The sequence below is a fragment of the Magnolia sinica genome, chromosome 12, assembly GCF_029962835.1.
Source record: "Magnolia sinica isolate HGM2019 chromosome 12, MsV1, whole genome shotgun sequence".
NCBI lineage: Eukaryota > Viridiplantae > Streptophyta > Magnoliopsida > Magnoliales > Magnoliaceae > Magnolia > Magnolia sinica.
Genome location: NC_080584.1, coordinates 27,855,053 through 27,927,141, shown reverse-complemented (window position 1 = coordinate 27,927,141; position 72,089 = coordinate 27,855,053). Strand labels below are relative to the sequence as shown.

General features: G+C 39.0%; 1 protein-coding gene across 10 annotated transcripts; it reads right to left on the bottom strand.

The window, feature by feature from the left end:
• Nucleotides 1-19,644: 19,644 nt before the first annotated feature.
• On the bottom strand, nt 19,645-52,315 carry LOC131221158 (uncharacterized). Of its 10 annotated transcripts, XM_058216318.1 has the most exons (9): nt 51,720-52,315; nt 51,574-51,624; nt 38,471-38,523; nt 38,025-38,080; nt 35,024-35,133; nt 34,874-34,936; nt 20,624-20,701; nt 20,233-20,509; nt 19,645-20,124 (listed from the first exon to the last, which is right to left on the bottom strand). In XM_058216318.1, exons 4-9 carry the CDS (start codon nt 38,065-38,067, stop codon nt 19,883-19,885), a joined length of 813 nt encoding a protein of 270 aa, XP_058072301.1. In that variant the 5' UTR covers nt 38,068-38,080; nt 38,471-38,523; nt 51,574-51,624; nt 51,720-52,315; the 3' UTR covers nt 19,645-19,882. The 10 variants fall into 10 exon arrangements, with proteins under 10 accessions (XP_058072301.1, XP_058072294.1, XP_058072293.1 ...); XM_058216311.1 differs by having other exon boundaries at nt 19,645-20,509; nt 38,471-38,782; nt 51,720-52,309; XM_058216310.1 differs by having other exon boundaries at nt 19,645-20,509; nt 38,471-38,778; nt 51,720-52,309.
• Between the last annotated feature and the right edge of the window lie 19,774 nt (nt 52,316-72,089).

The following is a 72,089-nucleotide window of genomic DNA, read 5'->3' as shown; positions in this document are numbered from 1 at the left end:
AAGATCTACATGGTGTGAAAGGTTGAGAGCTTGGCTTGAATGTGGGTGACTATAACTTGCTGATTTCTTTTCTAATCCTTGATCCTCTTATTTCTTCATGAATGGAACATATGGGACCCACCAATCTATGGTGGGGATCTCATTTGATCCCTTGGATGTGGCCCTTGTCCATCCTACATGCATGCATAGTTTCATGATAGGGCCATAGACCCCATCATGATGCATTTTATAATCTACACCATCCCATGGTCATCTAGACCTTAACATCATGTTGCGATGACATCTTAACCATCCATTATGATTAAAGATCATGCATGTGTTAGTTTTATGTTGTAAGTGTAAATCAATGTAGATTTATAGGTGAGATTGTTCTTGGGAGGGCTCATTAGTGGCGGAGCCCCACCCCTATGATCGGATTGTGTTCCTTCTCCATCTTTTCTTTCCTTTCTTTGTAGTGGATCTGATGTATGTGTGGCCCACCTAATGTGCCATGCAACCAGGCCCCCAAGTGGTTGGAACGTCCAGGCCCAACCTTATTGCCCCATGTTGTTGGCATGTTTTGGACAAGCTTTGGGCTTGATTTTATGGTTGATCTTGGAAGGGACTTGGGTCTGAGAGTTATGTGACCCATCTAGGTGGACCCCACCTTAAGGAATCAGTGATTTATTTCCCTTTTATTTATCTTTTGGGCTGGTTTGGACAGCAACATGTTGCTGTCCATATTGCTAGAATTTTTGTTATGTTGCTGGAATGTTTGGCATGTAGGCCCTATTTGTGGAACCTTTCTCCGTGATTTCTTGGGCATTTCTTGGAGGAGTGGACCCCGCCTTAAAGTGTGATGGATCACACCTCCATCTATCTATCCAAAATACCCAAAAGGGCAGGTCCTTTGGGGGGGGGGGGGGGGGGGGTCCACCTTTCTGGACTATCTAGCCCTATAGAATGAGGGGAAAACACAAATTTTAGTTTGATTTTCTGAGGAGTGGGCCACTTTTGTAGATCCCACCTTGCTGTATTTTATGAAAAAAATATCAACCATTCATCCCTCCCCTCCCAGGCAAAGTTTGGACCCACTTTTTGGTGTATACATTGTATGGACAACAACCTTTTTGTGCAATAGATTTTTATTTTCCACCTTGTTGTCCATGGAATTCATTCATGTTTTGTTTGGGTTTGTGGCTTCCCAAATAACTCATCATGTTGGGACCCATCTTGGGAGTGTGGGCCACCACTTTCTTCTCAAAATAAAAATAAAAATAAAGTATGACTGTTGGAATGGCAGCCCATAGCTGGACGTTCCAGAAGGGCTAGCGTCCAACCATGGGCTGACTGTCCACCCTCCAAAGGCCCACAATGATGAATGTTTTATCCACGCCATCCTCTCCATTGTGAACCACATGTGTGTGGCCCATCTCCTATGTGGAATGTCCACATGTGGGACCCACTTTGATGTGTTAGGGGGGGGGGGGGGGGGGGGCCGGGCGTCCCAGCCCCTTGAACCGCCCACCATGGGACGCCCAGGCCCATTGGGCTGTTGCTGGACATCTAGTCCAACAGCTAGCCCACCTGATTTATATGTTTTATCCACTCCTTTCAGCTGGTGGGACCCTCAATGACATGTGTGAGTTAGCAGGGATCAAAGTAATTACATAAATTAATTATTATTGAATTTCCAGCAAGTCTAGATAGTGGGTGGGCTCGAATTTCAACAATAGGCCCAAAGTTGTAGGCCATAAATGCATGTTTTGGGGTAGCATGGCCCACCAGATTTGGGAATATTTTTATACATGTCTTGCCCTATTTCTAATTAGGTTTGGGCTTAATTAGTGCATATTTAAGGCCCACTTTAATTGGGTTTTTATTAGACCAATATTCATAGTTATTTATTGGGTTCCCTGGGCCCATTGTCCTGGGACTTTCTTAATAGGCCCTTGACCTTTGGGCCTATATTTAACACACTATTGTGATGGGTTTTATGGGCCAAGATACTCAAGTAGTTGCCCATTAAATTAACCCCATACTTGGGCTAAAATGTGAGGCCGAACTCACTTGTTTTAAACATAAGAATTGCCCATATAGTTGAAATAACGGGCTGTCCATTAGGCCCACCACAATGAGGGGGCTCATGATCTTTATGGTTGGGTGCAAACATTGCTTGAGGGCCCACCATGTTGCCTATGTGTTGGGCTTGGTGTATAGCCCACTAGGCCATGGATTGCTTAGGTCTTAGGCCTTACTTTATATGCGTGTAGGTAGCGGGCTACCCTTTGGGACCCAGTTGACATTGGATGTCCTCTTTGCTGGACCTAAGGTAGGCCGATAGGGCTGTTATATATGGTTGAAGGTCCACCTTGGACCCTTGTTAGGATCGCTTCTTCCTTGGCCTTGTATGACCCTCTTAGCTTGTGGGTTACCCCAAAGTATCAGGCCCCCACTAGAGGACTTCTCTTTAGAGTACATGTCTATGTATCTAGGCCTTGTCCCTCCTTGGGAAGGAGGAATATGTTCCACTTCATCATCACCGAGTAGTGCACTCACACCATTATAACCCATATACATCATCTGCGTGAATGGATTGCATTGTGTGGTCATTGGGTTGATATGATAAAGGGATGGAGTTTCTACCCTTGTGCACATCGAGTGCTTGAATTAGTGCATGACTGTATGTGTGACTCATGCATTGGCATCTCATTTCATGATAATACTGTCCATGCTTCATCAGAGCCTTGCCTTCATAGGGATATTCGTGGATGACCGCATGTGTAGACACTGAAAATGTTACTTGAGCATATTAGGTGCATAGGATGCCCATAGGTGAAAATTTCAAAACTTCCATGGTACCAAGGATCTACCCCAATGCCGTGATTGAGTGGAAAACTATGAGCGCACGAGGGCCTTATACTGTTAGGTCGTGACTCCCATTATCATGTAGTCGGTTGGGTAGGGGTGTGGCCTTACCCGCCTAGCATGAGAAGGCATTGCTAGGCTGAGTTTGACCAGCTCGTAAATGGGTCCGCTGCCATCGAGCCTTGTTAGTGATTAGCTGTTCACAGGCGGGTAGTGAGGTCTCTTACGCTCGTTTGACTGTGCTGGTCTGGAGAGCGGCAATCATCCAGTAGTGTACTTGACCTCGATGATTTTCTTATAATGGAAATGTATTTGATATATGGATTAGACATGAGGACTGGCATCACTTCGCATTGCATTCGCATCGGCTACGTAAGCCCCTTTTATGCATCGCCTTGGTATGGCGCCCAGTACTCATTGCATTGTATTCATGACAAGCCTTGGTAAGGCTAGTGATATTGTCATTGATCATGATTCACTTCCTATATCTCTTATTATTCTTTTGTGCACCATTATCACACACCTTCACCACCCTCTAAGCTTTTATAAGCTTATGCACGATTAATGCGTGTAAGAGGTCCTAGGTTAGCGTCGTAGCGGCAGAGCTTGGATTAGAGTAGAGCCGAGGACCTCAGTGTTGCAGATCTTCTTCCTTCTTCTTTTGCTATCAGATATATTTCCTTTCTGCTATGTACTTGTAAAAGTTCAAATTTATAGTGGATTTTGTAATGTGTCCCTTTGTTATTTTCGAGATTTACTTGTTGTGATCTTGGGTATGCTCGTATTGGAAATAGTTATACAGTTATGGAAATCCTCCTTGTGGGATCCCAAGATCGGAACCTGCCCAAGGAGCTGAGAATGGGGTATTACGGAGGCTGTTACTGCTAGAACCGGCTATCGAGTTCCTTGTGAGTCCGATTATCGAGTCTGGGACGTGACAGTGGCGCACCAAGGTAGTCTTTAGGACAACTTTCCATTTGTGCAAAGTGGCTTCAAGACAACTTTCCATTGCGCAAAATCGCGTAAAAGCTAGTCTTTAAGATAGATAGCCACACAAAGTGGCATGCAAAAGCTTGTCTTTAAGACAAGCTTCCACTTGGAATGGTGCAAAGGCCCTCTTTCTCTCCAACTTCAATTGCGCGGAGACGTACAAAAGCCTTCCTTAAGGATAAGAGTTCATGAGGAGTGGCGCAAGACCCTTTCTCTCCAACTTCAATTGCATGGAGATGCGTAAAAGGCTCTCTCTTGGACATGCCTCCACATAAAGTGGTACAAACCACCTTGCTTCAAGAGGTTTGCGCAGGGTCGTGCAAAGCCTCTTTCTCTCTCTTTCCATTGCGTGAGGTCGTGCAAAGCTTCTCTCTCTCTTGTCTTCATTCCTTCTTGTCCTCCTTCATTCTTGTCTTCCAACCCCTCAAATAAGGAATGGGGAGGGGTATTTATAGGCTTCCCAAACTCCTTAATCTATAAATTGTGGTGATCACCACCACTTCTGTCACGCCTCAAACTCAGAAACTGGGATCACAAAATTCCCGATCTCCGAATCCAGTGCCGACAGCCTCCGTAGTACCCCAATCTCGGCTCCCAGTGCTCATACGCCAGATTCCGATCCTGGGATCCGGCAAGGAGGATTTTCAACATGAATTTGTTTCATAAGAAGCATAACCACAAGTATACCCAAATCATAAGAAGAACATCATCACCACATATCCACTAATATAATCATTTGAGTACAATACTGAAAAGGAAATACATGCATATAATAAAATCTCCAGAAGCTCTACCGCACGCTTCTGCCCCAGCTCGACTACGTCGTATCATCACCTGCATGCATCTATTGTGCATAAGCTTATAGAAAGCTTAGAGGGTGATGTAAGTGTGTGCACAAGATAAGTGCCAAGTATACAATAAAGCCCATAAATCATACATTATCGGAATAAGTGAAAATATACTAGTAAGTCCATGAGTCATAAAAATATCATCAACCTCATCCAGGATATACGATGAAAAGATATAGCAAGTCAAAATCATATACTGAGAAAGTAATGTAAATCGGCTATGTAATGTGGAAACATAATGAACCAGATATCAGATATTGAAGATGCAATATAATATGTAATTCGAAAGAGCTACGAATACCATCAGCCTTATCTAGGTCATATAAATGCAGAACTATAGTAACCCAAAATGTCATATACCGCGGATGTAATGCAATATGCGGTGCGAATGGAATGACTATGCTGGAGGGTGGAGTCGGGATGATAGTACATAGTATCGTAGGCTATGGGGTCCATCACAAGGGACTTCTATCCAAACTAGTCCCATACCTAAATTTGGATAGTCAGACTCAAATGTGGTAAACTCCTGATCTCAGGTTAGTCACAAGCCCCAACCGAAATCCTGGCCATTGCGAATGTACAACCACATATCAATACCGTATATCTTTGGGATCATCACCAGGGTCTAGTACACTCTAAACTGGCTATCGCCCAGTGAGTGGAAAAGACCTCACTACCCGCCTGCCAGCAGTATACCAATGCCTAATCGGCTCATCGATAGCGGACCCATTTAGGAGTTGGTCAGACTCAGTCTAGCAATGCCTACTCCCTCAGGCGAGTAAGGCCACACCCCCTCCCAACCGACCACGACACAGTGAGAGACGCGGCCTCCTGGTATTCGGCACTCAGGCGCTCATGTATATCCACTCGGTTACGACGTTAGGGCATCTCCTGGACATACAAAGTGCCCAAATGCTCTAACCAAACATTTTTGGTGTCCCATCTAGCCATCCACGACATGCCTCTGAAGGTCATAGCCCTGATGTTACTAAGGCGTACAATAATCACAATCACACAATGTAAGATATATGAGTTATTAGTCTAATCATGCATTAATCCTACGCATACCGTGCGCTCATGTGGAATAACTCCACCTATCAGGGAGTCTCATAAACTATCTGTACTATGGCATATGCAAGGGTCAATCACATCTCACAATAAACATGTAGATGATGCGTATAAACATGTATCATGATGCTATGTTGTCACATATTCTTAATCGGTATTAATAACCGGCATCAACAATCGGCCTCGACAATGTGGACATTTAACCAACATTGCCCCCAAGGAATGACCCACATAGGGCCTAACATATAGTGGACCCATGGCCTCACACAAGAGCCTAATATATAACACAATGCGCCTCACTCAAGAACTTAATACAATCAAGATGGGCCTCTCATATGGGCCTAATATACATCACAATGGGCTTCATCGCCTGGCCCTCAAATGCATCACAATGGGCCTCATCACATAAACCTCATATTTATCACATTAGGCCTAAAACACGGGCTGAATACACATCCCAATGGGCCTGAAATACGAGCCACATATACATCACATTGGGCCTCAAACACGGGCCACATATACATCACATTGGGCCTCATACACGGGCCGCATATACATCACATGGGTCTCGACAATTGTCCTCAGCAATCGAAATCGGCCTCGATAATCAGAATCGACAATCGGCACCAACAATCAGCATCGATAATCAGCACCGATAATTAACATATAAATAACGCGGGATCCATAGATAAATAGCCGACCAACCATAATATAAAGATCGGCCCTCGGCCGTGGTTATATCAAATCCGATAGCGCAAAACCATCCATTTATGGCGAATGGCGTCCACTTATCTAGGTTAACTTATAAGAGAATTATGAGAATGTACCTAACAAGGTCTAAAGGAAGGTCACAATATGGACATCCAACCATCATTGCCCATCAATGTGGACATCTAACCAACATTGCTCCCAAGGAGTGGCCTACATATAAGGCCAAAATATACAATGAGTTCGTGGCCTCACATAAGGACCATATATATATCAAGTGGGCCGCATCGCATGGGCCTCGAATACATCACAATGGGCCTCGCTCATGGGCCTCGAATACATTACATTGGGCCTTACCCACGGGCCTCGAATACTTCACATTGGGCCTCATATAAATCAAATGGGCCGATCAAATGAGCTGATCAAATGGGCCGAATCAATGGGTGGATCAAATAGGCCAATTTAAATGGGCCGAATCAATGGGCGGATCAAATGGGCCAATTTAAATGGGCCGAATCAGTGGGCCAAGTTGAATAGGCCGAGTTGAATGGCCGAGTCGAATAGGCCGAGTCGAATAAGCTGAGTCGAATACACTATGCATCCATCGCTAGGGATCATTATAGTGCATAAAAATGAATCATATCCAAAGGTTCATCTGAACCATACCACAAATGACAATGATGACAATGATTTCCACCATTAAATTCCAATGGGCCCACCATGGCATTTATCTTCCATCCAGTCTGTGCATAAGGTCACAAAGATCTGGATATAGAGGAACAAATATTATATTGATTCAAAACTGTTGTGACCCAAAGGGGTTTCAATGGTGGGCGTTCATTCCACTGTTTTCTGCAGTGTGTTCCACTTGATATTAGATTTGTCTTATTTTTAGTCACAAGCCGTGAGACAAGGTCGCTCCAAATAGGTGGACGATTTGGATGGGAAAACACTCATCGGTATGGGGCCGGTGGAATGCCAGATGGATGGATGGCGTGGTAGAACAATACATCAAGGTGGGGCGCATGGGGCACGACAGACGGATGGATGGTTTGGATATAGGATGCATGTATCATAGGGGCCCTCCGTCCCATCCTACGGACGGTGTGGATAAGACCCATACATCATGTGTGGACCCCTAGTCCACGGAGACCCCTGACCATCCAGCGACGGTAGGTCCCACCAGATAGATGGATGGCGTGGGTTCAGTCCCACGTACAGCAGCCCAGCTGCTACGTCTGTGGATGGGTCCCACGTGGTACCCCACCCCTCATCACTCTCTCTCTCTCTGTATATAAATTATAAAATATAATAAGATATAATATACTATATCATAATATATATATATATATATATATATATATATATATACACACACTAATCAAAATGCCCATCCTCACCGTCCAGAGCCATCTGGACGGTACAAAATCATGATAAAGGTGTGTCCCACACTCGTGGCCCATCAAAGATTTGAATATCGCTTGATTGTAGTCTCCAGCCTGAGGACGAACTCACCAATAGAATGGATGGTTTGGATGTAACACATACATCACAGTGGCAACTCAAAGCTCCTGTTCGTCCCAGCTATAAAATGGATGGACGGCTGATATGCAACACAAGCATCAAGGTGGGACAGATGGATGGACGGCTTGATGTGCACGTACCTGGTGGGACCTACAAGCTGCAGACGTCGGCTGCAGTATACATATAATATAATATAATATACTATCACATAATATAATATAATATAATATATTATATTATAATATACTTATCATACATGAATTATTTTAAAAAAAAAAAGAAACCACCGTACAGAAGTTGCTGATCTGGTAGTTACATCAAGGTGGGCCCCACCTCCACACGTGCAACACGTGTGGAGTGGCTCCCACGTCCAAGACAGATGGACGGCTAAGGGAGCACGTACGTCTGGTGGGCCACAGGTTTTGCTGACGTCAGTCACGAGTGGGACCCACCGTCCTGAAAAAAAGTGGATGGACGGCAGGGATCAATACGCACATCTACGTGGGTCCCACGTGGCAACAGATGGACGGCTAATAAAATAAATACATCACAGTGGTCCCACATGGATTGACCACCACTTCTATATATATAATATTATATATATAACCATTATTATATTATTATTTAAAAAAATAATCCAACGTCCAGAAGGTTGGATGTCTGCACGGACTGGGGATGGAGCCCACAAATCCTGCTGACGGTCCAGCAGCTGCATGCTGCTGGACGTCCAACTGATGGATGGCCCGGATTCAATGTTCACACGAGGTGGGTCCACACATGTGGGACCCATCAGTAGCCTTAGATAAGTTGATATTTGTGTCTTCCTCCAATCTAGCCCGTCGAAATGGTGGGCCCACACAGAGGACGGCATGGATAAAATACATACATCATAGTAGGCCCACAATCGGTGTGGATCTAGTAGGCCACGCCCATCACAAGAGAGAGAGAGAGAGAGAGAGAGAGAGAGAGAGACCAGTGAGAAGGGGAGGGACCCCGCCACTATGGGCCCTTCCTATACAATGCATACATCAAGATGAGTCCCACTATATGTGGGCCCTCAAATCATCAAAATCAACAAATAAAATTACTCACCTCAAGATCTTTTCTTCCTTTTTCCGCCAATGCGATCTAGAGCTCCAAGGAAACGAGTCCAACGGTTTAGATGGACTTTAGTTGGTGGAGATAGGAGGTAGGAAGGTGGGCCACACTAGCTCTCTCATGGGAAGCTCTCATGGACATTGGGTTGCTTGCTTGTAAAATGGAGAAAAATGTGTGTGTGTGTGTGTGTGTGTGTGAGAGAGAGAGAGAGAGAGAGAGAGAGAGAGAGAGAACGGATGAGATGGATTAATAAGGTGTGGTTGTTGTAAGAAATGGGAAAGGGGAGGTATGGGTTAGTTTGAAAATGGCGTAAAAAAAGTATGGGTAGGGAGAGAGAGAGTTGACTTGTGAGGGGTGAGGTGGCATGGAGCATGGGTGGTGTACTTGACTTGTGAAATGATGGATTGATGTGATGTGTCGTAGAGATTCCCTCGGTATTTGCAACGCGCGGCGTTTTCCTTGAACTGAATGCAGGCCCACATCTCCTAGCCCAAGTATCGCCTTAGCACGTAATACGCGACGTCGGAACCACGGCGACGGCGCGGTCGCAAAGGTACAAGTCTCGGGTTGAACCAACTCTGGAATATGGGAAATGATTCAGGATCGCGCGCAAATGCTGATAATAGATCGCGGGTCGCCGGAATTCGACCGGGAGGACCGCGGAAGCCTACGAAACAGTACAGGCTAGGATACAGGTCTTACAACTTCTTTCTTCACACATCCAACCTTACTCCTTAAATTGTGGTGTGCACCAACCTCCCTCTTAAATAGTGGTGTTCAACCACTCCTTCCTTAATACAAGGCAACTTTCGTTCCTCCTTTCCTTAAGACAAAGCACAGCCGTCCTTCATACCAGGTGATGCCCATGAACTCTTCTATCCCAGACGATGCCCGTGCACTCCTCTATACCAAGTAACGTCCATCTATTCTCCTATCAAATGACACCCGCCCATTCTTCCATATCAAATGACGTCCATCCATTCTTCCATCCTAGATGACATCCGCCCATTCTTCCATCTCAGATTGTAATGCACAATGGAATTCCCATGCTAATGCAATGGGCATGTAATGAGATTTACAAAGAGAATGATGGAATATTTTTTGTGCCTCAACATACATACATATATATATATGTACACACACACACACACACACACACACACACATATGGGAAATGGTACTATGAGTTCGACCGTGATGTGGGCCTCACCGTGATATGTGTTGAACATCGACACCATGCCTCACCATGATGTGTGTTGAACATCGACATCATGCATTTAATGGTTCCCCTTTAGTTTATGGGATTTCCCAAAAATCAGCCACTCATATAGGTCTAATCTTATAAAACCATGCGAAGACATGCCTAAAACATATAAAAGAATTTGGTGGGGCCTACCTGAGTTTTTGGATGCGGCTAAAACATTCTCTAACCCCTTATCCAAGTGGGAGACACACAACGGATGGGCTGGATTTGTGAACCACGTCTCTATGGGCCCAATAAATGAGCATGAATATTTTAATGGGAGGGTACCCTGTCACGTCCCAAACTCGGAAACCGGGCTCACAAAATTTCTGATCGCCGAATCCAGCGCCGACAACCTCCGTAGTACCCCATTCTCGGCTCCCGGCATCTATACACTAGGATCTGATCCTAGGATCCTACAAGGAGGATTTCAAGCATGATTTTGATTCAGTATAAGCATAACGCACGAACAATAACCACAGGAACACCATCACAAAATCTACTGATCAAAAACTTTGAGTACAATGTGTATAAAGGAAAATACAAGATAGTGCAAATAACGGAAACTCTAAAAGTTCGACTGCACACTCCAACTGCAACAAGGCTACGGCTGTGTCCTAGCATCACCTGCACGCATCAATTGTGCATAAGCTTATAGAAAGCTTAGAGGGTGGTATAAGTGTGTACGCAATATAAGCGTGTTCAAGATGCAAGGTCAGAGTAATGTGGAATCATGGTGATGAGTACATGAATGCAATCAGACGTACCAAGGCTATACGGTGCAAGATATGAATGCTATCGGCCATAACACGGCCATGCGATGTGAGATGTAACTCAAGCATGTCAATCCTCATCGTATATCAGTACAGTTCTCTCTTTGAATAATCACCAGGGTTCAGTATACATCAAATGGCACCGCCGCTCTCCTAGCCGCACAGTCCAAGTGAGTGTAAGAAACCTCACTATCCGCCTGGCCAATAGTCTACCAATACCTATCCGACGCGTCGATAGCGGACCCATTCACGAGCTGGTCAAACTCAGCCTAGTATTGCCCCTTACTCTCAGGAGAGTAAGGCCACACCCATTTCCAACCGACCACGACACAGTGGGAGACGCAGCCTCTAGGTATTTAGCCCTCGTGCGCTCATATATCCACTCGGTCTCGACGTTGAAGTCATCATTTGGTACCATCAGGGTTATGAATTTTCACTTAGGGATATCTATGGCGCCCCGATACTAGAAATAGTATTTTCGGTATCCAATCCAACCACCCATGATGTGTCTGTGGAGGCTATGGCCCTGATGTCGATAGGACATACAATAATCACAATAACACAAATGTCAATGCATGAATCACCCTACTAGACATGCAACAATCATGCGCGTACCATGCGCTCATGTAAGGCAACTCCGCCTATCAGGGAGCCCATAAACAATCCGTACATAGGCATATGATATGATCAGTCACTCCTCATATCAGGCATACATATGATGCGTATGATCATGAATCATAGATCTATACTAAACATGTTATATGGTGATGAGCTCTATTCATAACGAAGATGGGCCTAGACAGCCTACACACTACAAGTATGGGCCTATCAATGGGCCTTAGGGAGAGCGACAATGCAGACATTTAACCAACATTATCCTTATAATGTGGACATCAAACCATCATTGCTCCCAAGGCATAGCCCGCTATAAAGGTCAACACATAAACTATGGTGGAATCACGTTATAATGGGCCTCATGTACATCCCATTGGGCCTCGACCCATGGGCCTCCATTACATCAGATGGGCCTCATGTACATGGGTCTTGTATATATTAAGATAGGCCCTAACGAATGGCCACAACTACATCAAGATAGGCCTAATCACATGGGTCTTATATTCGTCAAGTGGGTCGCACCAGTGGGCCTTGAATACGTCACAATGGACCCTCATATGGTAAGTGGGCCACATCACACGGGCCACACGTATATCAAATGGGTCACACCTAAATATAAGTGGTGATAATAATTTCCACTATTAAAATTCTCAAGGCCCGCCATAACATTTATTTCCCATCCAATCTGATCATAAGGTCTCAAAGGATGTCAATGGTAGCCATTCAATCCTCACCGCTCGGTGTGGTCCACTTGATAAATAAATCTGTCTTAATTTTGTCTCAAGCCTTGAAATTATTATTATTATTATTATTATTTATTTTCTTTTTAAATGGTTGGATGGTTTGGATGAAACTCATGCATCATGGTGGGTCCCATATGGATGGACAGCATAGGTAAAGCACATACCTCATGATGGGAGCCACACTGATGGAAGGTGTGGTACACATACATCAGTGGGTCCCACATGGGGCCCACCATAATGTTTATTTTCCACCCAATCTGTTGACAGGGTCACAAAGACATGGGGCCCACTATAATGTTTATTTGCACCCAACCAGTTGATGAGGTCACTTAGACCCTGACCCACCATAACGTTTATTTGCACTCAACCTGTTGTTAAGGTCACTCAGACCTGGGACCCACTGTAATGTTTATTTTGCAATCCAAACTGTTGATAAGGTCACGTGGACCTGAATGAATAGGAAAAATAAATTTTATATTTGATCTGAAATTACTGCAACCCAAAAAGGGTTCAATGGTAGGCGTCAATCACCTCTATTTCCTGTAATGTGGGCCACCTTAGTCCCTATAGCGGCTGATTTTTGGGAGGGGGCCACTGTTAGAAGGGACCCAACAAATGTACGGTGTTGATCGTCAACACACATCAGGGTGGGGACCATTGCAGAGGCCGTGGGTCCCTGTCAGGCCGTCCGTCCGTCAGGCACAGGTGCTGCCTGCGTGCATTCTGCAGCAACAGCATCAGCGCTGCCTTCTTTTTTTTAAAATCAGTTTTCATGTGGTTTTTTACAGGTGGGGCCCACATCAAGGAAATCTTCCTTGCCCATTGTATTCCCCTGCTCGATACCATCAAACAGGGTCCAATATCCATTATATTTGGCGAGTAAAACATCAAGGCAGGTTTTGGACGGTAATAATATTGTTTCCTAAGGTATGGCCTGCTCGAGAATCAGATTTGATTTGTACATCAAAGTGGGGCCTACATGAGTGGCCCACCCCAAGCTTAGTACACCCCAACATCAGTTCACACTTTACTGTTAGCCACACCACGCCCACGGCTGCACGTCCAGTGTCCAGAGACGCTGGACGGTGTGGAATAACACAAGTACCATGGTGGGTCCCACATGCACATGGCCCACCATGCATATACATATTAATATAATACTAATAAGGCAGCGTTGACACTGCTGCTGCAGAACACACGCAGGCAGCGCCGGTGCCTGACGGACAGACGGCCTGGCAGGGACCCACGGCCCCAGCCATGGTCCCCACCCTGATGTGTGTTGACGATCAACACCGTACATTTGTTGGGTCCCTTCTAACAGTGGCCCCCTCCCAAAAATCAGCCACTACAGGGACTGAGGTGGCCCATGTTATAGGAAATAGAGGTGATTGATGCCTACCATTGAACCCTTTTTGGGTTGCAACAGTTTCAGATCAAATATGAAATTTGTTTTTCCTATTCATTCAGGTTCACGTGACCTTATCAACAGTTTGGATGGCAAAATAAACATTACGGTGGGCCCCAAGTCTGAGTGACCTTAACAACAGGTTGGGTGCAAATAAATGTTATGGTGGGTCAGGGTCTAAGTAACCTCATCAACTGGTTGGGTGTAAATAAACATTACAGTGGACCCCATGTCTATGTGACCCTGTCAACAGAATGGGTGGAAAATAAACATTATGGTGGGCCCCACGTGGGACCCACTGATGTATGTGTACCGCACCTTCCATTAGTGTGGCCCCCATCATGAGGTTTGTGCTTTACCCATGTTGTCCATCCATATGGGACCCACCATGATGCATGAGTTTCATCCAAACCGTCCAACCATTTAAAAAGAAAATAAATAATAATAATAATAATAATAATAATAATAATAATAATAATTTTAAGGCTTGAGACAAAATTAAGACAGATTTATTTATCAAGTGGACCACACCATGCGGTGAAGATTGAACGGCTACCATTAACATCCTTTGGGACCTCATGATCAGATTGGATGGGAAATAAATGTTATGGCCAGCCTTGGGAATTTTAATTGTGGAAATTATTATCACCACTTATATTTGGGTGTGGTCCATTTGATATACGTGTGGCCCATGTGATGTGGCCCACTTACCATATGAGGGTCCATTGTGACATATTCAAGGCCCACTGGTGTGGCCCACTTGACTAATATAAGGCCCATGTGATTAGGCCCATCTTGATGTAGTTGTGGCCATTCGTTGGGGCCCATCTTAATATATACAAGACCTATGTACATGAGGCCCATCTGATGTAATGGAGGCCCATGGGTCGAGGCCCAATGGGATGTACATGAGGCCCATTATAACGTGATTCCATCATGGTTTATGTGTTGACCTTTATAGCGGGCTATGCTTTGGGAGCAATGATGGTTTGACGTCCACATTGTAAGGATAATGTTGGTTAAATGTCTGCATTGTCACTCTCCCTAAGGCCCATTGATAGGCCTATACTTGTAGTGTGTAGGCCGTCTAAGCCCATCTTCGTTATGAACAGAGCCCATCACCATATAACATATTTAATATAGATCAATGATTCATAATCATATGCATCATATGTATGCCTGATATGAGGAGTGACTAATCATAGCATATGCCTATAGGCGGATTGTTTATGGGCTCCCTGATAGGCGGAGTTGCCCTACATAAGCGCGTGGTACGTGCATGATTGTTGCATGTCTGGTAGGGTGATTCATGCACTGACATTTGTGTAATTGTTATTATTGTATGCCCTAGCGACATCAGGGCCATAGCCTCCATAGACACATTGTGGGTGGTTGGATTGGATACCGAAAATACTGTTTTTAGCATCAGGGCGCCATAGATATCCCTGGGTGAAAATTTCTAAACCCGATGGTACCAGAGGGTGACTCCAACGTCGAGACCGAGTGGATATATAAGCGCACGAGGGCCGAATACCAGGATGCCGCGTCTCCCATTGTGTCATGGTCGGTTGGAAAGGGGTGTGGCCTTACTCGCCCAAGAGTAGGGGGTAATACTAGGCTGAGTTTGACTAGCTCATGAATGGATCCGCTATCGATGTGCTGGATAGGTATTGGCAGACTATTAGCCAAGCCGATAGTGAGGTTTCTTACACTCACTTGGACTGTGCAGCTAGGAGAGCGGCAGTGCTATTTGGAGTGTACTGAACTCCGGTGATTATCCAAAATGAGAACTATATTGATATATGATGAGGATTGGCATGCTTGAGTTGCATCTCGCATCGCATAGTCGTGTTATGGCCGATAGCATTCATATCTTGTACCGCATAGCCTTGGTACGACTGATTGTATTTATGTACTCATCACCATAATTTCGCATTACTCTGACCTTGCATCCTGAGCACACTTATATTGCGCACACTCTTACACCACCCTCTAAGCTTTCTATAAGCTTATGCACGATTGATGCGTGCAGGTGACGCCAGGACGCAACCGTAGCCTTGTCGCAGTTGGAGTGTGCAGTCGAGCTTTTGAAATTTTTGTTATTTGCATTATCTTGTATTTTCCTTTATACGCATTGTACTCAAAGTTTTTTATCATTGTGGATTTTGTGATGGTGTTCTTGTGGTTATTGTTCGTGGGTAATGCTTATGGTTATGCTTATACTGAATCAAAATCATGCTTGAAATCCTTCTTCTAGGATCCCAGGATCGGAACCTGGTGTATAGATGCCGGGAGCCGAGAATGGGGTACTACGGAGGCTGTTGGCGCTAGATTCGGCGATCGAAAATTTTGTGAACCCGGTTTTCGAGTTTAGGGCATGACATAACCCCTCTCAATTCTTATATGTATTGTGGCCCACCTAAGTGATGAATTCACTTGATTTTTAAGCCCGTGGCCCAACATGGAATGGTGCATCTGACTGATGGAGTAGATGTTCTACACACATCATGCTGGGGCCCACACAGCTCGACCTCATGAAAAGTTTCAATGAGGTTGACTTCATAGTATATCAAGGACTAAGGGCCTATTTGTTAATGCATAAAATTAACACTTGACATGGAATTGTGAAAATGCTCCGTATTAACAGTTGTTTGTTAACACTAAAATTGGAAAGCGCTAACTGATTTTCCGTGATATTTCACCGAATTCTTTCGGTGATAGGAGTCTAGTTTAACGGTGAACGCTGAATTAAGCCAGTGAATGCTGAATGCACTCCATAAAATTTTCTATTAAAAGAAATTTTTGCTTCCAAAAATACCCTTACTACGGATATTTTCTCTCTTTTAAATTGTTTGCCCAATAGAAAACTAACTTTTAACATGTCAAACTTATTTATGCCCCACCATGATTTATGTGTTTGATCCACACCGTCCATCAACTATTTCAGATCATTCTTGCGTATGTGCCCAAAAACAAGGTATATGTAAAACTCAAGTGAGCCACACCATAAAAACCAATGGAAATTGAATAAAACTCAAGTCCATTAAAAACCTTTTGGTGGCCATAAAAGTTTTGGATAAAGATGATCTTTTTTTTCCCCTTCCTTCGGCCTATATGACCTAATCAAAGATTGGATGTCAAATAAACAGTACCGTGGGCTTCAGGAGAATTTTAATGGTGGATATCCAATCACCATTGTTTTCCTGTGGTGTGGTCCACCTGAGATTTATATCCCTCTCATTTTTTATTTTTTTTTTGTGAAGCCTTAAAATGATCAGTAAAAATGGATGAATGAAACTAATGAAACACATACATCATGATGATAGGGCCACATAGCACCGACCACCAGCCACGAGGTTGGTGGCAGGGTAGATACTTGTCGAGGGAAGACGAGCACCTACGCTCGTCGAGCTTCGAGTTGTGCGAACGGTTCAAAGGAGATCAAAGTTACATGGGCCCACAATGATGTATTTATTATATCCACACCGTTCATCCATTTTTTTGAGATAATTTTACAGCATTAACCAAAAAATGAATCATATCCGAAGCTCAAATGGATAGCACCAAAAATAGCAGTGGGGACAATGATTTTCACCATTTAAAATTTTATAGGGCCCACCATAATATTTATTTTCCATCCAATCTGTTCATAAGGTCACAAATACCTGGATGAAGAGGAAAACAAATTTCATATTGATCCGAAACTTCTGTGACCCCAAAAAGGATTTCAATGGTAGACGTTCAATCCCCCACTGCTTTTTGCAATGTGGTACACTTGATCTTTAGATCTGCCCTATTTTTTGTCTCAAACATTAGGACGAGCTCAAAAAATAGATGAACGGTTTGGATATAATATATACTTCATGATGTGACCCACCAAACTTGCTGACGTCAATGCATCAGCTACATAGCTGGTATGTGGTACACCAGCCAATCCGCTTCTGTCCGAGTGACGTCACCAAGTTATGTGGGACCCACCATGATGTATATGTTGTATCCACAACGTCCATCCATTTGGTGATATAAATTTAGTGTATGAAGCAAATAACGAGTTAGATTCAAAGCTCGAGTGGACCCCACAACAGAAAACAGTTGAGAGAGTGTTGTCCGCCATTAAAAATTTCTAAGGGCCACAAAAGTTTTTGATCAAGCTGAAATTTGTGTTTTACCTTCTTCCATGTCTGTCTTAACTTATGAACACATTGGATCTAAGATAAACATCATAGTAGACCTTAGGAAGGTTTCAATGGTGGGTGTCACTCTTCCCGTTGTTTTCTGTGGTGGGGTCCACTCCAAATTTTGATCTGACTCATTCTTTGTGTAGTTCCCTAAAATGATATCTCCAAATGGATGGACGGTGTGGATACAACACATACATCATGGTGGGTCCCACAGAACTTAGTAATGTCACTTCGGTAGCGAGTCTCGCTACTTGACCTATAATTATCTAATCCGCCTCGAGTCCACTCATTTCAGGACATGCGACCAAAAATAAGATGTATCCAAAACTTAAATGGGCCACACGATAGGAAATAGTGGGAATTTTTTTACTACCATTAAAACATTTATATGGCCACAAAAGTTTTGTATCGGTTTAAGTTCACGGTGTTTTCACTTCACCTCAGTCGAAATGACCCTATAAATAATTTGGATGGAATATAAACATTAAGGTGGAGTCTAGGAAGGTTTCAAGAGTGGACATTCCTTTCCCCACTATTTCATCTTGTATGGCCTACTTGAGTTTTGGTTACTCCTCATTTTTGTTGAATGTCCTAAAATCAACTCGAAAAATGGATGGACGTGTTGGATTTCTCACAAACATCACAGTGGGCCCCACCTAAAATCCTTGCGCTGGAACTTTATGCGAAAGGCTTTCATTAGGTAATCCGTGTTCGTCTATATGCCGAATTAATCGTTAAAGCCTCTTTGCAGAATTCCCTGCGCTGGAAACGTAAGTGGGCCCACCTTCAAGTTTGTGAGAAATCCATCCCGCCCATCAATTTTATGAGTTTATTTTAGGATATGGGACCAAAACTGAGGTGGATCCAATAACCAAGTGGGCCTAAAACATGAAGATTGAACATCCTGATTTGAAATATTCGTGGGGCAAATAAGGAATTTATCTATTTTTTATGAATAACGATATTTTAATTTTATTTTTTTATGAATAACAATATTTTATTTTTCTCTTAATTGCTTTAGTTTATTTGAATTAAATAGAATAATTTTATTTTCATTTAATAAAAAAATAATTTTTTTATAAGGTAAAACATTTCCAAACGTGATATAAGGGCAAATGTGTCAAATTAACGCATTTCAGACATTTCATATGTTTGTTAACAAATACGTTGTTTTAAATTGGGTACTTAATTTTCAGACTTCTGCCATAATTACCAAACAAGTTTTTTGACTTCAAATTTTAGAATCAGCCTTCAGATTTCATATTTGGGCTTCAGATTTCAGATTCAGGCTTTAGACTTCAGATTTAACAAATGGGGCCTCAGTCTCTTAGCTACTATGCCAAGCGCTATGTGTGCTTCTATTATTTTAATATTTATCTGTATCACAAGTATCTAAGATATTCATAAATATTATAAATTTATATAATATAATCATTAAATATCAAATCGATTCAAGTGGAGACTTGTCCAGGTCATCCAGTTAAATTGACCCAGTTGGAAATTGAGTCAATTCAGTTTTTTTTTGAGTTTTTGAACTATGATTAACAGTTCCCAAACAACAAAAGAAAATGCACAATATTTGCCATCGCAAAATCAGATTGAAAAAATTCAAAGAAATTGTATAAAAAATAAATAAATAAATAAATACAAAACTGTTAGTAAGCTAGGGTAAGAAATATGAATAGGAGAAGAAACTGTTTTGATAGAGGAAAAGTATCTAAAGAATCCAATGCATCTAACACAATTTAAAGTAAATAGAAAAAGGAGCAGAAACTTGTTTGACATAGGGATCAATGTATATTGAATTCAATGGTTTAAAATTCAGGTGGGTGTGGGGATCTAAGCATCAATGTTCTGTCGGATCTCTGCCATCTCAGTCTCATTGGCTGAAATACTTCCATAATTCTCATGTTGCTTGAACCAAAACGACCGTGCAGTCGTAATAATTCGATCCTTGAAATAGAAAATCGCAGCCACCAAGAACAGTGCCCCCGGAAGAATAGTAAGGATAAGCAGCCTGAATTTGCTCTTCGGAAGTAGAAGGTATATTCCAAAGCTTATAGCATAAGTTCCTGATACGACTGCAAGAGACATGAAACCGTAGGAAAAAGTACAGGGAAACTTGCAGAAGATGGAATTCATGAGCATAATTATACCCGAGAGCAATGAGGTATAAAGTAACCACATACCGGCTTCATAGAAAGCCATGTGGTTGGAAATTTGGTTATTGTTTCCAAGAAGACCCATGAAGGCAATGATCGCACCAGCAGAGAATCCAATCACAACCCAGGAAAGGCTTAATTCTGTCATATTCACATTCACATTCTCTGTTTGTGGTGAAGATGCCCTCGCTGGCGTTTCTCTTTGGGCCACATTATCTGATTGTGTTTGTCTAGTATCAATCTCTGGTAATGATTGTGGGTTGGGCCCACGCACTGGCTGTGTCCCATTTCCAGAATTAGTTCTCTGTTCATTACACAAAAAAGTAGAATTATGTTTCAGATTCTTCTACGTAAAGATGTCGAGTTAGAAATTAAGCAAACAAATATTAGATGTACTCATGTATGGTGTATCATCTACCTCTGGCGTATGATTTCCGGGGGTCCCTTCCAGACGTGTATCGTTGGAACATGCTTGAGGAAGTAGACAATCAGTTTCCTGTGTATCATTAATTTCAATTTGTTCACCAATTGTAAACATGGACTAAAAAAAGTTTTCAACACATGAGATGTCAAAATTTTAGCCTAAATTTCTACTTTCAAAGAATTATAATTGGACTTTCTTTCAATTCTGTTGAGTTTTCTTTCAAAAATAAATAAATAAATAGAACAAAAGAGGGGGGGGGGGGGGGGGGGTGGGCTTGTGGGTTTTAGTGATTGTTGGTGATCATTGGATTGTGAATCATGGTAACTATTGGTGACATCTTTCGAAGTTGAAATTATGGTGGAGAGTAGGCATTTAAATGAAAGTCACATTTTCCTTTCATGAAAGGGGCTCTAAGTATCCCTTACTGCTATACAAAAACCCATATTTAAGTTATTCCAACACATAACAACTCCAGCAATCTATTATCTTTAACTTTTTCTTTGCCAATTTGCAGAAATTTCAATGAGTTTATAAATAGAAAAGAATTTAACAATTAAACTACAAAAATAAAGAAGTCACGGATGTATATTACAAAAGTGTAAGGCCCGTATTCTAGACCGTACTATTGCTTAGACTCCCGCGATTCTCCCTGTCGAATTCCGGCACCCCGCGATCTGTAATCGGCATTTGCGTGGGACTCTGAGTCGCATCCTGTCAACCTAAGTCGATTCAACCCGAGACTTGTACCCTAGCGACCACACCATCGCCGCAGTTCCAATGCCAAGCTCTTCCTAAAGAGAGCCAAGTGTGGCCCACTCCCTACCACCCAATCTCCCACCCTAGCTATCCATACTTCATCAACCTCCATCAAAGAGAGAGCTTAAGAGCTTAGCATTCTAAGGAGCCAAGAAGGAGCAAAATCGGTTGGTGTTCATAGCTTTAAATCTTATTTTTTTTAGTTAAGGCCCATATGATTTGGGACCCATCTTGATGTATGCAATGTAGCATAGAAGGGAGCTCATAGTGGCGGAGCTCCCTCCATCACCGCTCGTCTCTCTCTCTCTCTCTCTCTCTCTCTCTCTCTCTCTCTCTCTCTCTCTTCCCTATTTTGCGGCCCACCATGATGCATGAATTTTATCTACGCCGTCCATGTGATGGGCCCACCTTACTGGACTGTCCAGTGGACGGTCTTGCTACCTATTCGTCTGGACAGGCCCAGATGAAGAGAACATATATATCAGCTTAAATCCAAAGCTGGTGGGCCCCACACGTGTGGACCCACCTTAATTTATGTGATGTATACCCACACCGTCCAGGCTTTGGATGGTGGATCCCTTCATGATGTATATGTTGTATCCACCCGTCCGTCCGTGGACCCATTTACATGGCCCACCTTATGGACAGGGACATCCAACTCGTCCAGGGCAGGACCGGCTGTGATGTAAGTGTTTAATCCATATTGTCCAGTCCTTGGGCGAGGACTGGACTCCACATCAATGTATGTATTATATCCATACTGTCCATTTTTCCTAGACGGTGGAGCCCACCAGCGTGTGAAATCCACACCGCCCAATTATCTGGGACGGTGGGACCCGCCCTACACGTATTGCACGTGTGGGGTGTAGGGCCTACCATGATGGATGTGCCTTACATCCAGGCCATCCGTCCAGCGTACCTGGATGCTGGACGCTGGAGCTTTTCAAAAAAAAATAATAAATAACTAATATAATATATATGATATTATATGATGGGCCCACGTGGGACCCACCTGCTATGGCAACAGATTAGCTGATGTATCTCACATCAGCTATATAGCTATTGTAGTGATGTCACCGAGTTCTATGGGGCCTGCCATGATTTATGTGGTAATCCACACCGTCTAGACAGATGGGATGGTGGGACCCACCTCTATGTATGTGTTCATCATACTGTCCATCTGGATGTTGGCCCCACCCACCATTTAGCTGTTGTATTAACGTCAGCATGTTCAATGTATCTGATCATGTGGTACGTGTTATATCAACACCGTGCATCCGTGGGACCCACCATGCTGTATCTGTTTCATCAACACCATCCAACAAGGACGGTGGGATCCACCGTGATGTATATATTTGTCCAGCACCGTCCACACGTGGACAGTGGGACCCACATGAGGTAAATGTTTTATCTACACCGTTCGCCTGACGGGCCCACCGTTGATGTATTTGTTTTATATCCAAACCGTCCCTTTTTAGACGTGTAGCCCATCTTGATGTATATGTTTTATCCACGCCGTCCAGTCCGCTGGATGTGCGGCTCACCTTGATATACATGTTGTACATCCATGTTGTTCATCTGGTGCGCCCATTTAGAAGGTGTAGGGCCCACCTGCTGTATATAGGGCCTACCTGTTGCATGTGAGGCCCACCAGCGGTATGTGTAGGCCACCTTGAGGCCCATGGGACATGGCCCATTGTAATGTATTTGAGGCCCAAGTATGAGGCCCATTGTGATTTATTTGAGGCCCATGAGTGAGGCCCATTATGATGTATTTGAGGCCCAAGTATGAGGCCCAATGTGATCTATATGAGGCCCATGAGTGAGGCCCAATGCGATGCATAGAAAGCCCTTGTTGAGGCCCAATGTGATGTATATGAGGCCCATTGTGATGTATGAGACCCCTTGTGTAAGGCCCATTATGACCATATTAGGCCCATTATGATTGTATGAGGCCCATTGAGATTATATGTCCCATTGTGATGGTATGAGGCCCATTGAGGTTGTATGTGGCCCATTGTGATTGTATGAGGCCCGTTGTGATTGTATGAGGCCCATTGTGATTTTATGAGGCCCTTTCCCCATTGTAAGTTAGATTCTATGGCGGGTCGTACTCTAGGTGCAATGGTGGTTAATTTTCCACATTGCAAACCTCTCTAGAGCCCATTATCAAGCCCATTTCCATCTTCTCTTATTAGGCTATCCCAAACCGTTGGGCCCACCTTGATGTTAGTGATACCAATTGGGCTACCTAAACCGTTGGGCCCCCCATTGAGATGGTGCCTTACACCATGCCTTGTAGAATTACCCACACCTTGGAGCTCACCTTGTGTATATATTGGACCCTATAGGGAAGTCTAGTTTATTATGCAATAGAGAAGGTAAGGAAGCCAACCTATTGTACTTAGACTCGGCTCTGCCCTCGGTGGGGGATATTGTGATGCTCCATCACTGTTGCACACGTGGGCAGGCACGTGTGGGCGGACACTGATGTGGGCGGGGCCTAAGGGCTTGGGCGAGCTACCAATGATTGGCAGGCTACTGTGCACACAGTGAAGGCAAAACTTTGTCCTACATCGGAAGCATCGTCCGACGTTATGGTGACTATAAGTTGGATTCCTTCCTTAACTGTTGTGACACGTTTTAAATCACTGAGATTCAGCAAAGCAGTCTATATCACCCCTTGCCGTAGATGGAAGGATATGCAGTATAAGGTTTGGTGTATCCTCTGTTTAGAGCCTATCTTGATATTTGGACTAGATCTGCCGTCCTTCTGTGGACCCCATCATTTTTTTGTATGTTGTGAGGGATGATTGATTAAAGCATATGCCATTGGGCAGACATTTTTCTGGGACTCCTTGTGAGACAGAGTTGCCCCGACATAATCGCGCAATACATGCAGGTTTGATGCATGGCCAAGATACGGCTGACGGTATTCGTTAACTCTTCAGGATTTGTATATTGCATTATACCCTCAGTATATGATATTTGGCCTACTATGTTTTCGCATTGCATATCTGATCTACATTGCTTCCTCAGTATATGATATTGGCTTATTATGTTTTTACATCGCATAGCCTGGATATGGCTGGTAGTATTTATGAACTTACTAGTATGTTTCCACATTACTTTGGTATTTCACACTTACCTTGCACACACACTTGCACCACCCTCTAAGCTTTCTATAAGCTTATGCATGATAGATGTGTGCAGATAGCGTTAGGTCGCAACAGCGTTGAGCTTGGAGCATGCAGCTATCTTCTGGAGCTTTGATTATCGATATACGTATTTTTCCTTCAGCATTATAATCAACTGTTTATATTAGTGGATATGTGATGATGATGTTACCTTTGTGATTTGGGTAAACTTGTGGTTATGCTTCTTACGAGATAAATGTGCGTTGAAAAATTCTCCTTGTAGGATCTCAGGATCGGAATCTGGCGTATGGGCATTAGGAGCTAAGATTGGGGTACTCGGAGGTTGTCGGCATTGGATTCGGTGATCAGGAATTCTGTGAGCCCGGTTTCCGAGTTTAGAGTGTGACAAAAAGTAAGTTCGGAGTATAAATTTTCGATTTTATAGATCAAAGCCTACATTTATTTGGTTTAAGCGAGGAAGCTTATTGTATCCTAGAGGTACATTTACTATAAACATTTTCCAAACTAATTTAACAACCAGTAGAGTGATAGTGACATTAAAGCTGAAATTGCGATAATGACCGCTTTAGTTGAAGTGGAATATGCCAATATGTCCTAGAGGGGGGTGAATAGGACTTTTTAGTATTTTATGATATTTTAAAATCCTTCTAATCTTATCTTGAGAAAATATGCATGTATCACGAGTTCTACAAAGTAACCCTAATGGCTTCCAAGCCAAATAGAGGATCCAGTCATAAAACTATTTGAAAGATAAACAACATGCAAATCATAGTTTATGATGAAAGTGACTATGAGTGAGGTGTGATCTTAGATAATTAGATATGAAATCAATTAAGGAAATTACACAAGCAGTAGAGGACAACAACAATCTCAAACATAGTTATTTTTATAGTGGTTCGACTACTTGTCTACTCCACTTCCGGTGGATGCACTCAACCCTTAAGTGTACCGGATCTCACTAACGGAGGTTTCACAACAGGTTCACCTCAAACCGGAGGTTTTAAATCAGGTTCACCTCTTACCAGTACAACCTACACTTAGGCTGACACAACGTGTCTACACGACACACTTTATGCTCCCATCAACAAGGGTCAACACATAGCACCCGACTTTTAGGCCACACTAGCCAATGATCCACATAAGGAACCTCAATGGAGGTTTCGCAACAAGTTCACCTCAAACCAGAGGTTTTACAATAAGTTTACCTCTAACCAGTTTATGCTCTCCACAAAGCAAGGGTCAATACAAAGCACCCCCATATACACTCTCGCCAGAGGCCTCCTATGAAGACTTGCAAGGGGTGAGAAACATCTTAAACCCAATCCTCCAGAAGGAATGATCACAAGGGTCTTCTGAACTCTAATGACTTACAAATAAGTAGATGAGCCCTATTCAGTGCGTTAATAAAGATCTCCTCCTTTGATGACGAAGAATCTTCAGCTTCCTTGAACTGCAACTTTGAAGATGTACCAATACATGGCGACGGGTTGGGTCAAGGTTATGATGGAATCCGACTTTATTAAATATTTTCCTATAAGAGAGATAGAGCGATTCCAATCATCTATGCATTCAAGGCTTCCCAGTTTAATGATTTGTCATTAAGGTAGTAGCTACAAAATCCTTGAATGCGGAAGTTCATTCGCCAATCCACTCTATTGAATGTCAATGATGAGGGTGGATTGGAGGATGAATTTCCATGAGAGAAAAAGCTTAGGGTATATGATCTAGGGTTAAATACACAAAAGTACTCTTTATTTTCTCTACCAAACAACTAAGGGCAAGCTCTCATTAAATAGGCAAAAGGTTCCAATGGATATAAAATGATCACATTTTTAACAGAGTTCTGTATCATCGAGCATATACTTTCGATAGCATCGACTAGCCACTCGATGACACGAACTCAACCATCAAACGCTTTTAAAAATCTTTTGCCAACTGGTCGAGGAAATCAAATGGGTATCGATGTCATCGGATTTTGAACTCCGATTTCATCGATACTAGGTTCGATTCCTCGACATTTGAAAATGTGAGAGCAATTTGCCTTTGAAATATTTCAGGTAAATGATATGATCGAGCATCACTTGATATCATTGGAATTTGAATATCGACGATATCGAGGATAGTGTCGATTCATCAATAATTCTAAGGAATTCTCCTTTAAACTTGCTGGATAGTTTGTGTCCATATTCGATGACATCGACCATGCCTCGATATGATCGATATTTAAATATCGATTTTATCGAGTGACCCTCGATCTAAGAAAAAACAACTGAAAAACTTACTGGATAGAAATATGTCCTAATCCGATATCATTGAAGGGCTTCTAATATCATCGAGATTTGAATTCCGAGAATGTCAAGGAGCTCTTCGATATATCGAGGATTACATGATTTGCCTTAGCAGAACTTTGGACACAACAGACCTAATGTCGATTTTATCGAGTCTACTCGATGGACTCGAGATTCAGATTTCTATGATATCTAACTGTCTATCAATACATCGATAATTCCGTCTAGAGATCTTTGTGGTTGCTGGACATCTTATGTCCTCTTTTCGATAATATTGAGTGAGCTTCGAGGACATCGACAACAGGGTTCAATTTCATTGAACCATGTGTCGATAAATCGACAAAGGTAGAAAACTTAAAGATTTTCCTATTTTTTTAAAAAAAAGTTTTTTAGCCAAAAACCTTAGGGAGCTCTATTTAATTTTAGTGGTTTTAATTACCTAGTGTTTTGGGACATGGGATGTGAGGTTAAGATTTACCTGTGGCAAGTTCAAGCACACATCCATTTGAGGCAAATGCTTGATCAATCTTCCTATGGGGGTCCTCTATCTGGCTGACTCAACGATCACGCTAATTGTTAAACCAGGGCACTTTCAGAAGCATGCCTTAAGCCTATCTTTAAGTGTTTATCTTTGTTTCTACCTCTTGTATATGCCTCTCTTATTTCAATTTTAAGGCGATATAATGAGTTCTTCTATAGGCCATCCTGACATCACTTGAATAACAATGTTTGGCAGCTTAAATTTTCTTCGATAGCAATCATGGGTATATCTTTTTATCACATCACTCAAGTTAGACCATGTGTTTATTGAAGATTCTCCTGCACCACCTTTCAACATCACTCAAGTTAGACCATGTGCTTATTGAAGATTCTCCTGCACCACCTTCCAACAATGATATAGGGGTACAAGTTTAAAAGTGATAAGAATGGGTGTGTAATGATTACCGATGCAAGGGTCACATCTTTAACACATTATCCAATTCATTATATGTTATCTACCGCTTTATGATAAGCATTGCTAGCTAAGTACATATCAGAGGATGAAGGTGATAAAAAATCCTTAAAAGTCGATTCTTAGAATTTTGATGAAAGACTTCTCCTCTATCAAGTTCATGAGTTACCATCTTTATCCAATTGATTCTTGCTGATGTCACTAATCTTGGCAAATCTTTTCAAGTATCAATAATTATAGCCAAACTACCAACTAGATGGAAAGATACTAAGAAATCTCTAAAATAAAAAATTGAGAAAATATCTTTAGAGGATCTCTTGATGTTTTTTTTTTTTTTTTTAATTAAAGAGAAATCTAGGCTTTATGACAAAAAGGAAGAACAACAAGATCCTCTAGTTAAGGCTAACCTAGTTGAGAATGGTATAAATCGTGAATCAGAAAAGACACGTTTGAAGAAAGAAGACAAATTCAAACTCAATAAACAAAGGTTGAAAATGAATACATCCAAGAAAGGTCCATCCTTTTTCCATAAAATTTCAAGTTATTTTAAGAAAGATAGTCGTAAGTATGAAAAGAATGCAAGAAAATAAAAGGCAAGTCAATATAGCAAAAAGCATGAATTTGGTAGTGGTCATCTTTAAGGCAAGTATGATGAATGACGATGTTAAATGGTGGGTACACTCTAATGCGACTAAACATGATAGTGAGGAATGATCAAGAACTATATATAAGAAATGTCTCTACAGTATAAGGTTGTAAGAAAAGGAAAACTAGCCTACTAACTAAGTTTGGCTTCAGAATTTTTTAATCTAATAAGTTGATTTTTTCAAAAAAAAAAAATGCAATATATGCAAGGAAGGATTCTGTATTCAATGAAATATTAAAGTTAAACCTTATAAATGAAAAATTCTTCTTTTTTTGATACGCTTGATTTATTTTATAGATTCTCTAGAGATGTATAAAAAATAAGAAAAGAGAAAAGGAGAGAGAGAGAGAGAAGAAAATGTAGGGTAAAGGTTGCATTTCCTTACCCTTTTATCTTTTATTTTAAGTTTAAAATATAAGAAATGAAAAAGGATTGCCTTTACTACATATCGAAATACTAAAATGATCAAGAAATAAGTGGGCCATAGGCCCATAATTAACCAAATCCAAGTGGGTTGTAGGCCCATCGCCAACCTTTAAAACTACCCCTCAAGTTGGAGCGTAAATGTCTTGCATATTCAACTTAGAAACAAGTTTGTCGAACTAAAATTTTTTAAGAGCCTTGGTGCATAAACTTGCAATTTGATTGTGAGATGAAATATATGATGTGTAGATATGCCTTTTAGATATCTTATCTCAAATGAAATGGAAATCTATTTCTATATGTTTTGTTCTCTCATAACAAATAGGATTATTGGCAATATGTATTGTAGCTTGATTGTTGCAATGTAAAGACATTGGAACCTGAACTTCGAATCATATAAGCTCACAAGTTTCATATGCCATTGATCTATATTCAACTTCAATGCTTGACTTGGTAAATACATTTTATTTCTTACATTTTCAAATTACCACTTTATTGGCTAGGAATGTACAATAACTTGTAGTCAACTTTTTATCATGGCTTAACCCAGGATCATCTACAAATAACTTAATACCTGAAAATCCTCATAATTATTGTAGATGTGTATCTTTAGACTTTGCATGAATTAACTTACAACACTGAATGAAAAAGAAAAATCAGGTTTGGTGATAGTCAAATAGATAAGTTCGTCAACAAGCCTTTTATACATACTAGGGTCTTTTTACAATTCTCCTTTCTTAGTTTCAAGTTTAAGAGAAAGATTCATTCATGTATCAACTCGTTTAACACCCAACATTCTTGTCTCTTTCAGTAAGTCACGCTTATATTTTCTCTGAGATAAATTTATCCCAAAATTTGTTCATACCACTAGAAATATTGAAGAAGACTAAGATTTTTAATTTGAAACTGAGTATGAAGATATGAACCTTAAATTTTTAATCTCTCATTTTTGTCACCAGTCACTATAATATCAATTAGTGTACCGATTTGTGTACCTTGTTTGTCAATCACATGAGTCTGTATATCATGTAGTCGATTGAGCTCTTAGAAATTGAAGATCGAAGATGTAAGTGGACATGAGCATCAAGGAGCAAAGAACAGGTATATGATGTGTTTTTGCTTTTGGTGACCCTAACCCTTGAACATCTAGATGATCTTAGCCTTATAGTAAACCTTGTTAATCATCCCTTAGCTTTAAAAGCTTAATTAGAAAATGATAAGTAAGGTCGGAAGAGGTGCAGAGCTGTTGTGAAATCATATGCCCAAAATAACAGTCTTCAAGTGGTTCTCAATCCCATTGACAAGTTGTCGATAGGACTTGGTGGAATTAAATGACCACTCGATCAGATCAAAGAATGAGTCCAACAACCAAACAAATAATTTTTAAATTTTCTCGATGAGATCCATAGATGGTCAATCCTATCAAAGTACCTTCGATCTCATTGAAGGCTCTTTCAATCCTATCGACAAAGCCTTAACTAGCCATTTTATAGCCATTACAAATTAGTTTCTTAAAAAAGGGTATTCAGTTCATGGAAAAAATGATAAATTTTCTATGTAATAGAAGCTTGGGTGATTCCATGTTCATATCTCTCATCGTGATACTCTAAACCAATGAGTTCCAAGTCATCTTCATTGATAATAAAACTCTTATAAGGAATCTAACATCCACTTTGAAGATGTTCTTGAACTCCACCATTCTCTAAATATTAAACCTAGCCTTTATTAGTATATCATTTGTCTAAACACTCTAGAAGACTCATCTAAGTGAATCTCTTAGGATAATAACCTTCCATTAGTTATATGAGATTTCACCAACTTCTCATCACTATGGTCACATCAAAGGAGCGTCGCATGCAAAGAATTTGATCTTGGAGATGAAGAATTAGAAATGCATCAGCATTAACGATCGGGAGAGAAAATAGAAGTTTATCAACGCACGGAAGAGTATCGATCAAGCAATCTGAGAAGGTGCTACAAAAGTGGATCAATCCGATAAGTTATCGAATTGTGAAAGTCCACACACTCCTTTTGTAGGATTGAATATAGATTTTGTAACCCAAACTGTGTAGGTTGTTGTGAATGACTATATCGCCACCAATATAAGTGAGTACGAATGTAAGTCCTTGTGTAGGCCATGGGTAAGTCCTTATGTAGGCCACTGACATGGGTATATACATGGTAAGTCCGTGCGTAAGCCATCGACATGGGTGAGTACATGGGTAAGTCCTTATGTACGCCACTGGCAGTAGTGTACACTTGTAAAGGATAGAGGTGAACCTGATTCCGAACTTTCAATAGTTCAATCTAATACACTCATGGAGTGAGTGCATCCATCGGTGGTAGAGTAGGAAAATTGAACCACTATACATGCTTGTGTTTGAGATTATCTTTTGAACATGTTTTAAATTATTCTTATATAATTGATTAGTGAATTATATGTATGCATGATTAAATGAATACTAAGAGTTAATAGTTAGCACATCCCACACACATATGTACACTATCATATATAGACTAGGTGCTTAAATAATATATCCATTGCAGTTTATGTGATTGGATTCTCTACTGGATTGGAAGTCTTAAAGTTAATTGGCATATTATTTTAAGTAAGCAATTATATATTATTGGTAAAAAAAATAGTTGGTCTTAATCATCTCCCTATAGGACATAGCCTTCATTCTACAGCTCCACCAAGCTTTTATGCGTAACTGTGGTATCCTATATTATCACATAATTTCAGTTGGTATCAGAGTAGATAGCTCTTGAAGGACTTAATCACCTTGAGTTGATCCAAGGGGCTTCAAAATGAATTATACCAAAGAGGGGTGTGCCATCACACGACTACTATATTTTGACAGGTCTAACTACACTTATTAGAAGTCTAGGATAAGGGTCTTTCTAAGATCTATTGACCTTATGGTTTGGATTATTGTTGAATAAGGATGAACTATGCCCATGAAACAAGTTGTGGTTAATGGTAGAATCATTAGAACTTTTAAAGATAAATCAAAATGGAGTGTTAATGAGTGCGCACAGTGTACCTATGGTGACAAAGCTCTCAATTTTATTTACTACGTGATTTTCCTCGATGAGTTTAAATATATTTATACATGTGAAATGGGTAAAGAAGTGTGTGATATATTGGAAGTCTTCCATAAGAGAACTATCACAGTAAAATATTAGAATGAAAGAGTCTAAAACTTTCATGTAATTTTATTCTAAACTTAATGATATTTGCAATTCCATGGGGGGTCTACAAGAGAACAGTTTGATCAATACCAAAGTTGAAGTGTATAATTGATTAATAGGGTTACGAGTCTTAAAGTGAGCTTAATTTAAATCCTTCAATAATAAAATACGACACACTTATGGGTTAAGTGCGTCTATTGGGAGTGGAGTACGGAAACCAAACCAATATATATGCTTGTATTTGGGATTGCTATTTAAGCACTTATTTAATTATGCGTATGTAATTAATTGATGAATTATATATATGATGAGATGAATGTTAGGATTTGATAGTTGTCATATCTCACTCACACATGTACACTATCATGTTTATAGATTAGTTGCTTCATAAGAATATGATTTATAACCTATGTAATTGGACCTTCTATTTGCTTGGAAGCCGTGCATTTAATTTTCTTAGTTTAATGAAAAATTAGTTAAAATAAGCAATTGTGGATTTAAAAGGCATAATTTTTAATTGTTCCTATTTACACCTCCCCTCATAACCTTTATTACTTAGATCCTCCAAGCTTTTGCACACATAGCTCTTGGACCCACTATGCGCTATTTTATTTTTATTTTTACATGTAAAGGATATGTTAATTGTTAGTACATATTAGAAGTAATAAATGACACCAAAAGATTCTCACCATTTAGTCTTGACATGAAAATTATACGTGAAGTTAATATGATTCTAAGTATCATGCTAGTGAGAAACAAGAATTGTATAATTCCATCTCAAACACATTATATCGAAAAGATACTAAGAAACTTTAATCATTATGGTAAAAATCACGTTTTTACTCATTTTGATTCTAACATTTAGTTAGTTTGAAATGAAGGTTATAGTGTATCTTAGTTTAATTATTCTAAGGTAATAAGTAGTTTAGTGCATACCATGATATCTCTTTGACCTAATATTGCATTTAAAGTAGATAAATTAAGTAAGTTTACCAATAATCTAAGTTTAGATATTAGAATGTTGTTTCTAAAGAACTTAGATACTTGAAGGAAATAATTAACTATATCCTACACTTTTCTGGTTACTCTATTGCGCTTGAAGGGTATAGTGATGTAAGTTGGATCACACTCTAATGAATCCAAGTCCACCAATGGATTAATATTTTCAGTTGGAGGAGCCATTGTTTCTTAAGGATCCAAGAAATAAACTTGTATATCTTATTATTTCATAGAATATAAATTCATAGCTTTGGTGGCTAATGATAAAGAAGCAGAATGGTTGTAAAATATATTATTAGAGATATCATTATTTGCAAGGCCTTTGTTACTTCTATCTATCCACTATGATGGTGAAGTGACGTTATCTAAGATATATAACAAGACTCGCAATGGAAAATCTAAACATATCAATGTAAGACTCCATTTTTTTATAGTAATTATGTGGTGATGGCATTTTAACAGTATAGTATACACTCTAGAATCTAATATACCCATTTACCAAGGAACTAGCAAGGGATGTTGTTAGTAAAATATCGAGAGAAATGAGACTTACCCTAATTTTATAGACACTAAATAGGAAAATTGCTAATTTATTTTAATAAATTAAATGCACAAATTATTTATACGAAGTAGCTAAAGTAGCATTGTACATTTTCTTATCCATTTCATTCTTGAATGTATTTATAGTGTTTGGTACCTATAATGATTAAAAGGAAGATGAATTTTTTTTCATAGTAAGTCTTTTCAATGATGTTATTCTTTAAAGGGTATTGATAATGATTCACCTATATGAGTACTAAAAGTGGGGCCGCTTCCTGATGTTTGAAAGTTTTAGCTTCTCTCTTAAACTTATGAATATAGGACTAACTAAAATGCAACTAATTTTTTTTTATTAATTTTAGAGCACATATCAATTAAAATATATGTATGTGTGACAAGTTCAGTTGTGTCATATAGACTAGTTAGTTCAAGACCATAGTCACTAAGAATTTTAGTGCAAATTTGACGTGTCTATACTAAGTGAAGGTTCAAGTCCATAAAATACTTTATCCTAAGCATATATTTTCATTTTATATTCCACCTCTTTATTTAGAAAAATAGCGAGGATTGTTGGGATTTTTTAAAATAAACAATAAAATAATAAAATAAAATAAAATAAAAAGGAGGGGTTGTGGGTTTTGTTGATTAGTGGTAACCATTGGATTATGAATCATGATAAATTTTTGTGAACGATCCATCTTTTAAAATTGAAATTTTAGTGGATAGTTAAAATTTACTTGTAAGTTTCCACATAAGGAGCTTTATGTATCCCTTGTTAATTTATAAAAACCTATCCTTGAGTCATTCCAACACATAACAACTCCAGCAATCTCTTCTTTCCATCTTCATCTCCACTAATTTCTTTTTTGTATTTTTGAAATGTTACAAAATTTTTAGAGGGAAAATTGCAAGTAAAAAAGAAGTTAAAGGGTAAATTACATAAATAAAGAAGTTAGGGGCATGGACCGCAAAAGTGTGTTCAAGGAGCAACTTTTCAGTTGTAAGCCGAAGCTCACTTTTCTCCAGTTTAGGAGAGGATGCTTATTATATCCTAGAGGCATATTTTTTTTGTAACCTTCTTGTAAACTAGTTTAAAAACCAACAGAGTGTGAATATCGCCTTAAAAATAGTGACACTATAACGCGCTTAAACTTATTTTTAAATATTTTTCTTTGTTTATAATCTTCCATATGCCTCATCTATTTCATTTTCAATCAGTTTGCAAGAACTAGAAGTGCATAACGTTACCAATGACATTGAAAATAAAATAAGTATTTGTAGAAGATCCACCTTTTCCATTTGATTATTGGTGGCGTGGCGTAAGGAATTGTCCAGAACATTTTCATTTCCCTCCTGGATATAGAAACTAAATGAAGTACTTCTAATGTTTGTTTTAAAAAGAAAGATATAGAGAGCGTAAAATTCAATTAGCATGTCTACCTCTCTATTTGGCGAGCTTTGTCCTTCCATTGATTTGTTCAAAGTGAAAACCATGAAAAGTAAAATCATCGCAACGAACAAAGGGAGCTCCATAGTAGTTAGGTATTTGACTGTTGAATCAAAAAAGCAACATTCACTATTGAAAGAGCCAAAGAAGAGGAAAAGAAATAGAGAAAAGGCAACAAGCAAATGTCTATATTTCAACTTTAAAACATCATTTTTTGAGCTTGTTATAAATACAATAAAAGATTAAGGGGCCATATGGATGCATTCTCAAAAGTGACTTTAGATACAAATATGACATTTTGAGTCAAATCCCAATTCAACATTTGTGTTTAATGCACTTTTACAAACCCCATCCAATACCGTGTGGATCGAAATTGGTGTTAAAAAGCTAACTTGCCAAAAATGGTCAACCAACAAAACGAAATAAGTTAATTATAAAATAATATATTATGACATAAATGATCATTTGGAACATTCTAATTATAATTATCAAACATTTTAACCAATATGATTCATTATATTCATAATTTTCTAAAATCTAATTGAATCCAGAATCTTCAGGACTCAAGGGGAAAAAAAAGTGACTTTTGAGAGGGATTGGCAATGAATATACTCCGTGAAATGCATAATCAAATGACCCTTCTATTGTATAATCAACACTAATCATCCACTTTTCAAGCTAATGCATCAATTGTTAACATCTTCTGATCAAAGCAAGTTTTTGCGGATTAAAAAAAAACTACCAACTTAATAGAGAATTTACATTTTGGTAGTTTTTTCCAAAAAATCTACCTTATTAATCTAAGCAATTATCACTAGAGTACCATCCTTTATATTTCGTAGCAACGGTAAGTATCGACTTTGTGACCAAAGGGTTTGATGGCTCAAATGGGCCCTACCTTGATGTTTATGTGAAATCCATCTCGACCACTAGATGCTCACCCCCTATTAGGCCCATGGCCAAAAATCAGCCCCATCTGTGATTCAAGTAGACCACATGATTAGAAACAGTGTAAAGGGTAACAGTCATCCTCCAAACTGTTTCCCTTGGTGTTGCCCACTTGAATCAGGGATCAACCTTTGGTTTGGCATCTAAAGGTTGGAGAGGATTTCATAATATTATCATGGTGGGCCTCATAACAATCAAGGTTGGACTTTCCTTTCTCAAGTTTTTTCTTTAATGTGGTTCATATGAATCACAAGTCAGCCTGAATTTTATGGACCTACATCTAATGTGGGATTATATAACTAATGGTCAAATTAGATCTCACATACACATCATGATGGGCCACTAAAGAAATCAAGGGTGGGTGAAATCTTTATTTTTATTTTTATTTTTATTTTATTTTTTTATAGAACAATTGGGAGGAGTATGTTGCACCTTGGAATTTTGATGAGACGAAGCATGGCATGTACGTGAATTCCACTTTAACCATTACATGTGTAATCCCTTGTTAGATCCAATTCTAAAAAATCAAGTTGACCTTTAATTCAGATGAACCACTCTAATTGGAAGGGTTGATGTCCACCTTTGATTTTTACAAAGCCCTCCAGGATGTTTATATGAAATACACTCCAACTATTAAATGCCACATCAAAATTTAGTCATGAAGCCCAAAAATCACACCCATTTGTGATTCAGGTGGAGCCACCAAGGTAAACAGTTTGGAGGGTGAGCATTGCTATATACAAGTCTTATAGTCCACCTTAATCACAGATGGACCTAAGTTTTGGTTCTTATGCCTAACAAGGGATGTGACGCTTATTGATCGGAGTAGATTTCACAAAAACATTAGGGTGGAGCCCACCCAAGCCGCCCACCCCTATGCTCTCATGGCCGACCCCCAACCATCGTTAAGAAACCCACCGGAAGGTACTCTAATGAAAACTACTTAGATAAATGAGGTTTCTTATTGAAAACCTTTTGAAAAAAGTAATTAGAATGTAAATTCTATATTAATTAGTTTTTTTTTTTGTAAAATTTCGTAAAATTTTTAAGGAATGGAGAGTCAAAGGTGGGATAATGATCGGTAATGACCTATCTTTTCGTGTAAAAAAATGGCATCTCCCCTTCCCAGCCAGGCTTGATACAATGGATGGCAGGGTCATGAATCTCCTATCCAATCGGATGCTTAGATCCTTAGATTATAGTGATTTTTAAGAGATGGAAAATCAAAGTTGGCACATCATCATGGATGATCCAAATCAATACAAGACCTTTTTTCGTTAATCGATATAGATCATCCACTTTCACAAATATTTATCTATTGGATAGGATCTTTTAATCAAATTATTTTTAAGATGGATGGACGATCAAAGTGGTGCTGCACATAATTGATGATTTGGATAGTAGTTCTATTATAATCCATGCATATCATCCTTTTCTAAAGGATGTGAGGATCATCCAATCATTTTGTCACAAGGTAACTGATACTTTATTTTTCCACGCACACACCCCACGATAGAAACTTGAACCCATGACCTTAGTATTGAAACTCTTGTGAGTAAACCACTAAGCCATGAGTAAGGACCCTACAATAATTGAGACTAAATATAGGGTTTTGCTAATATTTATCCAGGCCTTTCAAAAGCCTTGCAGGATGCCCAATCATCAACTGGGATGGTTAATTCAACGGTTTGAACGAAGACAATTTGGTAGAACTATTCATTGTTTATGAGCTATAAATCACATGGTCAGAATCATCCCACCTTAGTGATACATTTCAACCATAAGCAATACAAAGTGGGATCGAATGGATGTTTTAAGTTGATGATTGAAAGTGTTTCTCCGCTCAATCTTGAGCATCCATTTTCCATGTCATTGATGGATGTTTAGAATCGGCCAATTCACATTATTTTTGCACCATGGTCTGCCCCTAGTTGCATAAATGAATGGACGATTCAAATCAGCAACGGGCTATTCCATTTGTCATTTAAAAGCTTTGGAAGATGGTGATGTTAGCAAAACCTTAAATATAATGGAAGAAACTTTTACCTTTGTCCAAATGGTGCAACATGGCTCCAGCATATTGTCTCATTTCAGCTACTTCACTACCAAAAAAATAATAATAATAATTAAAATAATAATAAATAATCAAGGAAGAAACGTTTGAACTCAACCGCTAACCCACTCTCAAAGAACTTCACTCCTCTTTCCCCTGGTTTTGGAGTTTGAAGTGCTCAAAATCTTCTTTTGATTCAACATCCATGGCAAGAAATGACAAAAAACCATAAAATTAAAGTTGAAAGAATAAAGAAACAAATTAAAGAAGCTACTATTTACACCCACCAATTTGATAACCCACACTTATTCTTTTCCACTTCTAGTATTATCATAGTAAAAAGTTGTACTGATCAAAAATAGAAAGTAAGAAGGAAATTATTCAGAAAGCGTTAAAAAAACAAAGAACAAGAATCAGTGTGAATAGAAAAAAGAAATACCTAGATGTTGTCGGAAGCTAAGATTAGCGCCCTCTTAAGTAGAGATCTCACAGCTGCTCGTATAAGAAGAGCAAAGGGAAAGATATGAGAGATGAAAAATGCATGGAGTGGACACGGAATAGACGAGGCAGTTTACAAAGTCTACGAAACACATAAAGATGGATTATCACTTTATTTGGAAACACATTGAGCTTGGCTTATTACATACCCATTTTGATTCTTCTAGCATTCAGCTTACTGATGTATTCACGAAGCCTCTTTCTCATGACACCTTCCTCTCAATTCTTATCAAACTTGGCTTTCAATATCTACCTAGTTTTAAGGGGACTATAATAGATGATTTGAAAAATCATATTTTGCATCAGTCGTTAGATGAGAATAATTGTACACATGTCATGTAATATGCGTTCAGTAAATCAAGGCCTATTTGTCCTACCTTCATGCCTTGAGTTTTGCCATCTTATTAGTATCTCATTGTGTAACACTGCATAATGTTTCACGTGTGACTCCTCTATAGTTATTTTAATTGTGTAACTCATTTGTTATTATTTCATTGTGCAACTCCTCTGTAATTATTTCAACATGTAGTTCGTATATAAAATTGCTCTATAAATAAGAGCCATGCCTTAATATTCAAAATAATGAAAATAGTCAATACAAAAACTCTATATTTACAAGTTATAAGCTAGAGAATTCTCCAATCGATAGCGTTCTTCTAGAGATGCACCATCCTAACTTGGCTAGAAAGTGATGGATCTACTTCATTCACCAACGTAAATCCTCCGCATCACCTTTGTACCCATTGGGCGGATCAATCCTGTGGGACCCAACATATTTTGCATGACATCAACTTGATCATTCAGGCATTACTTTTGTTAAGGGTTCCCAAGGCTAAAAGTAGCCTTAACTGCAAATAAGGTGATCAATGCATAAGAAATGATGGTGAGCGATACTAATTGTTGGTTTGTATGTGAGGCCTACCATGGTGCCTATATTCCATCCAGCATGTTCATTTGATGAGCCTGACTGGGATGATTAGACAATAAAATGACCAGCATTATCAAAACATAGGAAGGACAGACCGCATAGTCGTTGAGGTTTTTTTTTTCTCGCATTGATTATATTTTGGTCTTTGTGTGCTTCTTTGGATTGGGTTTATCTATAAACTATACAATGAGTGTTAGAAGTGGCACTTGATAAATGGAGTGGATGTGATGCACACAACATTTGTGAGCTTCAACAGCTTTTGACCAACCGCTGCTTACAACCATAGTTTAAAAATCCAAAAATGGTTTTAACTGGACTTAAGTGCTCATTTGGGTTGGGTCAACTTGGAGACTACTTATTTAAGAAAAGAAAGGCTTTCCTAAGGTTCCCACCTTCTTGGGGATGCCTAATCATCAATTGGGATTGTTCATTCAATTGGACCATTAGAAGAAACCCATGGTCCAAGAATCACACTTGATAAGATGATCCTAACCTATGAATAATGCCAACTTGTTATAACCAATTTTTTTATTTTTTTTTTAAAAGCCATATATCACATGGTTTGAATCATTAAATCAAGGTGCTACTTCAAAATCATAAGCAATACAAAGTGAGTTCTATTGGAAAAATGGTTCTGAATGATAATTGCAAATGTTTTTTATCTACTAAATCTTATCTATTCATTCCCCATGCTATTGATTGTATTGTATAATTAGGACCATTTGATTGGCATGATTTCTGAACCACATTAGTTGTCCCTACTTGTATTAAAGAATGGATGATTCGAATTGATGATTGAGTACTATTTCATGTGTCATTAAACAAGTTTAGAGACATTGCTAACATCTATATAAAGGTAGGTGATGTAGGACGAGGTCAAGGAAAATCATATGGTTATTTAAGATCAAAGGAACCTGGGTTAGAGTTTGATCCAAGGTATAAATGGCATTATAGCTTCCGACAACTATAACGTTATGAGTGGTTATACAATTCACACATATAATATGCTGTTAGAAAGCTATCGACTAGCACTACACATTAACCAATGCCAAAAGCCATTTGCCCCTAAATAGTTTCTAGAATAAGGTTCTTTAGAGGATAATTTTGAGTTTTTAGTTAAATTTTCATATTTTTTAATATATATATTTTTCCATTTTAGGGATTTTATTTATTTATTTATTTATATTATTATTATTATTATTATTATTATTATTATTATTATTATTTATTTATTTAGAGAATCCCAAAAGTCTATATTTAAATCATGGAAAAGTGTTTAAGTTAGTTCAAATGCCATTTACTATTTTTTACATAATTTACTATTTCGAAAAAGTTTACTATTTTAGAAAAGTTGCCAATTTAAGATTCAACATGGGCTTTGTAAACAAACTTTTTTTTTCTAGCTTTGTAAACATACTTGATTTAGATTTTTCACTAATAATATTATTTTTATTTCTTATTTCTCATTTTTCAAAGATTTTTCTTCACTCATGGATTAAAGGGCTATGTTGAGAAGAAGGTGGTGATCTCCTCTTTTATCTACACATCTACTACGTTAATGGAGATGTTAGAAAATATTTAAAATAGTTAAGTTTAATTGTACCTTTAAACAAGACAATTAATCTACTATGTAGCCTAGTGGAAGAGGAAGTTCGATTGGTGTTCTCTGCACATTATTACTTTCTAATGATTTCTGTGTGGTCACCATGGGTCATGTTTAGTCAACCCAGTTTGTGAGTCAACTAAACAAGTTCTCCCAAGTTTGGGCCAAGTTCGTCGCAAGACTGAGTTTTTGAAAGACTTCGCTTGAAATTTTACCAAGTCGAGTTGACTCAGCCGAGTTTCGAGTAACTCGGTGAGTTTTAGAACTATGCTAGCAATATATGTTATAGAGGAATTGGGTGTCTTATTAGACCATAATCATCTACAACATTTGTTTTATAAAGCCCTTAAAACACCTATATTCCGTGGGTTCCACCATGTTGTATATGTAAAAAATCCAACACAAAATTGTTATTTCTAACACGTGGCCTGCCTAATTTTTTTTATTAGGCTGAATTTTGTATATTATCTTCATCATTGTGAGATGCAACTTATTAACGAGTTTGATATGTTGTGGAAAAATGCATGCATGTGATCAATGTAAGTGAAGCCAAAACACAAAGGAAAATGGCTAAACAAAAGTTAAAGGAGCCAAACCAAAATAAGAGACAATAGGTATAAGGATTTACGTTGTTCAACAATATGCCTAATCCACGAGGCAACAACACAAAAATTTCTTATTCACTAGAAATATAAATAAAAGAAACAAAAATACAAGACCTACCTCTCTCCCACTCGTAAAAGAAATCCCACACCAATGAATACACTAGAAAATGAAATAATGAAAGTGTACCTCTCTCTACCTTTAGCCCTCCTTATATAGACAATACTATGTGAGATAACATAAAACCAAGCCGCATTAAACTAGGCTTCACCGTACATGGCTGTACATACGGCAATATGCATAGAGAGATAGAGAAAAGAAGGGGAATAAGAGCAAGATGCTCTCACCAGTAAATGTATCTTAGTGAGAGTTTTTCATTGCCACGACATTCTCCCTTTTTAAGACTAGTTTCTTTAATAGCGCAAAAAACACTCCAGATAGCAGTTGTCTAAACGTCACTATCGCTAGGTAACAATAAGCTCAGTCATATACCAAACAAACTTCTCCCTCGCAACAGGTTCATCCTCATGTCTGTTATGTTATCATTGATGTGAATCTTATGTAATGAGATATGACCAACTTTCACCACATCATGAAAAAAGTAATACTGAACATTGATGTGATTGGTCCGAGCATGAAATGTTGGATTCTTAGCTAGGTGTAATGTGGTCTATCTGTCACAATATATCACAACCACTTTCTACTTCAATTTTAATTCTTCTAGCAACCTCTTCAACCAAATAACTTCCTTCAATGCTTGTGTAGCTGACATATACTCTACCTCTATAGAAGATAATACCACTACTAAGTGCAATATTGACATCTAACTAACCGCACCACTGGTCAAAAAGAAAATATAAATTGTGATAGATCTTCTTTTATCATAATTTCCTCCATAATCTGCATCCATAAACCCAACCAACTCTAAATTTTATATGTTATAACAAATAGCCGCTTCATAAGTACCATTCAAGTAAGAAATGATCTACTTCATAACAATCCAATAATTTCTCCCCAGGTTCGCCATATATTTACCGACTACTCTCGTTACCGGCACAATATTTGGTCTGATGCACACTATGGTAAACATAAGGCTTCTTATTGCTAATAAATACGGTACTCAAAACATAACCGCCTTTTCTGCTTATGTGTTAGAATAATGATTTTAAGGCAACTTGGAAATAATAGGGAATGGAATACTGACTGGATTAGAGTTTTGCATGTTAAAGTAGAGCATAACTCTTTCAACATAACCCTTTTAGCTTATCCAAACTTTTCTATTCTTCCTGTCTCTAAGTACGATCATTCCAAAAATCTTATTAATAACACTCAAATCCTTCATATCAAATTCTCTAACTAAACATGTCTTTAATATTGCAATGGTATCTCTACTAGTACCTATAATTAATATGTCATCTACATATAATAACAAGATAATAAATCCACCATTATCGTACCTATGAACATAGGTATAATAGTCTACCTCACATCTCTAAAGTCTCAAGCTCACATTGAAGGAATTAGGCCACTTATACTAACATATTAGCACCTGCTTTAAATAATAAAGTGATCTGTTCAACTGACAAACTAAATTCTTTCTGTTTTCTTCGATAAAGCTTTCAGATTGAGTCATATAAATTTATTTATTAAAAACAACATATCCACTAATTACTAATAGTAGGATCCATAGTCTGTACTCATTTGTTCCATCCGCATATATAAGAAAATTACACTTTCTAAATCATATATTTACCTTAGTCATGTACTCTTTAGGAGCCACACATAGGTATCATAACTAAAACTATGAAGGAACAAATATTTAACAGGTTTTTCAAATGATACTTCTCTAAGGATCCTACAATCTAGTGCAGTAGTAAAAGAATGATTTACCAAATAATAAGTTGTGTTGACCTTTTGTCAAAAAATATTGCTTAAGCTTGACGAATTCAGCATGTTCCTAGCATGATCCATAAGTGTATGGTTTATACATTCTGCAACTCCATTCCACTGTGGAGTACCAGAAACAGTGTAGTGCCTCTCAATGCTATACTCACTGTAAAAATTCTTAAATTCTTTCAAGATATATTTTTCTCCGTTATCAAATTTCTGACACTTACTTATCTTTTCCTTTTGATTTTCAACTAATGTTTTAAACTTAGTAAAACAAATAAAATAATTATTTTTTTTACTTTCAACATGTAAACCCAAACTTGTCTACAGAAATCGTTAATAAAGAAAACAAAATACTTTGAACCTCTCAAGGATTCGACTATAGTCTCCTAAGCATCAGAATGAATTATATTGAAAACATCTTTACTTTTGGCAATGAATGGGGGGAAACAAGCTCTATGGAGTTTTTCCAATAGCCAATCTTCACAAAATTTTAAATTAGCATACTTTAAAATGGAAAGTAAATTTCAATCAAGAAGTACATTTAGTCATTTCTTTCTTATGTGGCCCAACCGTCTATGCTAGAGTGTAGTAGAGTCTATCATGAAATTAGCAACGATAGCATCGCCGACCACGATATCTCTAATCGAACGATATAAATGGTCTATTAACTCTCCTTTCGATATGACTATTGCCCCCTTTACAATTTTCAATTGACTCTTTACACTAGAAAATTAATAGCAATGTTCATCAAATTTTTTCAATGACAAAAGAATTTTTTGCAAGTTCGATACATGCCACACACTAAAAACTGTGTAATACCATCAAGTATTATAATTTTGATATCTCCAATCCTTACACTTTTGATGGGGATTTTCTCCTCATTGCTGGGTTCGATGAAATTGAACTAGTTTCGATATCATCGATAATTGTTGAATTTTTCACCGCTGGTCGCTGGACGGTTTTTGTCCTGTTTCAATATCATCGAAGGACTTTCGATGATATCGAAGACTGTCATCGTGAGACCTTCGATGACATCGATAATTGTAGGAATTTTTCACCCCTGGTCGTTGGACAATTTTGGTTCTGTTTCGATATCATCGAAGAGTTACGTAGATGTGATTGCGGAAACACGGATTCTGTGGAAATTGTTTCCTATTTTGATTGTACCTTTTTCTATTCTTATATAAAGGGGTGTATGCGGGATTGGGGTAGATTCCAAGGTATTCTAAGGTTTCTTAAAGGTTTTCTAAGAGGGCTTAGGGCTATCAAAGGTGAGAGGGAGAGAGAGAGAAACAAAGAGAGGAAGCTTGTGGAAGGGAGATTCTGCTCATAGAGGTGATCTACTTCGCAATCCACGTCTCAACGCTTCTACATCCTCGTGATCAGTGAGATCTCTCAATTTTTCTTTTGTTCTCTTATTGTTCATCCACTCCTACGTGAGTGAAGAAGGTTTGATCCAAACCATGTGTGCTTGTGATCAGTTGTAACATTTTGCTTTATAGTGGATTGTTGATCTGGATGAGGTCCCATGGTTTTTACCTCTTTGAAGGTTTTCCACATAAAATTTCCTAGTGTTGTGTGGTTTATGCTTTGATTTATTTCATTACTTTATTATTCCATAATTCTGGTTTGTTTCGGGAGGCTAGATCCTAAAGTTTTGTGCAAGGCCCCCAATAAAGTGGTATTAAAGCTAAGTTCATTGAATAGGTAGGATCGGTTTTGAATTATGGAAGGTGGCTCATCAAGGATGATCAGCCTCAATGGTTCTAATTGGACCATATGGAAGGCTAAGATGGAGGACTTGGTTTATTGCAAGGACTTATATTCTCCAATTTTAGGCATATCAGCAAAATCCAAGGATATGTTTGAGGTAACTATGAGACCATGAAGATGGGAATTCTAGCATATCAAAGATCGTAGGGGTCGGTGATATTTGTGTGAAGACCGATTTGGCTGCACATTGGTTCTCAGGAATGTGAGGCATATTTCAGACCTTCGCCTCAACTTGATGTCAACGGAAAGGCTGGATGATGATGGCTATGAAAGCCGGTTTGCTGGTTGGCGCTGGAAGCTCATCAAGGTTCGTTGATCACAGCTAGAGGAAAGAAGTATTACACCCCTTATAAGATAAGTGTCAGTGTATGCAAGGGTAGGTTGAACACAGAAAAAGATTCAGCTATTGACATGTGGCACAGACGTCTAGGCCACATGAGTGAAAAAGGGCTTCAAGTACTAGCGAGGAAGCGGCTCCTTCCAGACGTGACAGGTACACCTCTCAAAATATGTCTTGATTGTTTTTCAGGGAAACAGCATAGAGTTTCATTCGTTAAAACTGCTTCTCATGTTAATAAAATGCATGTATTAGATTTGGTTTATTCTGATGTTTGTGGTCCTATGAAGACAAAAACCTTAGATGGGGCATTGGATTTCGTAACTTTTATGGATGATGCATCTAGGAGGGTTTGGGTTTATGCTTTGAAATCCAAGGACGAGGTCTTTGGTGTGTTTAAATTGTTTCATGGTATGGTCAAGAGAGAGAGGTAGATCATTGAAGTGCATCCGCACTAACAATGGTGGTGAATACATTGGCGACTTTCATGAGTACTGAAAGTCCCTAGGTATACGGCATGAACAGACGATTCCTAAGACCCCCGGCATAATGGTGAAGCTGAGCGAATGAATCACACCATTATAGAGAGAATCAGATGCATATTATCCCATACGAAGTTGCCCAAGACGTTCTGGGGAGAAGTAATGCACACGGCAGTGCATTTGATAAACAGGTCTCCATCAGCCCTATTAAATGGAGAAGTATCTGAGAAGGTGTGGACTAGACAGGATCCATCGTAAAGTCATCTCGGGCATCCGTTCACGTACCAAAGGACGAGAGGTCCAAGCTCGATATGAAGATCAGACAGTGTGTGTTCTTGTGGTACGGTGATAAAAAGTTCGGTTACAGATTGTGGGATCCGACCAAGAAGAAGCTCGTCATAAGCAGAGATGTAGTTTTCTTTGAAGATTAATGTATAGAAGACATTAGTAAGCTAGAGAAGAATCAGCCTAGTTCATGTGAGCTAGAGGACATGGATCCGATTATTCCTCCCATAGTGCCTGATGATGGAGGAGTACAACAAGGTGCAGAGGACGAGTGAGTTCCTTCAGAAAATGGACCAGGGGTGCAGTCCCCACTTGTTCCACCTGTTGAACCATAGGTGAGGAGGTCATCTAGGGACAGACAGCCATACAAGAGGTACTTACCGCATGAGTACATTATGTTCACTGATGGGGGAGAGTCAGAAGATTATTCTGAGGCCCTAGCCGACGAGCATAAGGGGGAGTGGTTGAAAGCTATACAAGAGGAGATGGAATCCTTACATAAGAACCACACCTATGATATGGTGAAATTGCCTAAGGGTAAAAACGTTTTAAGCAACAAGTGGGTGTTCAGAAAGAAGGTTGAGTAGAAGAATTCACAGATGAGGTTCAAGGTCAGACTTATGGTGAAAGGGTTCGGTCAGAGAAAATGTATAGACTTCGAGGAGATATTCTCACCAGTGGTGAAGATGATATCCATACGGGTATTGCTTAGGTTAGCAGCGAGCATGGATCTTGAGATATAGTAGTTAGATGTTAAAACTGTCTTTCTCCATGGTGACTTGAAAGAAGAGATCTACATGCACCAACCAGAGGAGTTCGAAGTCAAGGGCAATGAGCATATGGTGTGTAGGCTGAGGAAGAGCTTGTATGAGCTGAAATAATCTCCACGATAATGGTAAAAGAAGTTCGACTCGTTTATGTTGAAGCATGGGTATGATAGAATGGAGTCGGACCACTTTGTATTTATATGCAAGTTCTCATATGGTGATTTCTTTGTTCCACTGTTATGTGTTGATGACATGCTTATCATGGGAAAAGATATTAAGAAGATCGATAGGCTGAAACAGGAGTTGAGCAAGTCGTTTGCGATGAAAGACTTGGGCCCGGCTAAACAGATCCTAGGAATGAAGATAACATGTGACAGAAGTAGCAGGAAGCTTTGGCTATCACAAGAGCGGTATATTGAGAAAGTCGTAGAGTGGTTTAATATGAATGCAGCGAAGCCGGTCAGTACTCCACTGGATGGTCACTTTAGATTAAGCGACAGGTAGTGTCCCAAGATGAAGGCAGATGTGTAAGAGATGTAGAAGATACCTTACGCGTCAGCAGTAGGAAGTTTGATGTATGCTATGGTATGTACACGCTCAGACATAGCATATGCAGTTGGTGTTGTCAGCCGGTATCTTGCCAATCCTGGCAAAAAACATTGGGCAGCAGTGAAGTAGATACTACGGTATCTAAGAGGCTCATCCAGGTTGAGCTTATACTATGATGACGAAAAATCTGTGTTAGAGGGCTACATAGATGTAGATATGGCAGACGATATAGACTCTAGGAAGTCTACATCGGGATTCATGTTCACGTTTGCAGGGGGAGCGATTTCTTGGCAGAGCAAGCCACAAAAAGTCGTAGCATTGTCACGACAGAGGCCGAGTACATTGCAGTCACAGAGGCATGTAAAGAGATGCTTTGGATGAAGAAGTTCCTACAGGAACTTAGCCTGAAGCAAGAGTAGCACGTGTTCTATTGCGATAGTCAAAGTACTATACACTTGAGTAAGAATACAAGTCAGCACTCCAAGTTGAAGCACATAGAGATTTGGTATCACTGGATCAGGGATGCTTTGGAACAAAAGGTGTTACAACTTGAGAAGGTCCACACGGACGATAATGGGTCAGACATGATGGCCAAGGCTTTGTTCAAGGGCAAGTTTGAGGTTTGTAGAAACCAGGCTGGCTTGAAGAAAGTGAATTCCTCCTAAGTCGAAAAGGGAGAGATTTAATGGAAGTTTTCTCCTCATTGCTGGGTTCGATGAAATCGAACCAGTTTCGATATCATCGATAATTGTCAAAATTTTCACCATTGGTCACTGGACAGTTTTTATCCTGTTTCGATATCATCGAAGGACTTTTGATGATATCGAAGGCTATCAATGAGAGAGCTTCGATGACATCGATAATTATAGGAATTTTTCACCCCTGGTCGCTGGACAGTTTTGGTCCTGTTTCGATATCATCGAATGACCTTAGATGATATCGAAGGCTGATATCGAGAGACCTTTCGATATCATCGAAGAGTTACGCAGATGCGATTGCGGAAACACAGATTTTGCGGATATTGTTTCCTATTTTGATTTTACCTCTTTCGATTCTTATATAAAAGGGTGTATGCAGGATTGGGGTAGATTCCAGGGTATTATAAGGTTTCCTAAAGGTTTTCTAGAAGGGCTTAGGACTATCAAAGGTGAGAGAGAGAGAGAGAATGAGAGAGAGGAAGCTTGTGGAAGAGAGATTCTGCTCGTAGATGTGATCTACTTCGCAGTCCACGTCTCAGCGCTTCTACGTCTTCGTGATCGGTGAGATCTCTCCGTTTTTCTTTTGTTCTCTTATTGTTCATCCACTCTTGCATGAGTGAAGAAGGTTTGATCTAAGCAGTGTGTGCTTGTGATCAGTTGTAACGTTTTGCATTATAGTGGATTGTTGATCTCGACGAGGTCCCGTGAATTTTACCTCTTTGAGTGTTTTTCACGTAAAATTCCCTGGTATCATGTGGTTTATGCTTTGATTTATTTCATTGCTTTATTATTCCATAATTCTAGTTTGTTTCAGGAGGCTAGATCCTAAGGTTTTGTGCAAGGCCCCCAATAACTTTTACATATGCTATTATTACCCTTGTAAATTGCACCGCCATTGCATGATAAATATGTGAAGAAATAATATATATGTAGAGTCATATAAAACGAAGCGTCCAAATCTAAGATCCATTGATGCCTTAGATTCTCTCATGAAATCACTACCGACAACACTTTCCCATCCTCAGATGAATTGTCTTTATCAATTACTTTTTCCTTGGGAACCCTTTGATTATGATGTTTGATTATGAGAATTAGGTTTGTAATTTTCTTGATTTGCTTTCTTAAGTCTATAATTTTCGTGCATGTAGCCATTTTTATTTTTTTTTTGCAATTCCAACACTTACTTGTTTCATGCCATTTCGACTTAGATCTCGTCTGAACTTTTCTACCGATACCCTTTTCAATAAATCTTCCTCTGACCATCATAGTATCACTAGAACATTCTCGATGCATTTTTCTACGAGACTCTTCAATACGTAGTATTGATATGGTTGACTGCATAGTGAGATCTGGACTGTTGTTGAGATTCATAATCAAATCATCCCACAAATTTGACATCGTATGGATTAAAAGTGCGACATTTTCTTTATCGTCAATTTTCACATCGAACGCCTTCAATCTGCAAATTAGGGTATTAAAGTATTAAAGTGTTCTTATAAAGAGGACCATTCATTCATCTTCAAATTGTATAGTTGCCGTTGGAGAAATATCTTGTTCAACATCAATTTCCCTTCATATAGGTTTTACAATTTGTCTCACAAATCTTTTAGTGTTTTGATCAGACACGTTGAACAAAACCGAATCATCTAAAGAAATAAGAAGGTTCACTATGGCTAATTAAATTTTCTCCTCAAAAACCTCATCTTTTAGCTTATAGGCTTCTCTTCATTTTCTCAAATCGCAATTGTGCACCCTTCCTTCACCAATATTGTGTTCATCTTCAGTTTCCATAATGTATAATTGGATCTATTGAACTTCAACACCTCAAATCTGGTAGAACTTGATCTAGCTGAAACACAATTGCAAAACAAATACTAACACCGATCTTATGCTAAAAGGTTTCTTAACCTTTGACTCTGATAACAATTGTTATGGAAAAATGCATGCACATAATCAATATAGTCGAAGCCAAAATACAAAAGAAAATGGCTAAATCAAAACAAGAGACAAAAGGCATAATGATTTATGTGGTTCGAAAAGATATTTACTCCACAGTGCAGCAACATAACTTTCTTTTTCACGGGAAACAAGAGAAACATAAATATAACTTATATCTCTCCCACTAGTACAAGAAATTTCACATCAAGAAATACCCTAAAGATGAAATAACGGAACAATATCTCTCTCTACTATAGCCTTTGTGAAATATACCATATCACTAAACTTTATTATATATAATTATACCGAGAATAATAATAATAATAATAATAATAATAATAATAATAATAATAATAATAAAAAACAGAGAAGGGAAGAAAATGAGAAGCTATGATCACTAGAAAACGCATCGTTTGCAGTGTTTGTAACCGCCGCAAGGCCATGAAAGATACACTTCGCTGGTAAACCTTTGGTTGGCATGGCATCCCGATTGTTCCATCCAGTGGCGCATCCGAACTTTTGAGTGGATTTTACATATGCAACATGCGGGGATCGTAAAAGCAGGTGTTGCAAAGGGACGAAGATTGGGAACTACCGCACCAGGCGCAGGACCTACTTAGAGACCGACAGTCCAGATCCATATCGTACATCCATTTTGACAAATCATTCTAGCTGATGAGCCCAAAAATAAGGTGAATCTAATAGTCAACTGGACCACATTACAAGAAAACAGTGGGGATTGAAATCCTACCGTTGAAAACCTCTTGAAAGCCACGAAAGTTTTGGATCAAGATTATATGTATGTTTTCCCTGTACATCCAGGTCTACGTGACATTACGTGCAGGTTGGATGGGAAATAAACATCACGGTGGCCCCTTAGGAAGCTTTCGACGGTGGGGATCATTGTCACCACCGCTTCTTGTGGTGTGGTCTACTCAAGCCTTCGATCTACCTTGTTCTTGGGATCATGACCTAAAATGATCCGTCGAAATGGATGGACGGCTTCGACAAAACACATATCACAGTGGGAGCCTCACAGAGGCCCTGACAGGACCGTCCGTCTCCAGCTAGGTACTGATGGCGGTAGTACCTGATCCGCGCCCGTTGCGGATAGTCCCGATCGTGCCCTACCCGGGATATACCGTATAATCTCGTACGAAACAGAATTACTGTCGGAGGGCGTAATACCTGCTGTTTATGAAGGTGGTCAACGTCTCAATTCCCTGCGTATTCCGATCCCTGCACAAACAAAGAAAAGAAATGAATTGAAAAGGGAAATTCCGGAGGAAAACAAACTCCCGATTCCTCGAGTATTCTATAAATGATTCCCGAACCCGATCTAGAAATCCCACGATACAGCTATCTTCCCACCTCACTCCCTCCGGCAGTTCGAAACTCAGATATCGGTAGAAAAGAAAAAGGAAAAAGAAAAACTCGAGTCAACCGGACGAACTTACCGTTATTTTTCCAGAGAATTTTCTTTCGGAAAGCGTGGAATCTGTTTGGAAGCAAAGCAACAAGCGATGGATGGAGTGGATGAGAGACACAGATCACCGTGGGCAACACAAAGATCGCCCCAGTTGGTGAGCGGACGCGGATTGCATAACAGAAGCTGGGTGGGGCCCACTATAATGTTTGTGACAAATCCACTCCGTCCATCCGTTTTATCAGGTCATTTAATGAAATGAGCCCAAAAATAAATCAGATCACAAACTCAATTGGGCTGCCCCAAGGGAAAAAGTGAGGTTTGAATGTCCACCGTTGAAACATCTTGGGGACAAGGAAGTTTTGGATCAGGTTAAAAATTTTGTCTTTTCATCTCATCTCAGTAGCAATAACTTTATGAACGGTACGGATGGCATATAAACATCAGGGTGGACTCCTGGAAAGATCTCCATGGTGGAGGTTCAATCATCACTTTTCTCTGTGCTGCGCTCCAGTTGAGTTCGAAATGACACGAAAAAACGGATGACAGATTGGATTTCTCACAAACATCATGGTCGCTCCCCCCAGCTTCTCGCAAGAAGTTGCTGCGACGGCCTGCAATCCCCCATTGCATTTTGCCGAAAAACATAATGTTGAGCCTTCTTCTTCGAAAATATCGATTTTGCTAGCACTCGAAAGTTTCTTGGACGGTGCCTTGTTGAAAAGCATCACGGCGACTCTTTTTTTTTTTCTTGAAAAACATGACTTTGTTGCAATTCAGAAGCTTCCTGGACGATGCCTTCGTTGAAAAAAGCAAATCCGTCTTCTTCTTCAAAAACAAAGTCACAACGACTTTGTTGGTACTCTGAAGCTTCCTGGACGGTGCCTTCGTTTTAAAGCATCAAGCTGAACCTTCTTTTTCTACAAAAACGTACATTAACTTTGCTGGCACTCGTGAGTCGGCACTTACCGTAGGACCACTATTCTGTATCCCCGCTGTCCATCCTTTTTTTCCGGATTATTTTAGTACATGATCCAAGAAAATGAGTGGATCCAATTATCAGGTGAACTATTTCATAGGAAATAGCGCTGATTGTCCATTAATGGGACAAAAAGTTTTAGATCAACAGAATATTTGTTTTTTGTTTTTTTCCCTTCTTCCAGGCTTATATGCCATTATCAACGGATGGGATGGCAAATGCCCTGACAAGTTTTTTATGGTAGGGTGCGTCCTAACAGGTTTTTAATGGTACAGTGCTCCATCTACCTGCGAGTTGAATCGACTTCATTTTTGAAATGATTTGAAAAAACGGAGAAACGTTAAAGCTAGTGTGGATAAAGGTAGACACCACGGTAAAGCGCTGCACCGTCTTGGGCGAGGCGAGGGTGTCACCCAATCGGCTCCCTTCACCAGCTGACAAGCTAGTGTCAAAGATCTGGGAGCCCTAATCATGATGTATTTGTTTTATCAAAGCCGTCCATCCATTTTTTATCAGGTCATTTTAGAGTATGAAACAAAAAAATGAGGCAGATCCAGATCTCTAAGTGCACTACATTGCAAGAAATAGTGGGCACTGATCACTAAAGTGTTTGGGATACAAGTTTTGGATTAAGCTGATATTTTTGTTTTCCCTTTATCCAGTCTTTGTGACCTTATCAACCGGTTGGATGGCAAATAAACACTACAGTGGGCCCGAGGATTCTTTTAATGGTGGACATTCAATCCCCACTATTTTCCTATGGTGTGGTCCACTTGAGATTTGGATCTACCTCATTTTTAGGTTCAGGCTCTAAAATGAGCTAGAAGAGTAGATAGATGGCATGGATAGAACACATACATCATGGTGGGGCACTAACTAGCTGGCTTGTGTTAGGGTCACTAACCAAACCGTGTCCCCTCCAACATCAGCCAGCGAACTGGTGTGAAAGATCTGGTTGCCCTACCATGATTTATGTATTGTATCCAAGCTACCTATCCATTTTTTAAAACTCATTTTAGAGTCTTAAAATTAGGTAGAATGGGGGATTGAATGCTTACTGTTGAAACTTTTTTTTTTTGGCAGCCACATAAGCTTCAGATCAAGCTGATATTTGTGTTTTCCCTTTCATTCCGGTGCACGTGACCTTGTCAACAGGTTGGATGGCATATAAACATTATAACAAGCCCGGATAGTTTTTAATGGTGAACGTTCAGTCAACACCGTTTTCCTATGGTGTAGCCAACCTGAGATTTGGATTTGCCTCTTTTTTAAGCTCAAGCCCTAACATGAACTGGTAAAATAGATGGATCATGTGGATATACATTATGGTGGGGTTCATGGAGCTTTGTTTGACACCGGCTGGTTGGCTGGTGTTGGTGTCAATAGCCAAACTCGGTCGGTGAAAACAAGTACATGAATCAAAGGATATGTGACCATAATGATGAAATAGGCAATATCCAAATTTTGTAATTACGAAATCGGTTAATCGAAGATGTGGATAACGATTTTGAGAATACTTCTTGTTGAAAATAATGTAATAAAAATGGTAGATAATATTCGAAAAAATAGAAAACTAAATAATAAAATAAAGTAAGAAATTATAACTTATTTGTTTGAGTCGAGGCGTGACTGGGTCACTCGCCTTGAAACCAAATCTGCCCTGATTAGACCACGTCTCAAGTACAAAAAGAATCTTGGACAATTGGCCTTCAGGATACAACGACTATTACTATATCCCAACAGTGCACTTGTTATACACGGGCTCAAACTAACGTGCAGAACTTAACCGAAGTGAGTTGACTCGACAACGAACTCAGTTGGAAAAACAACACTAAACCAGAGACAAATTTTAAAGAACCAAAGAAAATTCGTCAGTTTCTCATAAATTATTCAAAAAAAGAGTAAGTTTATATTTAGATAACGATTAGGTGCTTAAAACACCATTTCTAGTAGGTTGGGTCCCTTGAGTTTGAACCCAACTGGTGCGACTACCCAAACAGACGCATCTCTGGTTTGAAATTCGTGCAAAACTGATAGGTGCGAGTATATTCACAAAGTATAAAACAAGACCATTAGTGCGAGTGTACTCTTAGCCCTCACATAGACCCAAACCTAGACCCATACCCGGACCCGGACCTAACACAACTCGGTGCGCGTACACTTGTTTCAAATTTAGAACACTTTGGTATAAGATAAAAGAGTTGTGTAATAGTGTCGTTGTCTATCTGACTTTAATTGACATTCAGACTAAGTAAGACAAGTTTATAGGAATCAAGTGATTATCGGTCTTTAACTTGACCCTTTAAGCGTAATCGACTATAAATTTTACTCATACAACTTTTCTGCTATAGCTAGTTCTATGGTTTTGTATCTTTTGGCCATACACCTTTCATTGGATTTTCATGAGTGCTTTAAAGAAATGGTCTATAAATTCTCATAGAAATTGGCCCAACTTCCACACTCATATAGGTGAATTCCATTAAGTATACACAGTAATGGGATATACTACCACATTTTGTTTGGATTCATTAAGAGTTCAAAAACTTATTCTCTCATACATTGCTGCTTACACTACCTATACCATTGGAATAGGCAAGTTCTTTGGAGTGCTTCCCAGTCTTCCAATATCTTGTTGTTTACCTATTCAACTTATCGCATGGATCTTCACTTGTATAGGTTAGGTTGCTGACACCGGTAGCTCGTTTGGTTAGGCTTAGCTCCATTCCCTTCGATGTTCATATAACTAATCATTTAGATAGTCTTTTGGTTAGAGGATCTACCATATTATTTTATGATCACACAAAGTCAACAATTATGGCTCATCATTTAATAGATGTCTCATAATATTGTGTCGGAGTCTAATATATCTACTTTTAACATTATATATTTTACTCTTGACCCTTGCAATAGCTGCTTGACAATTATATTGAGTAGATATAACAGACACAAGTTTTGGCCACAGATGTATATCTATTAACAAATTTTTAAGCCATCAGCTTTTGATTCTCTCTTTTTAAGGTGACAGCCTCAAATTTCATAGTCGACTGAGTAATGCAAGTATGTTTACTATACTTCCAGGATACTGCACCTCCACCAAAGGTGATCAAAATATATCCACTTATGGATTTTGTTTCATCTGAATTAGTGATCCAATTGGCATTATTATATCCTTCTAGCATAGGAGGATAACTTATATAATGAATTTCATATGCAACAATACCTTTCAAGTATTTCAATATTCTATTCAATGCATTCCAATGATCATATACATGATTATGTATATATCTAATTAGCCTAACTACTGTAAATGCATTATTAGGTTTAGTGCAATTCATCAAATATATTAAGTTACCAATTACTTGAGAATATTCAAGTTGAGATCTATTACTTCATGTATTCTTCTTAAGATACAGAGTATGATCGTAGGGTCTACTAACAGGTAAATAGTCAAAGTGATCAAACCTTTTTAATATTTTCTCAACGTAATGAGATTGAGACAGAGTAATGCTATCATCTTTTTTGATTACCTAAATACCTAATATCGTACTTGTTTCTCCTAAGTCTTTCATATTAAAGTTAAAAGGCATGGGTTTCTTAGTCGATTTAATTAACTTAGCATTGGTTCCAAAGATTTGCATATCATTTGCATATAAACAGATTATGACACCATAATTATCAGAGAATTTTTTATATACACATCTATTCACATCATTTACTAGATATTCATTTAACTTTAAAATATTGTTAAATTTTTCATTACATTGCTTAGGAACTTGTTTTAAACCATACAATGACTTGATTAACCTATACACTTTATTTTCCTTTCCTAAAATTATATAATCTTCATGTTGCTCCATGTAGATTTCTTCTTCTAACTCTCCATTTAAAAACATTGTTTTAACATCCATTTGATGTACTACTAACTTGTATTTGGATGTTATTGTAACTAATACTTTGAACATTGTAATTCTACTTACAGGTGAATATGTATCAAAGTAATCATATCATTTCTTTTGTTTGAAACATTTTGCAACCAATCTAGCTAAACACCCACTTACACCCTATACGCTTATTTTCAAGAGGAAGGTCTATGAGTTCCCATGTGTTGTTCGATGTGATCAATTTCAATTCATCATTTATAATTTCTCTCAAGAAAAAAACATCAGGAGAGTTAATGACTTCTGAATATATCTTAGGATCATCTTCTAGTAAGAAAGTGAAAAAATAATCCCTAAGTTGGTCTCCTTTCGAGCTCTTGTGCTCATTTTAGGTTTTGATTCTACTTCACTATTCACATATATGCTTTTACTAGTTGAAGTAACAACAGACCCGCTAATATATTTTATTTCTATGGATTTACTTTGTATATAAAAAAAATTTAAAAAATTCTGCATATCTAACTTCTATAATAGCATTTGGATATAGAAGGTTATCTTTTTATTTCAAAACTAGGAATCTATATGCTGCACTATTTCTGCATTTCTTATAAAATACACAATTAGTTGTCTTAAAATCTAGTTTCCTTCTCTTGATTTTAGGTAACTCTATTTTATTCAGACACCCCACACTTTAAGCTATTTATAACTAGGAGTGTAATTTTTTTACAATTCATATGGTGTTTTACCAGTTTTCTTATGAGGTATTCTATTTTGTATATAACTTGCGGATAATATCGCTTCTCCCTACATATTATAGGATAAATCAGAACTATCTAACATGACATTCATTATTTCTTTCAATGTTCTATTCTTGCATTCAGCTATTCTATTTTGTTCTGGTGTATAGGGAGAAGTAGTGTCACGCCCTAAATCCAAAAATCAAATTCATAGGAATCCCGATCGTCGAATCTGGTGCCAACAGCCTCCGTAGTACCCCATTCTCAGCTCCTAGCGTCCATACGCTAGATTCCGATCCTGGGATCTTATAATGAGGATTTTCCAATGTACATTTAACTCATAATAAGCATAACCACAAGTATACCCAAATCACAAAGGCAACATCATCATCACATATCCACTAATATAAATATTTGAATACAATGCTGAAAGGGAAATACATATGTCAAAAATCAAAGCTCCAAAAGTCCGCTGCATGCTCTAAGCTCAACACTACTACGACTTAATGCCACCTGCACGTATCTATCGTACATAAGCTTATAGAAAGCTTAGAGGGAGGTGAAAGTGTGTGCATAAGGTAAGTGCCAAGTATGCAATACAGTGCCATAAATCATACAATATCGAAATAAGCAGAAATACTGACAAGGTTATGAATTATACGATATCAAAGTAAGCGAAAATATATTGACAAGTTCATAAATCATACGATATCAGAGTAATGCGAAAACATACTAATAAGCCCATAAATACCATCAGCCTTATCCAGGCTATGCGATGCAGAAATTAATAAAAACAATATCATATGCTGACGAAGCAATATAGATCAGCTATGTAATGTGGAGACAACAAGCCAAATATACGATGCTGATGATGCAACGCAATATGCAAATCTTGATGAGTCCACGAATATCGTCAGTCATATCTAGGCCATATAAATGCAGAGAGGTAGCAACCCAAAATGCCATATGTCGAGGATGTAATCCAATATGCAATATGTGGTGCGAATGAAATAACCAAGGTGCAGTGTGAAGTTGGGATGATAGTACGTAGTATCGCAGGCTATGGGGTCCATCACAAGGGACTTCTATCCAAACCAGTCTCAAACCTAATTTGGATAGTCAGACTCAATGTGGTAAACTCCTAATCTCAGGTTAGTCATGCGCCCCAACCGAAATCCTGGCCATTGCGAAGGTACATGTAACAAATAGTTGCGCACCACCAGCCCGAGTGGATAGTGAATAAATAAATGAATGAATATGCAACTCCTGCTCAATAAGCCCACATATCAGTATTGTTCATATCTGGGATCATCATCGGGGTCTAGTACACTCTACACCAACTTGTCGCCCCATCAAGCGCATAACTGGGTAAGTGGACCCAGTGGAAGAGACCTCACTAAGCTTGGCCAGTAGTCAGTCAATATCTACCTGGCACGTCGATAGTGGACCCATTCATGAGCTGGTCAAACTCCGCCTAGTTATGCTTAGTCCCTTAGGTGGGTAAGGCCACACCCCCTCCTAACCGACCACGACATAGAGGGAGACGCGGTATACTGGTATACAGCCATCATGTGCTCATATATATCCACTCGGTCTTGACGTTGGGGCATCCTCTGGTACCAAGAGGATTTAGAGATTTTCACCCAAGGCCATTTATGGTAGCCCGATGCTCGAACCAAATATTTTTAATGTCCCATCTAGCCATCCATGATATGCCTATGGAGGCTACGAAACTGATGTCGTTAGGGTGTACAGTATTCACAACACACAATGCAAGATGCATGAGTCATATAATCTAGTCATGCATCAATCTTGCGCATATCGTGCGCTCATGTGAGATAACTGTGAGACTTGACCTGAGTTCGCATGTGTGCATATGTGTGTGTGAGTATACATCTCATGTATTTTGGTCCCGTGGTCCTATGGTCAAATTTCGGTGACCCGCGACCTTTAGATAGTGATGCGGTCACCCTTGAGTTTGGTCATGTAGACCCGACTCGGATTGACCCAAGACGTATGCCATTGTGACCGCATCGTCGCCGCGGTTCCACCGCCGTGTCTCATGCATAAATTCGGCGTGTCCATCAAAAGTTATGGGCCGCGCATTATTTGGACCGTTGATTGTATTTTGGTGAGACCCACCAGATTGCACATTTTCCCATGTGCACTATTCCCCATATAGGCCACCTTTAGCCTAGCAATGATGGCTTCTTTTCTCAAGAAAACTATGATGAGATTGGCTTCTCTAGCCAATGATGAGCCACCCTATCCCATGAGCAATAATTATTTTCTCTTTTGAAAAATTCATCTTTTTCTAAGAAAGTAATCATTTCAACTTTAGAAACTCTCTCATCTCCATCTCTCTTTCTTCATTTATCTCTTCTCCTCCTTGCAAATGCCCTCCAATGTCCTCCATTGCTGAACTTTTCCAGCCCTCTTTCCTCGTCTTTCCCCCTAGATCTAACCATCAAAGATCCATCATCACCATTGAACCTCCTTCCTTGAAGCTTAAGGAGCATGGTGGTTGAAGAATCTTGAAGATCCAACAAGTGGGTGAGCATGTAGGATAGATTGCATGGTTCTTATTTTCATAGATCTTTTGTTGCTTCATATGGAGAGTGTAGGACTCACCACATCAATGGTGAAGGTCCACCACTCCTTGGATAAGGTTTTTTTTTTAGCCAATACTTGCATGCATGTGATCTTGATGGGGTCATTCTCCATGGACCCCATCTTGATGAGATTTCATTTCTTCTTCTCTTCTCCCCTTTCTATGGTTTGGATGTAATGATTATGTGGCCCACCTGATGTGCCATGCAACCAGAATTTTTAAATTTTTGGGACATCCAGGCCCAAGTTGTTGAACACCCAGGCCCAACTGTGCTGCTTAATTTTACTGCTTGATTTGGAAAGCCTTTGGGCTTGATTTTATGGATTTTCTTGGGGAGGGGCTAGGCCTGGGAGTTATGTGACACATCAGGGTGGACCCCACCTTGTGAAATCTATGATTTATTTCCCATTTATTAATTTTTTTGGGCTGATCTAGACAGCAACATGTTGCTGTCCAGATTGCTGAATTTTTTTTTTATGCTGTAATGTATGGGTTGTAGGCCTTGTTTGTGGTCTCCTTTTTCCTGATTTCTTAGACTTCTCTTTGAGGTGTGGACCCCACCTAAAAGTATGCTAAACCTCACCTTCAAATGTCCCTATTTGATCACCCAAAAGGGTGGGCCAAGGAGGGTGGACGGTTCAGATTTTTCTGGACTATCCAGCCACACTGTTTGTTGGAAAATCATAAATATCAACCTGATTTTGAAATGGTGGGACACCTTTGTAGACCCCACCTTACTGTATACTTGTATAGGAAGGTTGGCCTTGCATTTTTTTAAATTTACATAGACCTGGGCCCACTCAAATGGGGTGCTAAAGTGAGGGACAGCAGCATTGCTGCAGCAGGAAAATAAAAATCTGGACCTTGCTGTCCATAAATTGCATGAGTTAAATAAAATATTTTTACTATCCCAAAAATCCTACATTTTTGTAGGGAGGTGTCCCACCCATGGTAGGACCTATCTACACAATTTTAGGGCCAAGGAATCCTATTTGTGCATCCAAAAGGGTGGGCCAACATACTAGACTGCCAGAAATTTCTGATGTGCAGTCCAGTAGCATAGTTCCATAAAAATAATATAAAAAAAATAATTTCTAAGAAGGTGAGTCATATTTCTGGATTCCACCTTGTTTTAGGCTTGATGAGGGACCTTGGGTCCAAATTTCAGGAATTTTGGAGGCCCAGAACCCACCCATTGGATGGCCCAAATTTAGGACAGTTATATTCCAGCAATATTTCACCCTGGATAGATTGTATTCTTTAAATTAATTTAAATACTTCTGAGTATTATAAAATTATAAAAATTTACAGAGAGGTGGTCCACCCATGTTAAGACTCACCTATAAATTTTTGGGGCCAATGGAGCCCCGTGGACACCGTGACAAGTTCTGGACTAGCTCACCACGTTCAGGTGTCCCGATTCACCAGATTTTCTTGATGGTCTGTCTTATTTAAATTAATTAAAATACTTATGACTGTCCAAAAATCACAAAAGTTTTAGGATTCGTGGTACACCTATGGGAGGATCATCTTGTAAATTTTCATGGCCATCGGGCCCCTGTACTGACCGTGGTGTGGCCTGCAAACTTGGGTTAATTTTGGGCCAGATACTCAGGCCCGCAGGACTACCCACCATGGGACGCCCCTACCTTGGGCTGTTGCTGGGCCTGTATTCCAGCGGCATGGCCCACTTCTAATGTGTGTTGTGTATTCCCCTCTCATCCGGTGGGACCCACTATGATATGTGTGGGTCACCATGGGCCAGTAAGCCATCTGAATTACATAAATTTCTAGATTTCAGCAGGCCCAGGAAGTGGGTGGGCTGGAATTCCAGTAAGGGGCCCAAATTTGCTCCATAGTTGATTGTTTTAGAGCTGTTGTGGCCCACCAGATTTAAGGAAGTATTGCACACACTCCTTGCCTTATTTCCTTAGACATTTTTGGGCATAATTAGTTCCTCTTAAGGCCCACCTTTGTGGTGATGTTGGGGGTTAGCCTTAACCAGATTTTTGGTAGTTTATAGGCCCAATGGGCTGGAAACCTATTTCTTGAGCCCAAGATCGTGTAGGACCTGACCTTATTGTTTCATGGGCCCAACGAGCCGTCTACAGGCTGACCGTGTGTATTTATTAGCCGTGATGCCCTCATGACATGCTTAATTATGGGCTGACTTGCGGGGCCCACATAAATGTATATTGTGGAGGGCCTTGCTAAGTCTTTGGACTGATGTGGCAAAGCCCACACTGTCAGTATAGGCCTTGCCTATGTGTATTCTTGGGTTTATGGGCTGCCCTCAAGCCCACCATAATGTATGAATTGGATGACTTTTATTTTGGGCCATTTCTTTAGGGCCCATTATGTGATATAGTATATGCATGTGTGTGTTAGCAAGTAGGCCTTTTGGACTCAGTTCTTTTGGATAGGCCCATTGATCTTGGGCCGATACTCTCCTATCTATTGTGATGGGCTTAGGGGCAATGATACACAAGAAATCGGGCCCTTGGCTGCCCACTAAACTGACTCTGTACTTAGGCCCAAAAGTGAGGCCCAACTCACTTGTGTTAAATGTGAAACTTGCCCATGTAAATGAATTACTGGGCTGCCCATGAAGCCCACCACAATATGTGAAATTATGACCTTTGTGGTTGGGCCCAGACCTTACTTGAGAGCCCACTATATGGCTTATGAGTTAGGCTTGGTGTATGGCCTACTAGTCCACACATTACTTAGGGCTTAGATCTTTCATTATATGGGTAGTGGCGAGCTACCTCTTGGAAACCAGTTGAGGTTGGATGTCATCCAGGGTGATCCTAAGGTAAGCTCATAGGTTTCTCTATGGGTGGTTAAAGGCCCACCATAGACCTTAGGCCATTTATTTAAGGCTCAATGTGCATGTATGTGGAACTTACCATAATGCATGTTTGGTCCAGGCTATCCAAGCCTTGGATTGCCCGATTGTGGAAGCACTCTCTGCCTTGGGTTGCTGCTGGACTCACAATCCAGTAGTAGGCCCACTTGATCTTTTCATGATATATACACACTCTCCATCTGGTGGAGTCCCCCAGTGAGTATAGTTGGCGTTCATGAGATTATTTCCACGTACTTAACTAATTTCTGGACCTTAGCAGGCCCAGGAAGTCAAACGGGCAAAAGTTTATCAAAAGGGCCTTCGATGTACAATTTTATGGTTACAACTTTATTTGGCTATGGGGCTCACCATATTGAGAACTTGTGTATGTGTTACATGCTTATGCTTTCTTATAATCTTTGGGCTTAATCAATGCATTCTTTTGGGTCACTTTTAGTGATTTTATGAGAACCCTATCTTAAGATCAAAATTTTGGTACGTCCAGTGAGCCCAGATTGGGCAGGGACATCCCAGCTTGGCCCAACCATACATTGAGCCGACTTCCACCATTTTGATGGACTTGTGGGCTGAGGTAAGGATAGTATTGGGCCCTCGGTTGCCTACTTAAATTGCTAGTTATTGGGCTGATGTAGTGGGGCCCATTTCATCCAAACTTAAACCTATTTTTTTTGGGCCGTATATTGTGTACGCGGGCTGCTCACCAAGTCCAACTTAATGCATGGATTCTATGGCCATTAGGAATTGGGCCTTGGGCCTTAATTCCCCTCTTAGAGCCCATGTTGTTAAAAGTGGTATTATATCTTTTTATGGCCTATTATGAGGAATATATGTATATGGTTACTTTTATTTTTATCTTAGATATAGGCCTTGGGCCTTTTATCCATATAGTTCATGGTTGATATGCCTTTTTGGAGAATGGTGGTTAAATGTCCCCATTATGGACCCTTCTAGGTCCGGTTGTATTTAAGAGTGATTGGATACTTATCTTAGATAGTTGCTAGGCTCATTTCTATATTACTTAGACCCGTAGTTGTATGCTTAGTCTCGTGGGTTACCCCAGGTAAATGGGCCCCCACTAGAGGTGGGATTCCTTATGGATATTGTCTAAGTACCTAGTCTTGGTTCCTTCTTGGATAGGAGGAATGTAATTTACTTTGTATATCACCGCATGATGTGCCTAGACCCATCTTCATGGCCCATGTGTATCATTGTATGCTTGGATGACACTGTGTGTGTGGTTATGATTGTGTCATTGGGCATTGCATGATGTCTTCCCGAGGGACGTAATATTCCCTCTTGAACATGTTGGATGCTTGGAATTTATGCATAGTTGATTGTGTGATTCATGCATCTGGCATTGCATAATATATGAGCATTATCACCCTTGCTTCATCAGGGTTGTAGCCTCCACAGGTACATCGTGGATGGCCATGTTTGGACACCGAAAATGTTACTTGAGCATACCGGGTGCATATGATGCCCATGAGTGAAATTCCCAAAACTTCCATGGTACCAAGGATCTGCTCCAACGCCGTGACCGGGTGGAATATATGAGAGCATGAGGGCCTTATACCATTTGGCCGTGACTCCCACTGTCGTGTAGTCGGTTGGATAGGGGTGTGGCCTTACTCGCCTGATGTAAGAGGGCATTGCTAGGCTGAGTCTGACCAGCTCGTGAATGAGTCTGCTACCGTCAGGCCTTGCTGGTGATTGGTTGTCCACAGGCAGGTAGTGAGGTCTCTTATGCTCGTTTGACTGTGCGGGGTCTGTAGAGCGGCAGTCATCCAGCAGTGTAATGGACTCCGGTATTTTCTTATGATTGGAAATATACTTGACATACGGCTGAGTCTGACCAGCTCATGAATGAGTCCGCTACCGTCAGGCCTTGCTGGTGATTGGTTGTCCACAGGCAGGTAGTGAGGTCTCTTATGCTCGTTTGACTGTGCGGGGTCATCCAGTAGTGTAATGGACCCCGGTGATTTCCTTATGATTGGAAATATACTTGACATACGGTTTGGTTATGAGCACTAGCATTACTTGCATCGCATTAGTATTGGTTATGTAAGCCCCTTCATGCATTGCCTTGGTATGGCGTCCAGTACTCATTGCATCATATTCATGATAAGCCTTGGTAAGGCTAGTGATATTCTCATTGAGCATGTCTCCTTCCTATATCTCCTATTATTCTTCTGTGCACTATTATCACACACTTACACCACCCTCTAAGCTTCTATAAGCTTATGCACGATTGATGCGTGTAGGAGATTCTAGGTAGGTGTCGCAGTGGCAGAGTTTGGATTAGAGTTGACCTTGAGGACCCAGTATTGCATCCTTCCTTTCTTTCTTCTATTATCTTATGTATGTCCTTTTGGACCTTATGTAAACTTGTAAAAGTTTAAATTCATAGTGGATTTTGTGATATATGCCTTTTTTTTTTTCAGATTTACTTGTTATGATCTTGGGTATGCTCATATTGGAAATGGTTATATTGTTATGGAAATCCTCCTTGTAGGATCCCAGGATCGGAACCTGCTTCAGGAGCCGAGAATGGGGCACTACGGAGGCTGTTGCGGCCAGAACCGGCCATCGGGTTCCTTGTGAATCCGGTTACTGAGTCTGGGGTGTGATAATAACTTCCGCCTATCAGGGAGTCTCATAACAACCTGCCCAATGACATATGCAATGGTCAACTACATCTCCTAACAAACATGCAGATGATGTGTATGAGCATGTATCATGATGCTATACTATCACATACTCATAATCAGTATCAATAATCGACATCAACAATCGGCCTCGACAATGTGGACATTTAACCAACATTGCCCCAAGGAATGACCCACATAGAGCCTAACATATAGTGGAACCATGGCTTCGCACACTACGTGAAAAATGGAAAAGAATGACCGATTTAAAGATGGTTCTAGAACGTCTCTAAAATTGCTTGGTTTAAAGACGCTTTAGAGACGGCCATAAACCGTCTTTAAACTTTAGACGGCCCTTGACCGTCCTTATTATTGTCTTAAAAATTTGAACGTCCACAAATCATTTAAAATGGTTAAAAACCGTCGTTAACTGCAGATAAAAGATGGCCATTGACCGTCTGGAATAAGAGACGGTCTCTGACCATCTTATATGCCGGCATTTGAGACGGTCAAAGACCGTCCGCATTAGAAACGGTCATTGGCCATCTCTTACTGGTAATTTGAGACTGTCAAGGACCATCTCAATTAGAGACGGTCATTGGCCATCTTTTTCTGTAATCTGGGACTGTGAAAAATAGTCTGTATTAGGGATGGTTCTTAGCTATCTCCCTTTGGAGATTGTCAAGGACCGTCTCTATTAGAGACGGTCTTTGACCGTCTCATATGCGGTCATTTGAGACGGTCAAAGACCGTCCGTATTAAAGACGGTCATTGGCCGTCTTGTATTGGTAATCTGAGACTGTCATGGACCGTCTCAATTATAGACGATCATCGGCCGTCTTTTACTGGTTTTCTAAGGCAGTCAAAAATAGCCTGTATTAGGGACGGTCCTTAGCAGTCTCTATTTGACTGTCAAAGACCGTCTATATTAGAGACGGTCCTTAGCCATCTTATTGTGGTTATTTGAGACTGTCAAAGACCATCTGCATTAGAGACGGTTTAGGACCGTCTCTAATGCTCAAGTCAAAAATTAAGAACAAAAATAATTATGAATTTCGAAAAAAAAAAAAAAGTTAAAAAGCTTAGAAAAATAACTAACAATGTTTAAGAAAAAAAATTTAGATTTTGAAAAAAAATGTAATTTTATAAAAATCTAGATTTTCAAGTAAAAATTAAGAACTTTTAATAATGTTAATAATTTTGAAGAAAAAAAAAATTCGATAAGAAAATGATATTTTGAAAAAGAAAATTTTAAAAATTAAACAAAATTGTAAAAAAATTGACAAATTGTAAAAAAATATATTTTTAAAAAAAGAAAACAAGATTTTGTATTTTGAAAAGAAAAATTAAAAAGTTGTATAACAAAAGTGATATTTAAAAAATGATATTTTGAAAAAGAAAATTTTAAAAATTAAACAAAATTGTGAAAAAATTGACAAATTGTAAAAAAATATATATTTTAAAAAGGAAAACTACATTTTGCATTTTGAAAAGAAAAATTAAAAAGTTATATAACAAAAATGATATTTAAAAAATGATATTTTGAAAAAGAAAATTTAAAAAATTAAACAAAATTGTGACAAAATTGACAAATTGTAAAAAAATATATTTTTAAAAAAGAAAACTAGATTTTGTATTTTGAGAAGAAAAATTAAAAAGTTATATAACAAAAATGATATTTAAAAAATGATATTTTGAAAAAGAAAATTTAAAAAATTAAACAAAATTGTGAAAAAATTGACAAATTGTAAATAATATATATATATATATATATATATGTATATATATATATATATATATATGTATATATATATATATATATATATATATATAGTTTAAAAAAGAAAACTAGATTTTGTATTTTGAAAAGAAAAATTAAAAAGTTATATAACAAGATTTCGATAAAAAATGATATTTTGAAAAAGAAAATTTAAAAACTTAAACAAAATTGTGAAAAAAAATTGACAAATTGTAAAAAAAAAATATATATTTTTTAAAAAAGAAAACTAGAATTTGTATTTTGACAACAAAAATTAAAAAGTTATATAACAAAAGTGAGATTAAAAAATGATATTTTGAAAAAAAATAAGAAATTAAACAAAATTGTGAAAAAATTGAAAAAAATGTAAAAAAATATATTTTTTAAAAAAGAAAACTAGATTTTGTATTTTGACAAGAAAAATTGAAAAAAAAAAGGATCTATACCAAATTGAATGGATGTGGCCTACAATACACAAGGTGGGATTAAAAACATGTAAACGTGAAAAGAAAAAAGAAAAAGAAGAAGAAGAAGAGTGTTAACTCGAGGTTAAGAAAAAATATACACGTTTAAGAAAGAGGAGTGCAAATCAAAGTTCCTCAATACCTTGGTAAAAAAGAAAATGGTCTAAATTCAACGGTAATATCAGATGGTTGAGATTATCCAATCATTGTGATATTAAAATAAGTGATCTACCCAACAGAATAGATGTGCACTTCAACACAATAGGAGTGCAGACCAAAGGAGATTGAAGCATATAGATGTTTAAAAAGAATAGTACAAGTCAATGTTCCTCAGGATAGTCAAAAAGAAAATAGTCCAAATTAATCCAACTGCAATTTCAGACAGTTAAGATCATCCAATCAGTGTGACCTTTGGAGAGGTACAGGTATGCCAGGTGCAGGGTGGGTGAGTTGCAAACATTAAGAATTGGTACCAAATGCATACATTAGTATAGGACATTCTCATGTTATCATTTTTCGACTATTAACTCGTCTCCAAAGCAATGAGATGTAAACGTGCACAGCTTAGATATAGTTTAAGCTGCTTGTTAATTAAATAGGAACTGGAATATAGTTTAAGCCAAATGGAATCTGAAAAAAAAAAAAAAGAAGACGACCGACATCCATCTAATCGTACCAAGTCCACCAATTAGGTGGCAGAGATTGTTCCATGAAAGGCATTCCCATCTCTCCACCCATCCACAGTCGGCCCCCACATATTAGCTCCAAGGACTCCAAAACAATAAAACACAACACATAAGTCTCACTAGAAACCCTAGAACTTGCAGAAACACAAGACATTGACACAGACAGAATTTTTTCCAAATGGAATCAAATTAATATCAGAGGTTAGTTTTCAAACACCACTAGTAGAATCGAACAATCTTTAACAAGAAAACAAAATCAAACCCTACAATCCCTAGAATTCAACATACAGCCTCATCAAAACAGCAAAATCCAAAGGTAAAAAAATCATCACAAGAGCGATTTCATGACCCACCTGAGATTATTGAGTTCTTATGATTCGAAATCACATCCTAAATATATGATGGAAAAATATATGGACGATGTTGATGTACATAAAATATATCAAGGTGGGCCATACACGGTTAGAGTAACACCCATGAAGGAGTTATCTAAATAGTGAAATGATACTATAAGGTCACCTCATGGGAACTTCCCATGAGGTTAATATGTGTGCGCCCCACCATGATGTATGTAGAACATCAATACCATGCATTTGATGTGTCCCATTTAAGTCCAAAAATTAGTCATATACAAAACTCAGGTGAGCCATAACATCTAAAACTATGTGAAGACATCCCTAAAACATATAAAAGCATTTAATTGGTGGGGCCCACATGAGTTTTGGATGTGTGTGAAACTTGGGCTAACTCCTCATCCAAGTGGGACACACGTATATAATGAATGGGCTGGATCTATGAACCACATCTAGGTGGGCCTAATAAATGATTATGAATGTTTTAATGGGAGGGTAACCCTCTCAAATATAGTATGTGGTGTGGCCCACCCAAGTCATGGATTGACTTTATTTTTAAGCTCGTGGCCCAAAGTCACGGTTTATGATATCCACATTGTCAATCCATTTTTCCAGATCATTTTAGGGCCCATTTGGACAGGTAGATTGGAAGGGATTGGAAGTTAAATCCCTAGATTGGCCGGGCGTGCCAAACAAACTGGGTGATCTGATCCTGGGATATATAGCAATCCCATGGATCTTAAGACAATGAACACCATCATTACCTTTAAATCCCATCCAATCCACCCTAATCCGGTCAAATTTTCCTGGGACATGTTTGGTTTGAGGGATTGGAAGGGATGGGAAGGTTTAATCCTGAGATTGGCCAAGTGTGCCAAACAGACTTGATATAGCAATCCGGGGGAATATAGCAATTCCATGGATCTTAAGATAATCCATTGACAACGTCATCATTACCTTGAAATCCATGCCATCCACCCTAAAACCATTCAATCCCTTCCAATGCACCCATCCAAACAGGCCCTTAGTGGTTGAGTCCACAATTAAAGTATATCTAAAGCTCAAGTGGACCATACCACAGAAATAGTGGGAATAATGATTTCTACTGTTGAAATCTTCCTATGGCCTACAGTGATTTTGATTTGTCATCCAACCTATTCAATAGATCACAAATACATGGATGAAGGAAAAACTAAAATATCAACATGATTCAAAACTTCAGTGGCCTCCCAAAAATTTTCAATGGTAGACGTTCAATTTATACTGTTTCCTATGATGTGGTTCACTTCAGATTTTTATAGGCTTCAATTTTGACCTTACGTAATAAAATTATATGTTAAAATGGATGGATGGAGTGGATAAATTGAATAAATCACAGTGGGCCCCACAGGATGCTTAGGGTATAAGGGGCCCTATAGGGCTTAAAAATATGTGTCTTATCTAAGCCGTCTATATATTTTAAAATATTATTATAGGGCATGAAACCAAAAATCATCTAGATCGAAGGCTAAAGTGGACCATACGGTAGGAAACATGGAGATTAAATCACATGTATTTGCTATGGTGGGGAACATATTGGCTACTCCCTTTGACACCGGCCAATGGCTGGTGGTCGGTGCTCTGTGGGGCCCACCATGATGTATGTTTATCATCCATGCCATCCATCTATTTTTATATATCATTTTATGAGATGATAAAAAAATGAGTTATATCTCAATCTCAAGTGGCCACATTACGGGAAATAGTGTTGAATGAATTCTGACCATTAAAAATGTTTTGGGGGCCATAATAGTTTTGGATCAAGCTGATATTTTTTTTTCCCTTCATCTGGGTCTTATAGCCCTGTCATTTGATGTGTCCCCCTTTAAGTCTAAAAATCAGTCGTATACGAAACTCAGGTGGGCCGTAGCATCTAAAACTATGTGAAGACATCCCTAAAACATATAAAAGAATTTGGTGGGGCCCACATGAGTTTTGGATGTGTATGAAACTTGGTCTGACTCCTCATTTAAGTGGGACACACATAATGAATGGGCTGGATCTATGAACCACATCTAGGTGGGCCCAATAAATGATTATGAATGTTTTAATGGGAGGGTAACCCTCTCAACTATAGTATGTGGTGTGGCCCACCCAAGTCATGGATTGACTTTATTTTTAAGCTCGTGGCCCACCATGGAATGGTGCATCTGACTGACAAGGTAGATCCAAAGTTCAAGTGGACCCACCATAGAAAAGAGTTGGATAGTGACACCCACTATTGAAACCTTCTTAGGGCCCGCCGTGATGTTTATTTGAGATCCAACCTGTTTATAAGTTAATACAGACATAGAATAAGGGAAAACATATATATTAGCTTGGTTGAAAACTACATAACATATTAACGATAGAAATTTATTTTTTATTATTTCATCCACTTAGACCTTTAATCTATATAATTTTTTGGCTCATCCACTGAAATTATATATCAGAATTGATGGGCGGTTTATATCAAATACAAATATTTCAATGGGCCCCATGAAGCCCCTCAAGGTGGACCATACCATCTAAAATCATGTGAAGAAATGCCTAAAACATATAAAATCACTTGGTGGGGCCCACCTGAAAATTTAATGCATATGAAACTTGGTCTGACTCCTCATCTAAGTGGGACACACAAAATGAATATATAATATGTAAATCAAAGTAGGCCCAAGGTCAAGTCTGACATCAGGTTGGTTGAGGTCAGGCTAAAGGAGCTGGGCAATAAAGAGCTCTGTTGGGGCCTGTATGACCTAATAAACAAATTGGATGTCAAATAAATAGTAAAGTGGGCCTTAGGAGGATTTTAATGATGGATATCCAATCACTATTGTTTTCATGTGGTGTGGTCCACTTGAGATCTATATACCTCTCATTTTTGGGCCCCACCATGATGTATGTTTTGTATCCACACCCTCCATCCATTTGGAGAGATCATTTTATGGCAATGTCCAAAGAACAAGTTAAATCCAAAGTTCTAGTGGACCCCAACATAGAAAACAGTGGGACAGTAATGCTAGTGTGGTCCATTTAATAATTGTAAATTACTCATGTTTGGGATCACGATAAAAAATGATCTCTCCAAAGTGATGAACGGTGTAGATATGATAAATACATCATTGTGAGGCCCATTTAACTTTGATCTCCTTTAAACCGTCCGTGCAACTTAGAGCTCGAGGAGCGTCAACGCTCTCTCTCCCTCTCGGAAACGGATTGGCTATTCCCCCTACCACCAGCCATCTGTAGGCCCCACCATGATGTATGTATTTCATCCGA

Coding starts and splice junctions, on each gene's coding strand:
- LOC131221158 (XM_058216311.1), bottom strand. CDS start 38,067: ATGAGACAATATGCTGGAGCCATGTTGCACCATTTGGACAAAG. Junction 35,134..38,024: donor GTTGCACCATTTGGACAAAG/GTAAAAGTTTCT, acceptor TTGATTCAACAG/TCAAATACCTAACTACTATG. Junction 20,510..20,623: donor CCGGAAATCATACGCCAGAG/GTAGATGATACA, acceptor TGTAATGAACAG/AGAACTAATTCTGGAAATGG.